This window comes from Theropithecus gelada, chromosome 11 (assembly GCF_003255815.1).
Source record: "Theropithecus gelada isolate Dixy chromosome 11, Tgel_1.0, whole genome shotgun sequence".
In the NCBI taxonomy this organism is placed as follows: Eukaryota; Metazoa; Chordata; class Mammalia; order Primates; family Cercopithecidae; genus Theropithecus; species Theropithecus gelada.
Genome location: NC_037679.1, coordinates 15,701,471 through 15,770,991, shown reverse-complemented (window position 1 = coordinate 15,770,991; position 69,521 = coordinate 15,701,471). Strand labels below are relative to the sequence as shown.

General features: G+C 47.1%; 3 protein-coding genes and 2 non-coding genes across 10 annotated transcripts in view; all 5 read left to right on the top strand.

Annotated features, from left to right (window-relative positions):
- Window positions 1-9,771: 9,771 nt before the first annotated feature.
- On the top strand, window positions 9,772-37,287 carry PTGES3 (prostaglandin E synthase 3). 5 transcript variants are annotated; one of them, XM_025401349.1, is made up of 8 exons: window positions 10,729-11,139; window positions 26,012-26,125; window positions 26,263-26,332; window positions 27,818-27,916; window positions 29,316-29,405; window positions 34,360-34,422; window positions 35,837-35,861; window positions 36,141-37,287. In XM_025401349.1, coding segments are annotated over exons 1-8 (483 nt in total). In that variant the 5' UTR covers window positions 10,729-11,137; the 3' UTR covers window positions 36,161-37,287. The 5 variants fall into 5 exon arrangements, with proteins under 5 accessions (XP_025257135.1, XP_025257138.1, XP_025257134.1 ...); XM_025401350.1 differs by lacking the exon at window positions 34,360-34,422 and having other exon boundaries at window positions 9,772-11,139; XM_025401352.1 differs by lacking the exon at window positions 27,818-27,916.
- Window positions 37,288-46,828: 9,541 nt separating this feature from the next.
- On the top strand, window positions 46,829-55,744 carry ATP5F1B (ATP synthase F1 subunit beta). The gene is made up of 10 exons (XM_025401306.1): window positions 46,829-47,065; window positions 47,546-47,728; window positions 47,944-48,118; window positions 48,944-49,065; window positions 49,315-49,499; window positions 50,074-50,232; window positions 50,335-50,457; window positions 53,110-53,322; window positions 54,312-54,513; window positions 55,496-55,744. The coding sequence occupies exons 1-10, from the start codon at window positions 46,939-46,941 to the stop codon at window positions 55,594-55,596; spliced, it is 1,590 nt and encodes a 529-aa protein (XP_025257091.1). The 5' UTR covers window positions 46,829-46,938; the 3' UTR covers window positions 55,597-55,744.
- LOC112635682 lies at window positions 47,798-47,871 on the top strand. The gene has a single exon (XR_003122016.1). It is a non-coding gene; the product is annotated as a small nucleolar RNA SNORD59 (small nucleolar RNA).
- Window positions 49,152-49,218, top strand: LOC112635683. The gene has a single exon (XR_003122017.1). It is a non-coding gene; the product is annotated as a small nucleolar RNA SNORD59 (small nucleolar RNA).
- Window positions 55,745-57,543: 1,799 nt separating the features above from the next.
- BAZ2A (bromodomain adjacent to zinc finger domain 2A) overlaps window positions 57,544-69,521 on the top strand; it is a 39,623-nt gene continuing 27,645 nt past the window's right edge. The window contains exon 1 of one of the 2 annotated variants that reach the window (XM_025401305.1): window positions 57,544-57,733. In XM_025401305.1, the coding sequence (XP_025257090.1) occupies window positions 57,730-57,733 (4 nt within the window). In that variant the 5' untranslated portion in view covers window positions 57,544-57,729. Of the gene's footprint in view, window positions 57,734-63,276; window positions 63,485-69,521 lie in introns of those variants that run through there. The other variant, XM_025401304.1, reaches the window with a different exon arrangement.

Here is a 69,521-nt window from a genome sequence, read left to right as displayed (position 1 = left end):
AGCGCAACCTAGATCCCTGGAATGTGCAGTTCTCAATAGGGTTCGCACTCCTATGAGAATCTAATGCCATCACTGATCTGATAAGAGGGAGAGCTCAGGCAGTAATGCTGGCTCACACAGCGCTCTTCTCTTGCTGTGTGGCTCCTTTTCTAATAGGCCATGGACCAGTATCTATCCACAGCCTGGGATTGCCCCAGCCTGGAGGTTGGGGACGTAGGGGTAGAAGAACTTTTTTTTTTTTTTTGGAGACAGAGTCCTGCTCTGTGGCCCAGGCTGAGAGTGCAGTGGCACGATCTCAACTCACTGCAACCTGCACCTCTGGGTTCAAGCAATTCTTCTGCCTTAGCCTCCCAAGTAGCTGGAATTACAGGCGTGTATCACCACGCCCAGCTAATTTGTTTTGTTTTGTTTTGTTTTGAGATGGAGTTTTACTCCTCTATCGCCCAGGCTGGAGTGCAATGGTGCAATCTTGGCTCACTGCAACCTCTGCTGCCTGGGTCCAAGCAATTCTCCTGTCTCAGCCTCCTGAGTAGCTGGGATTCCAGGCACCTGCCACCGCGCCCGGCTAATTTTTGTATTTTTAGTAGAGACGAGTTTTCACCATCTTGCCCAGGCTGGTCTTGAACTCCTGACCTCATGATCCACCTGCCTCGGCCTCCCAAAGGGCTGGGATTATAGGCATGAGCCACCGCACCTGGCCTAATTTTTGTATTTTTAGGAAAGACGGGTTTTGCCATGTTGACCAGGCTGTCTCGAACTCCTGACCTCAAGTGACCCACCCACTTCAGCCTCCCAAAGTAACGGGTTTACAGGCATGAGCCACCGTGACCAGCAGGAGACAATTTATATTTTTATTTTTTATATTTTTTGTTTATTTATTTTTGAGATGGAGTCTTGCTCTGTTGCCCAGGCTAGAGTGCAGTGGTGCGATCTCGGCTCAATGCGACCTCCGCCTTCTGGGTTCAAGTGATTCTCCTGCCTCAGCCTCCCCAGTAGCTGGGACTACAGGCGCGGGCCACCATGCCCAGCTAATTTCTTTTGTTGTTGTTTTTTGAGACGGAGTCTTGTTCTGTTGCCCAGGCTGGAGTGCAGTGGCGCGATCTTGGCTCATTGCAAGCTCTGCCTCCTGGCCTCACACCATTCTCCTGCCTTAGCCTCCCGAGTAGCTGGGATTACAGGCACCCACCACCACGCCCAGCTAATTTTGTTGTTTTTTTTTTTTTTTTGTATTTTTAGTAGAGATGGGGTTTCACCGTGTTAGCCAGGATGGTCTCGATCTCCTGATCTTGCGATCTGCCCGCCTCAGCCTCCCAAAGTGCTGGGATTACAGGCATGAGCCACCGCACCTGGCATAATTTCTTGTATTTTTAGTAGAGACAAGGTTTCACTGTGTTAGCCAGAATGATCTCGATCTCCTGACCTTGTGATCTGCCCACCTCAGCCTCCAAAGGCTGGGATTACAGGTGTGAGCCACTGTGCCCGGCCACCATTTTAAAAATACTTCAATGCATGTCATTTTTACAGGTAAATACCTTTTTAGCTTTTTTTGAGACAGACTCTCACTCTGTTGCCCAGGCTGGAGTGCAGTGGTGCAATCTTGGCTCACTGAAACCTCTGCCTCCCAGGTTCAAGCGGTTCTCCTGCCTCCGCCTCCCGAGTAGCTGGGACTACAGGCGCATGTCACCACGCCCGGTTAATTTTTCTATTTTTAGTACAGACAGGGTTTTACCATATTGGCCAGGCTGGTCTCAAACTCCTGACCTTGTGATCCGCCCACCTTGGTCTCCCAAAGTGCTGGGATTACAGGCATGAGCCACAGGGCCCGGCGTGTAAATAGCTTTTAAAAGGCTCTTCTTTCCTGTAAAGATGTTCATGTTGATGCCGGCCCAAGACACACTGGTAGTGCAAACCAAAACTCAGAGTATGAGCTCCCTGTCTTTTCTCTGCCATTGTATTGAGTGTGGTTGACTCTGTTTCTGGCCATGTCTTCTCAAGAGACTTTAAGATTAATCAAGTGATTCCTGGCCAAGAAACAAAAGCAAAATCATCCCATTCCCCATTGGATTTGGAAGAAAACTTAAAATAAAATCAGGTACTACTCCAAGAGGAGACATTAGAGGAGAAGAACTAAGGAATATAAAGAATTGCACATGAGACAGCACACATTTCTGCTGTATCAAGGTCACTATGATCTTACCACATCAAGCTGAAAATATCTGGACAGTCGGATATGTTTTCTTGGGTAATGTTTTTTCTTTGTTGATATGCTGTGCACTAGTAGGCTGGTTCAGTAATAAATATCTGAGACATTTTGTTTGAACGACAACAATAACAAAAAAAAAAAACCTCAGAATATGAGAAAACTCAGTCAGGCATGATGGCTCACTGCTGTAGCCCAAGCAACTCAGGAGGCTGAAGTGGGAAGATCACTTGAGCCTAGAAGGTTGAGGCTGCAATGGGCCACGATCATGCCCCTGTACTTTGGCTTGGGCGACAAAGAGATATTGTATCAAAAATAACCACATAAAAAAAAAAAGGACATGAGAAAACTACTCAGCACAAAATACAGTACTCTTTGTTTTTTTTTTGTTTTTTTTTTTTTTGAGACGGAGTCTCGCTCTGTTGCGTAGGCTGGAGTGCAGTGGCGAGATCTCGGCTCACTGCAAGCTCCGCCTCCTGGGTTCACGCCATTCTCCTGCCTCAGCCTCCCGAGTAGCTAGGACTACAGGCGCCCGCCACCTCGCCCGGCTAGTTTTTTTTTTTTTTGTACTTTTTAGTAGAGACGGGGTTTCACCGTGTTCGCCAGGATGGTCTCAATCTCCTGACCTTGTGATCCGCCCGTCTCGGCCTCCCAAAGTGCTGGGATTACAGGCTTGAGCCACTGCGCCCAGCCAACAGTACTCTTTGTAAAACTTTCTCCAAACCATTTTTTTTTTTTTTTTGAGACAGAGTTTCACTCTTGTTGCCCAGGCTGGAGTGCAATGGCATGATCTCTGCTCACTGCATCCTCCACCTCCTGAGTTCCAGCGATTCTCCTGCCTCAGCCACCCAAGTAGCTGGGATTACAGGTGCACACTACCATGCCTGGCTAATTTTGTCTTTTTAGTAAAGAGAGAGTTTCACCATGTTGGCCAGGCTGCTCTCGAACTCCTGACCTCAGGTGATCTGCCCGCCTAGGCCTCCCAAAGTGGTGGGATTACAGGCCTGAGCCACTGCCTCCGGCCACAGTAGGCTATGCTTCAACATTGTTGAGAAGATAATAATGGCATCAGATAATTTTTTTTTTTCAGAGACAGGATCTGGCTATGTTGCCCAGGCAGGTTTTTGTTTTTGTTTTTTTGTTTTGTTTTTGAGATGAAGTCTCGCTTTGTCGCCCAGGCTGGAGTGCAGTGGCACGATCTTGGCTCACTGCAACCTCTGCCTCCCAGGTTCAAGCGATTCTCCTGCCCCAGCCTCCCGAGTAGCTGGGATTACAGGCACCTGCCACTGCACCCAGCTAATTTTTGTATTTTTAGTAGAGACGGAGTTTCACCATGTTGGCCAGGCTGGTCTCGAACTCCTGACTTCAGGTGATCCGCCCACCTCGGCCTCCCAAAGGGCTGGGATTACAGGCGTGAGTCACCGCGCCTGGCCAGGTTTTTGTTTTTTGTTCCTGTTTTTGTTTTGTTTTGAGACAGTCTTGCTCTGTAGCCCAGGCTGGAGTGCAGTGGCACCATCTCAGCTCACTGCAAGCTCCGCCTCCTGGTTCCACACCATTCCCCTGCCTCAGCCTCCCGAGTAGCTGAGACTACAGGTGCTGCCACCACGCCCAGCTAATTTTTTGTATTTTTAGTGGAGACGGGGTTTCACCGTGTTAGCCAGGATGCACCTGACCTCGTGATCTGCCCACCTCAGCCTCCCCAAGTGCTGCAATTACAGGCGTGAGCCACCACACCCAGCCTGTTTCTGTTTTTGTTTTGAGACGGAGTCTCGCTCTGTCATCCCGGCTGGAGTACAGTGACGCATTCTTGGCTCACTGCAACCTCTGTCTCCTGGGTGCAAGCAATTCTCCTGCCTCAGCCTCACAAATAGCTGGGACTGCAGGCATGTACCACCACACCCAGCTAATTTTTGTATTTTTAGTAAATATGTCGTTTCACCATGTTGACCAGGCTGTTCTTGAACTCCTGACTTCAGATGGTCTACCTGCCTCGGCCTCCCAAAGTGCTGGGATTACAGGTGTGAATCACTGTTCGCGGCCACCCAGGCAGGTTTTGAACTCCTGGCCTCAAGCCATCCTCCCACCTTCACCTCCCAAAATGTTGGGATTACAGGCATGAGCCACCATGCATGGCCTAAAACATAAGTAATTTAAAAAATGATTTTATGGCCGGGCGCGGTGGCTCAAGCCTGTAATCCCAGCACTTTGGGAGGCCGAGACGGGCGGATCACGAGGTCAGGAGATCGAGACCATCCTGGCTAACCCGGTGAAACCCCGTCTCTACTAAAAAATACAAAAAAACTAGCCGGGCGCGGTGGCGGGCGCCTGCAGTCCCAGCTACTCGGGAGGCTGAGGCAGGAGAATGGCGTGAACCCGGGAGGCGGAGCTTGCAGTGAGCTGAGATCCGGCCACTGCACTCCAGCCTGGGCGGCAGAGCGAGACTCCGTCTCAAAAAAAAAAAAAAAAAAAAAAAAAAAATGATTTTATTTGCCGGGCACAGTGGCTCACGTCTGTAATCCCAGCACTTTGGGAGGCTGAGGCAGGCAGACCACCTGAGGTCAGGAGTTCAAGACCAGCCTGGCCAACATGGTGAAACCCCGTCTCTACTAAAAAAAAAAAAAAAAAAAAATTAGCCGGACGTGGTGGCAGTTGCCTGTAATCCCAGCTACTCGGGAGGCTGAGGCAGGAGAATTGCTTGAACCCAGGAGGTAGAGCTTCCCATGAGCTGAGATTGCGCCACTGCATTCCAGCCTGGGCAACAGAGCAAGACTCCATCTCAAAAAAAAAAAACAACAAAAAACAAACAAACAAACAAAAAAAAAAACAACAACTTATTTTTTCAAAGACAGGGTCTCCCTACATTGCTCAGGCTGGACTTGAACTCTTGGGCTCAAGCAATCTTCCCACCTCAGCCTCTCAAGTAGCTTGGACTACAAGTGGCTCCTAGTGATGTTTATATTAAGCTGGGTCATAATATCTCTTTTAAGGTTTATGGCCATTTTTTTTTTTTTTTTTTTGAGACAGAATTTCGCTCTTGTTGCCCAGGCTGAAATGCAATGGCATGATCTTGGCTCACTGCAACCTCTGCCTCCCAGGTTCAAGCAATTCTTCTGCCTCAGCCTCCCAAGTAGCTGGGATTACAGGTGCCTGCCACCACGTCCAACTAATTTTTGTATTTTTAGTAGAGATGGGGTTTTGCCCTGTTGGCCAGGCTGGTCTTGAACTCCTGACCTCAGGCGATCCACCTGCCTCAGCCTCCCAAAGTGTTGGGATTACAGGCATGAGCCACTGCACCCGGCCCAATTTTTATTCCCTATACCCAAGAGACATTTTTACCATTCTGCACCCTTTCCCTTTGACTTCCTAATACAAAACTAACAACTTCTAAGTTGTTATCTTATTAGAAAGCCCCCTTAATAAAATAGAACTTTTCTCACCATCGATTAACAATTTTTTTAATTGCTCAAGTCAGTCTATAAAGTTCTCTTTTGCAATTTGTGACTCTGGACATATATTTAAATTCAGTCCTTACAGGAAGATCGATTGAACCCCAGAAGTCAAGACTGCAGTGACCTGTGATACCACTACTGCACTCCAGCCTGAGTTACAGAGTGAGACTCTGTCTCAAAAATAAATAAATTCAATCCTCAGAAAAATATCAGGGAGAACATGGATGCTATAACTGACAGAATGCTTCCACATCCCTTTTACAAATTTTTTTCAATTGTCCTAGTAATTTCTTTCCTCTTAGGCAATTGTTAGATTGTTAGATTAAACTTTTTTTTTTTCTTTTGAGACAGCGTCTTGCTGTGTCACCCAGGCTGGAGGTCCTGGTTACATTATGGGTCACTGCAGCCTGGACCTCCTGGGCTCAAGCAGATCCTCCCACTTCAGTCTCCAGTGTAGCTGAGACTATAGGCGCAAACCACGACACTCACCTAAGGATTCAACTTTTGAAACAGGATCTAATACTTGCCAAATATTTTCCAGTTTCTGCCAATTCAGGCTGCAGATTCTTTTGCCAAAACCTCTGGCTCATAATATGTTTGAATCTAGATTTTGCCCCTATAGAAACTGAACTTCTTAGTGAATTTGAAAAAGGAATCTGGTTCAACTTGGGTTCCACTGGCTAATGGTTGAGATAACATCTAAATGCATGGATAAACCTGATTACAAATTATTCGTGATCTTTTGAGAGAGAAGCCATTTTCAGAGCTACATTAACATGAAATCCCTTGAAATATGTTTAGCAAAGAAGACACAGGGAAGTAAATAAGCAATGGCAGTATGTGTGTAAATAACAGTGAATTAGGCTGGCACAGTGGCTCACACCTGTTATCCCAGCACTGTGGGAGGCTGAGGCAGGCGGATCACTTGAGACTAGGAGTTCAAGACCAGCCTGGGCAACATGGCAAAACCTTGTCTCTACTAAAAATACAAAAATTAGGCAGGTGTGGTAGCGCAGGCCTGTAATCCCAGCTATAAGGGAGGCTGAGGTGGGAGAATCACTTGAACTCAGAAGGTGGAGGTTGCCCTGAGCCAAGATCACATCACTGCATCAGCCTGGGCACCAGAGCGAGACTCCGTCTCAAAATACAAAACAAAACAAAACCCTATGAATTAGGATGCAGTGGGTTTGAATTTTTTTAAATGTATTATAAAAGGCAGTTTTTCCCGCAATACTTCTTTTGATAAGGGAAATTGCCAGTAATTTGGAGTTGCAGTCATGTAATTGCTACCTTCAGTTCCATTCTTCCATTTTAAATTCATCTTATACCTTATCACCAAATTAATTTACAACACAAGAGAACTACTCTCCTACTTAAAAAAAAACTTCAGGCTGGGCACAGTGGCTCAAGCCTGTAATACCAGCACTTCGGGAGGCCGACGCGGGCGGATCACAAGTCAGGAGAGAGGGACCATCCTGGCTAACACAGTGAAACCCTGTCTCTACTAAAAATACAAAAAAAAAAAAAAAAAAAAAAAAATTAGCCGGGCATGGCGGCGGGCACCTGTAGTCCCGGTTACTCTGGAGGCTGAGGCAGAACAGCGTGAACGCAGGAGGCGGAGCTTGCAGTGAGCCGAGATCGCGCCACTGCACTCCAGCCTTGGCAACAGAGCAAGACTCAGTCTCAAAAAAACAAAAAACCACCAACCCCCCCCCAAAAAAAATTTAAAAAAACTTCAATAGTGTCCCACTGTCAGAGAAATAAGTTAAAAACAATTAGCCTGGCCAGGCACAGTGGCTCACGCCTGTAATCCCAGCACTTTGGGAGACCAAGAGGGGACGAATCACGAGGTCAGGAGTTCAAGACCAGCCTGACCAACATAGTGAAACCCCGCCTCTACTAAAAATGCAAAAATTAGCCGGGCATGGTGGTGTGCCCATAGTCCCAGCTACTCTGGAGGCTGAGGCAGGAGAATCACTTGAACACAGGAGGCGGAGGTTGCAGTGAGCCAAAACACTTATTAAGCTGTGTGGACCATGACGTTATTGCTGTCAGGAAATTTTTTTAAAAAGTTGTGTGGACTGGCTGGGCGCGGTGGCCCATACCTGTAATCCCAGCACTTTGGGAGGCCAAGGTGGGTAGATAACCTGAGGTCAGGAGTTCGAGACCAGCCTGCACAACCTGGTGAAATCCCATCTTCACTAAAAATACAAAAATTAGCTAGGCATGATGGGGAGCGCCTATAATCCCAGCTACTCAGGAGGCTGAGGCAGGAGAATCACTTGAACCCGGGAGGCGGTGGTTGTAGTAAGCCAAGATTGCGCCACTGCACTCCAGCCTAGGCAACAGGGTGAGACTCCGTCTCGGAAAAAAAAAAAAAAAAGCCTGACATTCAGTGCCACCATTATTTGGTTGTGACTTACCTTTTTTTTTTTTTTTTGACACAGAGTCTCACTCTGCTACCCAGGCTGGAGTACAGCGGTACAATCTAGACTCGCTGCAACCTGTGTCTCCTGGGTTCATGAGATTCTCCCACCTAAGACTCCTGAGTAGCTGGGATTATAGGCGCACCATGCCCAGCTAATTTTTGTATTTTTAGTAGAGATGCGGTTTCACCATCTTGGACAGGCTGGTTTCAAACTCCTGGCCTCAAGTGATCTGCCTGCATCGGCCTCTCAAAGTGCTGGATTACAGGCATGAGCCACCGCGCCCGGCCATGACCTACCTTCTTGAACATATCTTGAATTTACTCCCTTACACTCTGGACTACTTAGGCTAGAGATTGGCAAACTACAGCCTGCACACCAAATCCGGCCCCCCTGTCAGTTTTCGTCTGATGTAAGAGTTACAGTTTTCACTTTATTTATCTATTTAGAGACGGAGTCTCGCTCTGTTGCCCAGGCTGGAGTGCAGTGGCGCGATCTTGGCTCACGACAACCTCTGCCTCCCCTGTTCAAGCGATTCTCCTGCCTCACCCTCCAGAGTAGCTGGGACTAATAGGCACACCAAGCACACCCGGCTAATTTTTGTATTTTTAGTAGATACGGGGTGTCACTATGTTGGTCAGGATGGTCCCTCTCTCTTGACCTTGTGATCCGCCTGCCTTAGTGTCCCAAAGTGTTGGGATTACAGGCCTGAGCCACGGCGCCCGGCCTAATTTTTATTTATTTATTTTTTTGAGACGAGGTCTCCCTCTGTCGCCCAGGCTGGAGTGCAATGGAAGAATCTTAGCTCACTGCAACCCCCGCCTCCTGAGTTCAAGCGATTCTCCTGCCTCAGGCTCTGCAGTAGCTGGGATTACAAACGCCCACCACCATGCCCTCTTAATTTTTTTCCCCCCCATACAGAGTCTTGCTCTGTTACCAGGCTGGAGTGCAGTGGCGCGATCGGCTCACTGCAATCTCCGCCTCCCGGGTTCAAGCAGTTCTCCTGCCTCAACCTCCCGAGTAGCTGGGATTACCAGCGCCCACCACCACACCCGGCTAATTTTTTTTTTTTTGAGGCGGAGTCTCGCTCTGTCGCCCAGGCTGGAGTGCAGTGGCGCGATCTCGGCTCACTGCAAGCTCCGCCTCCCGGGTTCCCGCCATTCTCCTGCCTCAGCCTCCCGAGTAGCTGGGACTACAGGCGCCCGCCACCTCCCCGGCTAATTTTTTGTATTTTTAGTAGAGACGGGGTTTCACTGTTTTAGCCAGGATGGTCTCGATTTCCTGACCTCGTGATCCGCCCATCTCGGCCTCCCAAAGTGCTGGGATTACAGGCTTGAGCCACCGCGCCGGGCCCTAATTTTTGTATTTTTAGTAGAGATGGGGTTTCACCACGTTGGCCAGTCTGGTCTCAAACTCCTGACCTCGTGATCCGCCTGCCTCGGCCTCCCAAGGTGCTGGGATTACAGGCGTGAGCCACCGCGCCAGGCCAACTTCCCTTTTTTTTTTTTTTGAGACAGGGTCTTACTCTGTAGCCCAGGTTAGAGTGCTCGCTGCAACGTCCACCTCCTGGGTTCGAGCTATCCCCCCGCCTCATACTCCCTAGTATTTGGCATCACAGGCACGTGCCACCACGCCCTGCTAATTAGTAATTTCAGTAGAGATGGGGTTTCACCATGTTGGGCAGGCTGATCCTGAACTCCTGACCTCAGGTGATCCGCCCACCTCAAGCTTCCCAAAGTACTGGGATTACAGGCGTGAGCTATGGGCGCCCGGTCCAAAATGGCATTTGAGCTAGGGTCCAGTTTTGGTAGCTCCCACTACCTGTCATGCACAACACAGACACTAAATACCTTATTGCTTATTATGAAGCCCCGTTCTTCAGAAACGTTTTATAGCACTTTCGTTAAACCTCCTTCCTGTTCATAATGCAGTGCACTAGAGTATTTTTCCCGTACTCCACCGTTAAGTGGCCTCTTGGTAAGCCCGACTGTTTTGGGTCTCTTGGTTACTATCCCCTAATACACCCTATTAGTGTGTTGCACGAAGCGACGGGGAACCCGTTCTTCCCCAAATGATGTGCGTGGAGACACCCAATGTCCTAGCCTCTCCATTCCCAGAAACCTAAGACTCTCCCACCAAATATCCTTCCTGTCTCATCTACAGCACTGAGGTCTCAAGGTAGGGGCAAAAGCCCGCCCCAAATGGCAAATGCTCCTCCTCCGCCAAGAACCTCCAATTTCCGCTGTCCCTAGACAGAGCCTCCAACCTTCAGAAAAATGGCGAGGTAGACCCAGGCCCTTGATTCTGAAGTGACCCCTTTTCCACAGCACAGCCTTTTCACAGGTTTTTGTGGTGGAATGATTCCTCAGTGAACTGATTTACTCCCTCAAGAGTAACCAACGCTCCATTTTAGTTCTATAGGATCCCGACTCCGTGTCCCTCCGCCTCGGCCTTGCCTCCCACTGCCAACGCAGCCGTTTCTCAGAGAAATCGCCCAAGGCGCATGGCCGGGCGGTTGGGCCACCAACGGTTTTCTAACGCGAGAGGACAGCGCGGGAGGAGAGGCGGGAACGCGTAGCGACTAGCAGGGGGCGGGGTGGGGGTGGGGTGGCGGACGAAGGGCGGGGCCGACGCCAGGAAGGATCGCGAAGGAGCTGGGAAGCCCCGCCCTTTCCGTAGATATCTCTAGAAAGCCGCGCCGGACCCCGAAAACAAGGACTGCGCACGCGCGGCGGCAAGGCCCGGGCATTTTGCTGCGTCACCAGCCGCCGCCCGGCCTCACCACCCCTCGTTTGCACGCACGCACGTTCATTCTCCGTCCTCGCGCCCGTTTTCCTACACTTTCGTCTTCTCCCCGACCGGAGGAGCCGCTCTTTCCGCGCGGTGCATTCTGGGGACCGAGGTCGAGCCCGCCGCTGCCGCCGTCGCCTGAGGGAAGCCAGAAGAGGCCGCGACCGGGGAGAAAACGCGGAGTCGCCACTAGAGAGAAGTCGACTCCCTAGCAGCAGCCGCCGCCAGAGAGGCCCGCCCACCCGTTCGCCCGTCCCCTTGCCCCGTTCACAATGTGAGTGCGACACCCCGCCGAGGGAAGGTCGCCCAGAGTGAGGCCGAGGCCGCGTTGGGGGCTCCCTGGAAGCGGCCCTTGCCCTCCCTGTGCTTTTGGCCCCCTAGCCTTTCTCGCATCGGTGGTGGCAGTCGTTCCTGCCTGGGGGCGGGAGGTCCAGGATCCTTGTTCCGGTTACCGTTGGCGGGTGGAGGACATTTTTCCTCCAGATGTCTGCTTCCCCCACCCCTGAAACGTCCCTTGGCTTCCCTATGCCGGAAATCCTACTTTTTCCCTCTTTGGCTGTCTGGGCTACTCGCTTCCTTAGGTAACTTCACCTTAGGCCTTAAGCTCCCCGGAGCTGCTCGCCATGCGGCGCCGTGAAACGTGAACCCTCGTGGGTCGCCTCGGCTGCTTGGGCGCTCCGGTTCTGCTGCTTTGTGGTCCCCGGGCCAGGCCCTGAGTCGAGTGCACCTGTGGTGGGTGCCGCCAGGTGCCTGGCGGAGCTCCTGGGAGAGCCCCACGCGGGCCTAGCCGTGAGCGGCAGGTACTGCTAGGCAACTAGAGTGAAGCCATGCCCACGCCGCAACATACTTCTCTCTCCAGTGTCTGGGTTTCTTGAGTGTGGGTACTTGAAGTCCGCTTCGTAACTCCAGTCTCTTGAAAACACGGGAGGTTGCCAAAACTCAGCCGCTTCCCTGGCAGCGAGGAGGAGTTACCGTTGAGCAGGTAGTTCTGCACGTGTCTGCTTTGGAAAGACACGGACATTTTCTGTGTTCCATGTTAAACCTGAGGTGAGGTTTCACTATCCTGTAACTGTGGGATGAAATATGTATGTAATAGGCGTGTAATTAACCTACTGTTGTCCTAAAGAGTTTAAATTTGTGTTGAGATTCTATGGTAGTCTTCATTTTATGATGATAAAGGAAACCTCGGCGATTTTAACCGAGTAAGAATTCTTGGCACTGCCACGTACAGTGGGAACTGCCGGTTTTACAGGGTTTTGTTTTAGTTTTTGGGTTTTTTTTGACGGGAGGTTATTTTTTAAGGTACTAACTGCGTCCTAAAAGGTATGGAGAGCAATTAAGGGGGAACCTTTTTTTAAAAAATATTCCATTCAAAAGAGAGATGAGAGGGAGTGACTTTGTGGAAAAGTAAGAAGGGTTTGCTTGATTCAAAGTCATGATACTGACGGTGAGTATACTGGCTAGAAATCTAAAGGAATGAGTGAGGGATACACTGAAGCGAGTTTATCACTGGAAACAAGCTTCTAGAGCACAGCATGTTAGAATTTTTGAGGGATCCCCCTCCCCGAGAGTGATACGTAATCGGGGTTTTTAAAAGTTTGAATCAGGCTGGGCGCGGTGGCTCACACCTGTAATCCCAGCACTTTAAGAGGCCGAGGTGGGCGGATCACCTGAGGTCGGGAGTTCGAGACCAGCCTGACCAACATGGAGAAACCCCGTCGCTACAAAAATACAAAAAATTAGCCGGGCGTGGTGGCACATGCCTGTAATCCCAGCTACTCGGGAGGCTGAGGTAGGAGAATCGTTTGAAACAGGGAGGCAGAGGTTGCGGTGAGCCGAGATCTTGCCATTGCACTCCAGCCTGGACAAGAGTAAAACTCCGTCTCAAAAAAAAAAAAGTATATAAAATAGCTTTTGTTTTTCCCTTTGAAATCTCTCATAAGTAATGTAGAAGGGATATCAGTCTTAACCTTTCATACTCTGAAAATCTGTAAGGGAAAATTTTTGTCTGATAAGGCATTAAGCAGCTTTTAATAATAGAGCCAAACAACATATCTTTTCGTGAAAAATGTTTAAAATGGGCTCGAAGTAGAAGCACTTTCTGGAGGGCACATGAGATATCTAAATAGGTAAGGAACGGCTAAGTTAGGAAAGTAAATTTAAAAACTTGGGTGAAAAGTGTAAGGCCAGGCACGGTGGCTCACGCCTGTAATCCCAATACTTGGGAGGCTGAGGCAGGTGGATCACGAGGTCAGGAGTTAGAGACCAGCTTGGCCAATATGGTGAAACCCCGTTTCTACTAAAAATACAAAAACTAGCCGGGCGTGGTGGTGCACTCCTGTAGTCCCAGCTATTCGGGAGGCTGAGGCAGGAGAATCGCTTGAACCCAGGAGTCGAAGATTTTAGTGAGCCGAGATTGCGCCACTGTACTCCAGCCTGGGCAATAGAGGGAGACTCCATCTCAAAAAAAGTAAGTGTAGCAGTAGAGAGACAATTCCAAAAAGCAGCCTCTCTAGTTAAAAAAAAAAATGGTACCTTCATGCCGGGCGCGGCGGCTCACGCCTGTAATCCCAGCACTTTGGGAGGCCAATGCGGGCGGATCACGACGTCGTGAGATCAAGACCATCCTGGCTAACACGGTGAAACCCCGTCTTTACTAAAAATACAAAAAATTAGTCAAGCGTGGTCGCAGGCGCCTGTGGTCCCAGCTGCTGGAAGCCTGAGGCAGGAGAATGGCGTGAACCCGAGAGGTGGAGCTTGCAGGGGGGATCGCGCCTCTGCACTCCAGCCTGGGCCACACAGTGAGACTGTTTCAAAAAAAAAAAAAAAAAGCTACCTTCAAAACGAGTGATCCGGCCGGGCGCGGTGGCTGACGCCTGTAATCCCAGCACTTTGGGAGGCCGAGGCGGGCGGATCACAAGGTCAGGAGATCGAGACCACAGTGAAACCCCGTCTCTACTAAAAATACAAAAAATTAGCCGGGCGCGGTAGTGGGCGCCTGTAGTCCCAGCTACTCAGGAGGCTGAGGCAGGAGAATGGCGTGAACCCGGGAGGGGAAGCTCGCAGTGAGCCTGGGGGACACAGCCAGACTCCGTCTCAAAAAAAAAAAAAAAGTGTTTTGAAGAGACCAGCTAAAATATTATTTTAAAAATATTCAATATATTCCATTTAGTAAATTCTTCAGGGACTCTTACCAAGCTAAAGACTTAAATGAATTTACAAAATAAAAGTTGTAAGTCAGTTATTTGAGATGGAAGAAGCTTTTAATGGGTCGTCATCCAGTCTTAAGAAGAATCTGGCTGGTAAGGGCTTATTTCGTTGATAACTTGTTTTAAAAGTGTGGTGGTGTTTTTTTTTTTTTTTTTTTTTTTTTGAGACAGGGTATTGGTCTGTTGCCCAGACTGGAGTGCAGTGGCGCGATCTCAGCTCACTGCAAACGGTACCTCGTGGGCTCAAGCGATCCTCCTTGCCTCAGTGTCCGGAGTAGCTGGGACTGCAGGCAAGCACCACCGTGCCTGGCTAATAAGAAAAATATTTTTTAAGCTCTGGGAAGAGATACATTTATGCTGGGTGCCTTAAGGGCTTGGGAGTGTGTTTTCTCATTTGATTTACCTATTTGCTCTTTAGCGATTTCGTAGTTACATTTCTTTAAATCTTAGGTGTTATAAAAGTTTGTCTGATAGTTTACATAAAAGCTCTTAATTTCGAACCTATCTTGGAGAAGGCTGGGATTTTAGGACCTTCCCCCACTTAAGATTTTCTGCTTAACCTTGCCAGAGGGTGCTACTTCGCATTTTTTGAATCATTGTTGTTGGACCAATTAAAAACAGATGAAAAGTAAAATGTTTTATTTACTTTACCGATATTTTAAGTTACTGTTTTTCCTGTTTAATGTCTTGTATGTAATTAGGAAGTTGTCCAGAAACTTGCATCTCTGATTTTGGTAAAAATCTTACTTTCCCTCACTCAGCTGTGTAGGAATGAATCCCCGAAATAAAATTGTCCATCTTTAGCCTGCAAAACAAATTGTCAGAGTGAACATAATGCTATATTGTTAATTTCTATAACTTTCTGATGGTGGGTGGCCTTTGTTCAATATTGATTTCCTGTGCACTGTAACCTGGCAACTGGATTTTTAATTTTTCTTCCTGTGTTCAGTTAGACTTTAACTAGAAGGCAGTAGAAACTGGAAGTGAAAAATCTCTTGAGTGTAAGCCAGTGTTTTATTGCTAAATTAAGATTCTCCTGCCTAATTGAATTTTCTCAGTTTAAAAATCTTCTACAAGCTATATCATTTTTGGGTCTTGTGGTTAGCGATTGTCTCTTTTCAGGAAAAAAAAAAAGATTGTAAATATCAACTGTTCAGAATCAATCTAGTTGTTAAACACCTGAGATCATTGACGTGAGTTCAAAAAATAGCATATTTTGCTATGGAAATAGTGTATTGAACTTTTTACTATTTACTGTATGGATTGGCAGTGATAGTTTTTGGTTTGGGTTTGTTTTTTGAGACGGAGTCTTGCTCTGTCGCCCAGGCTGGAGTGCACTGGCGCTATCTCGGGTCACTGCAGTCTCCGCCTCCCGGGTTCAAGCAATTCTCTGCCTCAGCCTCCTGAGTAGCTGGGATTACAGGCGCCTGCCGCCATGCCCGGCTAATTTTTTTTTTTTTTTTTAAGGCAGAGTTTCTCTCTTGTTGCCCAGGCTGAAGTGCAGTGGCAAGATCTTGGCTCACCACAACCTCCGCCTCCCGGGTTAAAGTGATTCTCCTGCCTCAGCCTCCCAGGTAGCTGGGATCACAGGCATGTGCCACCATGCCTGGCTAATTTTGTATTTTTAGTAGAAATGGGATTTTTCCATGTTGGTCAGGCTGGTCTCAAGCTCCCGACCTCAGGTGACCCGCCCACCTTGGCCTCCCAAAGTGCTGGGATTACAGGCCTGTAAGCCACCGCATCTAGCCTAATTTTATGTATTTTTAGTAGAGGTGGGGTTTCACCATCTTGTCCAGGCTGGTCTCGACCTCCCATAGTGCTGGGGTTACAGGCGTGAGCTACCGCCCTAGTCGGCAATGATAGATTCTGGAATGAGGCTGCTTCCCTGCTTCCTCTGTATACCTTTGTAAAATTTTTTTTTTTTTTTTGGAGGGGGAGACTCATTCTGTTGCCCAGGCTGCAGTGCAGTGGCGTAGTCTTGGCTCACTGCAGTCTCCGCCTCCTGGGTTCAAGCGATTCTCCTGCCTCAGACTCATGAGTAGCTGGGACTACAGACATGTGCTTCTATGCCCAGCTAATTTTTTGTATTTTAGTAGAAACGCGGTTTCACCCTGTTGCCCAGACTGGTCTCAAACTCCTGAGCTCAGGCAGTCCTTCTGCCTTGGCCTGCCAAAGTGCTAGGATTACAAGTGTGAGCCACCACGCCTGGCCTTTTTTTTTTTTTTTTTTTTTTAAATAGAGACGGGGTCTTACTGTGTTGCCCAGGTTGGTGTCAAACTCCTAGGCTCAAGTGATCTTCCTCCCAGGTGCTGGGTTTACAGGTGTGAGCTGCTGCACCTGATCCTTGGTATACCTTTGAACTTGCAGTTTTCCAGGAATATTTCTTCTTTTATGAGACGCTGTCTCACTATTTTGCCCAGGCTGGAGTGCAGTGATGTCATCACTGTCTGCAGCCTCAAACTCTTGGGATCAAGCCATCCTCGTGCCTTGGCCCCTCAGTAGCTGGGACTACAGGTGTGCATCACCACACCCAGCTAACTTTATTTTTTGTAGAGATGGGAGTCTCACAATGTTGCCTAGGCTTGTCTTGTCTCGAACTCTTGGGCTCAAGCAATCTTCCCTTCTCGGCCTCCCAGAGTGCTGGAATTGGAGGCACTTGCTCGTTGATACTTTAACTTCACCTTCAGCAATATGCTCTTCTATTTTGTATTCTAAAACTGAATAAAATGTGCTGTTGTGGCTTTTCTGTGCCTCAGGTGCTCTTTCACATGAATCCACACTTCATTTGATGAAAAGTGTTTATGTCAGCTGGTAACGGTTGCTCACACATGTAATCCCAGCACTTTTGGAGGCCAGGGTGGGCAGGTCACTTGTGGTCAGGAGTTAGAGACTAGCCTGGCCAACATGGTGAAACCCTGTCTCTACCAAAAATACAAAAATTGTCTGGGCATGGTGGTGGGTGCCTGTGATCCCAGCTACTCAGGAGGCTGAGGCAGGAGAATCGCTTGGACCCAGGAGTGGGAGGTTGTCGTGAGTAGGGATTGTGCCATTGCAGTTCAGCCTGGGCAACAAGAGTGAAACTCCATCTCAAAAAAAAAAAAAATCAGTCGGGGGTGGCGGCACGCGCCTGTAGTCCCAGCTACTCGGGAGGCTGAGGCAGGAGAATTGCTTGAGCCCAGGAGGTGGAGGGCGGAGGTTGCTGTGAGCCGAGATCAGGCCACTGCACTCCAGCCTGGGCAGCAGAGTGAGGCTGTGTCTCAAAAAAAAAAAGGGGGGGCCAAAATAGGATTGGAACCCAACATTTCTGACAGAAGCCTTATTTTTTTCACTTCACAAAAAGGGACGGTAATTTATCCGGCGGTCCTTTTATTGCAAAATAAATAACCATGTCTGTATTTCCAGTTTGTTTTATTATATAATCTAAACTAGGTTCTGCATACTTGACAATATGATAATGGAATCCTGAGAATCTAAAATTTGTTATGGAGGCAGTGAGTGAGTGGTATTTGACCTTGAGTCTTTCTTGAACAAAGAAAAATTCTTTTGGCTCCTGGGGATGTTAAAAGAAGAATGCTTCAGGGTCTAAAATCAAAGCAAGGAATCAATTTTTTTAAAAAAGAGGGCTCAAAGGATGGAATGTGGAAAGTCACAGAGTTGCTTGATAGAGAAGTGCTAAGTGGGTATGCATGGTGGTTCATGCCTATAATCCCAGCACTTTGGAGGCCGCAGCAGGTGAATCACTTGAAGTCAGGAGTTCCAAGACCAGCCTAGACAACGCGGTGAAACCCCATCTCTACTAAAAATACAAAAATTAGCCAGGCATGGTGGCGCACTCCTGTAGTCCCAGCTACTTGGGAGGCTGAGGCACAAGAATCCTTGAACCTGGTGGTGGAGGTTGCAGTGAGTTGAGATCGTGCCACTGCACTACAGCCTGGATGACAGAGTGAGATTCTGACTCAAAAAAAAAAAAAAGTGCTGGCCAGGTGCGGTGGCTCACGGCAATAATCTCAGCACTTTGGGAGGCTGAGGTGGGCAGGTCACCTGATGTCAGGAGTTCGAGACCAGCCTGGCCAACCAGCATGGTGAAATCTCATCTTTACTAAAAATGTAAAACTTAGCTGGGTGTGGTGGCGCACACCTGTGATCCCAGCTACTCGGATGGCTGAGGCGAGAGAATCACTTGAACACAGGAGGCAGAGGTTACAGTGAGCCAGATTGCGCCAGTGCACTCTAGCCTGGGTGACAGAGTGGGACTTCTTCCCCAAAAAGAAAAAAAGGTGCGAAGTTTTCAATAAAACATTACGTTGAATAGCTTTCACCTTTGTATCTTAGAGTGGAAATCACCACATAAAGGAACTAACTAACCAGCACAGAGGTTCACAAGCTTTCCTGGTGTATAGTGCCCTTGGTGTCTGAGGAGTTGTGCTCTTAGGCCAAAAGGAGTAACTAGCAGTTCATTGGATGACATAGTTGTATCAAAGCAACATAAGTATATTGTCTTAACAGCCTAGGAGTTATTGGAAAAACTAATTTACACTGTTGGAAAGAATATATATAGTTTCTTATATAACCATACTTATTAATGGAATGTGTATGGCTTTTGGATACTATATAACTTCTCAAACCTTGAAATGAGTTCTGTCATCTCACTTCTTGTTCCCCATTGGTGGTTTTTTTGTTTGTTTGTTTTTTTGGTGGGGTGGGTATGAGTACCTGTGTTTTTTTGTTTGTTTTTTAATTACAGCAACCACCAGAAATTCAGTTTTGAGAAGATGAAACTTTTTTTTTTTTTTTTTTTTTTTTTTTGAGACGGAGTCTCGCTCTGCCGCCCAGGCTGGAGTGCAGTGGCCGGATCTCTGCTCACTGCAAGCTCCGCCTCCCGGGTTCACGCCATTCTCCTGCCTCAGCCTTCCAAGTAGCTGGGACTACAGGCGCCCGCCACCGCGCCCGGCTAGTTTTTTGTATTTTTTTTTTTTTTTTTTTTTTTTTTTTTTTTTGAGACGGAGTCTCGCGCTGTCGCCCAGGCTGGAGTGCAGTGACCGGATCTCAGCTCACTGCAAGCTCCGCCTCCCGGGTTCACGCCATTCTCCGGCCTCAGCCTCCCGAGTAGCTGGGACTACAGGCGCTGCCACCTCGCCCGGCTATTTTTTGTATTTCTTAGTAGAGACGGGGTTTCACCGTGTTAGCCAGGATGGTCTCGATCTCCTGACCTCGTGATCCGCCCATCTCGGCCTCCCAAAGTGCTGGGATTACAGGCTTGAGCCACCGCGCCCGGCTAGTTTTTTGTATTTTTTAGTAGAGACGGGGTTTCACCATGTTAGCCAGGATGGTCTCGATCTCCTGACCTCGTGATCCGCCCATCTCGGCCTCCCAAAGTGCTGGGATTACAGGCGAGAAGATGAAACTTAATGGAGGGATTTGCAGTACAAGCTCATTGAAATTGAACAGCCTCAAACTAATAGTTTTTTTGGTGTCTTGGCTATTGTTGAGTATAACTGAATTATTCTGAAATTTAAAATATCCCAAGGTAGTTGTGAATTCCTCCATGAGGCCCTGATATATCTTGGCGCATGATTGGTAGCCACAGGACTAGCAGGTTTATTCAGATCACTTTTTCAGAAAGTTTTATAGTACTACAGCTGATTACAGAAGATCTGAAATGTCTTACGGTTTCCCTGGGCAATGAGTATGTGTGAGACAGAGCTTGGCATCAGACGTTTATAGGCAGGGTGTTTGATACCTAAGAAGGGAAAACCGTTTATGAACTCCGGAACTACTTTTTTCCTTTCCGTAGTAGAACTTTGATGTCTTATTCCTCACATATTACAAATAGGTATTTTTTGTTTTATTTATTTTTGAGACGGAGTCTGGCTCTGTCGCCCAGGTTGGATTGCAGTGGCGTGATCTTGGCTCACTGCAGCTTCTGCCTCCTGGGTTCAAGCAGTTCTCTTGCCTCAGTCCCCTGAGTAGCTGAGATTACAGGCACCCACCACCAAGCTCGGCTAATTTTTGTATTTTTTTTAGTAGAGTCAGATTTTCACCATGTTGGCCAGGCTGGTCTCGAACTCCTGACCTCAGGCGATCCACCTGCCTCGGCCTCCCAAAGTGCTGGAATTACAGGCGTGAGCCACCACACCCAGCCTGTTTTGTTTTTTATAGTAAAACGTACATTGCACATAGTAAAACTATCAAGTGGATTAAAATAACTGAGGCATTTTTCCTAGCAAATTGTTTCCATCTAGCTTTCCTGGTGCATCAATTTTTTGTAGTGGAGTGCTTGCAGTGTTTTATAAATTAGAGTTAAAACACCAGTTTAATACTAACATATTAAAATTATGGTATTTAGGAACAACTACGGTCTCTGTCCTTTTAAGGCTGACAAAGAGACCTTTCAGACAGGACTATAGAGGATTTTAGGTTATGTAAAATTTAATTGCTTGGATTGGTGTATGTAGCCCTTCTATTGAGCTGAGACATGCTTGTCAGATCAGCATGGAATAGGCTGGGCACTGTGCCTCTTGCCTGAAATCCCAGCACTTTAGGAGGCCAAGGTGAGAGTATCATTTTGGGCCAGGAATTCAAGACCAGCCTGGGCAACACTGGGAGACTACATCTCTGCCAAAAAGAAAAAAATCACTGGCCATGGTGACACATGCCTGTAGTCCTAGCTAACTGGGGATACTGAGGTGGGAGAATTGCTAGAGACAAGGAGTTTGAGGTTATAGTGAGCAAGGTTGTACCACTGCACTCCAGCCTGAGCCACAGAGCAAGACCCTGACTTAGAAAGAGAAGCATGGAGACCAGTAGTGATGGCTCACATCTAATCCCAGCATTTTGGGGAGCCCAGGGCTGGCAGATCACTGGAGGCCAGGAGTTCAAACCAACCATGCCAACATGGCAAAACCCTGTCTCTACTAAAGATACAAAAATTAGTTGGGCATGGTGGCGCACCTGTAATCCCAGCTAGTTGGAAGGCTGAGGCACAAGAATTGCTTGAACCCAGAAGGCGGAGGCTGCAGTGAGCCGAGACGTGCCACTGCTGCACCCCACCCTAGGCAACAGAGCGAGACAGCCTCAAAAAAAAGCATGAATGTCCACCTGTGGGGTTTATTGTTTTGCTTTAAGTAGTAGATTATTTACATAATATATGCAGAGGTGGAAATTTTGCATCTGTAGGTATATTACTATTAAAATGAATGAACAGTCTTACACAGTGGTTATGAGTTTAGCCAGTGTTAGCAGAAAGGCTAGATATAAATGCAGTATAATTAGTTTAGAAGCTAGAGTTAAAGCTCAGCTCAACCCCTTCACCATATGTTTTGGGTTTGTTTGTTTAGACAGAGTCTCACTGTGTCACCCAGGCTGGAGAATGGTGGTGTGATCTCGGCTCACCGCAACCTCTGCCTCCCGGGTTAAAGCAGTTCTTCTGCTTTAGCCTCCCGAGTAGCTGGGATTACAGGCGCCCACCACCATGCCTGGCTAATATTTGTATTTTTAGTAGAGATGAGGTTTCACCATGTTGGCAAGGCTGCTGTTGAACTCCTGACCTCAGGTGATCCACCGGCCTTGGCCTCCCAAAGTGCTGGGATTACGGGCGTGGTCCACCACGCCCAGCCCTCTCCATTTGTTAATAGGAGAAAAAGAGATGGTGTAAGGCAAAAGGAGACTTCATAAACGTTGACTTTCAATGTTTGTTTTGTTTGTTTGTTTGTTTGTTTGCTTATTTATTTTTGAGAAAGTCTTGGCCCTGTTGCCCAGGCCGGAGTGCAGTGGCGCCGCCATAGCTCACTGCAATCTTCATTTCCTAGGTTCAGGTGATCCTCCTGCCTCAGCCTCACAACGAGTAGGTGAGACTACAGGCATGTGCCAACACACCTAGCTAATGTTTTTACATTTTTAGTAAGGATGGGGTTTTGCCATATTGGCCAGGCTGGTCAGAAACTTGGCCTCAAGCAACCTGCCCACCTCAGTCTCCCAAAGTGTTGGGATTATAGGTGTGAGTCACTGCAACCAACCCAATCTTCCTTCCTCCCTCTTCCCCCCTTCCCCCCACTTCCTCCCCCTTCCCCCCACTTCCTCCCTCTTCCCCCCTCCCTCCCTCCCTCCCTTCCTCCCTCCCTTCCTTCCTTCCTTCCTTCCTCCCTTCCTCCCTTCCTCCCTTCCTCCCTTCCTCCATCCCTTCCTTCCTTCCGTTCTTATCTGTCTGTCTTTCTCTCTTGACGGAGTTTCACTGTTGCTGCCCTGGCTGGATTGCAATGGCATGATCTTGCCTCACTGCAACCCCTGCTTCCCAGGTTCAAGCAATTATCTTGCCTTAGCCTCCCAAGTAGTTGGGATTACAGGCATGTGCCATCAGGCCTAGCAATTTTTTTTTTTTTTTCTTTTTTCTTTTAAGTAGAGATGGGGTTTCACTGTGTTGGTCAGGCTGGTCTCGAACTTCTGACCTCAGGTGATCCTCCAGCTTCGGCCTCCCAAAGTGCTGGGATTACAGGCGTGAGCCACCACGCCTGGCACAGTTCTCCTTTCAAATGAGGGAACATGTATGTGTTTATTCCTGATTCAGGGTAAGTGTAGGGCACCCTCCACCCACTTGTAGTTTTGGGGGGTTTTTTGTTTGTTTTTTGTTTTCGTGGGTTTTTTTTTTTTTTTTTTGAGACCAGTTCTTGCTCTGTCATTCAGGCTGGAGTGCTGTGGCGTGATTTCAGCTTACACAGCCTTGACTTCACAGGCTCAGGTGATCCTCCCACCTCAGTCGCCATGGTAGCTGGAACCACAGATACATGCTACCACACCCACGTTAATTTTTTTTTTTTTTTTTTTTGAGACGGAGTCTCGCTCTGTCACCCAGGCTGGAGTGCAGTGGCCGGATCTCAGCTCACTGCAAGCTCCGCCTCCTCGGTTTACGCCATTCTCCTGCCTCAGCCTCCCGAGTAGCTGGGACTACAGGCGCCCGCCACCTCGCCTGGCTAGTTTTTGTATTTTTTAGTAGAGATGGGGTTTCACTGTGTTAACCAGGATGGTCTCGATCTCCTGACCTCGTGATCCGCCCGTCTCGGCCTCCCAAAGTGCTGGGATTACAGGCTTGAGCCACCGCGCCCGGCCTATGTTATTTTTTGTAGAGATGGGGTCTTGCCATGTTGCCCAGGCTGGTCTCAAACTCTTGAACTCAGGTAATGCATCCACCCTGACCTCCCAAAGTGCTGGGATTACAGGTGTGAGTCACCATGCCCGGCCCCCCATTTGTAGTTGTGTTTTGTTTTTTGTTTTTGTTTTTTTGGGGTTTTTTTGGACACAGTTTTTGCTCTTATTGTCCAGACTGGAGTGCAATGGCTTGATCTCGGCTCACTGCAACCTCCGCCTCCCAGGTTCAAGTGATTCTCCTATCTCCGCTCCCGAATAGCTGGTATTACAGGCATGCGCCACCTCGCCTGGCTCATTTTGTGTTTTTAGTAGAGATGGGGTTTCTCCATGTTGGTCAAGCAGGTCTCAAACTCCCAACGTCAGGTGATCCACCAGCCTTGGCCTCACAAAGTGCTGGGATTACGGCCATGAGTCACTGCGCCTGGTCTGCAGTTTTGTGTTTTGTTTTGAGACGGAGTTTCACTCTTATTGTCCAGGCTGGAATGCAGTGGCGTGATCTCAGCTCACTGCAAACTCCGCCTCCTGGGTTCACGCCTTTCTCCTGCCTCAGCCTCCCGAGTAACTGGAATTACAGGGGCCCGCCACCACGCCAAGCTAATTTTTTGTATTTTTAGTAGAGATAGGGTTTCATCGTGTTTGCCAGGCTGGTCTCGAACTCCTGACCTTAGGTGATCCACCCACCTTGGCCTCCCAGAGTGCTGGGAATTACAGGCGTGAGCCACCGCACTCGACCCTGTTTGTAGTTTTAATGTGTTAGCCAACTTTGTATAAAGGGTCAGCCAGTAAATATTAGGCTTTGCAGGCCACAAATATCTCTCATTCACATTCTTCTTCTTTTTTTTTTTTTTTGGTCTCATTCTGTTGCCTAGGCTGGAGTGCAGTGGTGTAATCTTGGCTCATTGCAATCTCTGCCTCCCGGGTTTGTTTTTTTTGTTTTGTTTTGTTTTTTAATATTTTAAAAATGTAGGAATCATTTTTGGCTCATGGCCTAACCACAAGTTTTGATAATTTAAATTTGTTTTATTATCTGGGACGTGATTATAAGCTTGCTAAGGCTTTTTTCCTTTTTGAGACAGAGTCTCGCTCTGTCACCCAGACTGGAGTGCAGTGGTGTGATCTTGGCTCACTGCAACCTCCACCTCCTGACTTCAGCTGATTGGCCTGCCTCAGCCTCCCAAATAGCTGGGACTACAGGCGCATGTGACCACACCCGGCTAATTTAGTATTTTTAGTAGAGACGGGGTTTCACCATATTGGCCAGGCTGGTCTCGAACTCCTGACCTCGTGATCCACCTGCCTCTGCCTCCGAAAGTGCTGGGATTACAGGCATGAGCCACCATGCTGGCCCTCCCTGTACCCCCCCCCCCCACCCTTTTTCTTTTTTTTTTTTTTTGGAGACAGAATTTCACTCTTGTTGCCCAGGCTGGAGTGCAATGGCACGATCTTAGCTCACTGAAACCTCCACTTCCCAGGTTCAAGCGATTCTCCTGACTCAGCTTCTTAAGCTGAGATTACAGGCATGCACCACCACACCCGGCTAATTTTTTTTTTTTTTTTTGAGATGGAGTCTCGCTCTGCCGCCCAGGCTGTAGTGCAGTGGTTTGATTTCGGCTCCCTGCAAGCTCTGCCTCCCGGGTTCATGCCTTTCTCCTGCCTCAGCCTCCCATGTAGCTGCGACTTAAGGCGCTTACCGCCACGCCCGGCTACTTTTTTATGATTTTAGTAGAGATGGGGTTTCTTCATGTTGGTGAGGCTGGTCTTGAATTCTGGACCTCAGCCTGCTAAGGCTTTTATAAGAAAGTATCACACACTGGGTGGCTTAAACAGCAGAAATTTATTTCCTCACATTTCCAGGAGGCTGAAAATCCAAGGCGAAGGTGTCAGCAGGCCCTTCCTTGTTTCCTTGGTTTGCAGATAGCTATTTTCTTTCTTCCCTCTGTGTTAATCTCTTCGTATAGAAGGACAACAGTCATTGGATTAGGGTCTATCCTAAGACCTCATATTTACTTAATTGTAACTTAAAGATGCTATTTCCAAATATAATCACATTCTTAAGGTGTACTGGGGGTTAGGACTTCAATGTATTAATTTTGAGGAAACTGATAAAATTCTAGATTGCTTAATTTGAGGAAAGGAGATTCATTCTCCTGGTTTTAGTGAACTTAAAAAGTAAAGCTCTGATGTACCAGTTTTTTTTGTTGTTGTTTTGGGACAAGAGTCTCTGTCGCCCAGTTGGGAATGCAGTGGCATGATCTCAGCTCACTGCAACCTCCACCTCCCGGATTCAAGTTATTCTTGTACCTCAGTCCCAACCCTCAAGTATCTGGGACTACAGGCCGCATAACCATGCCCAGCTAATTTTATTTATTTATTTATTTATTTTGTATTTTTAGTAGAGTCGGGGTTTTGCTATGCTGGCCAGGCTGGTCTCTAGCTCTCCTGGCCTCAAGTGATCCACCTGCCTTGGCCTCCCAAAGTGCTGGGATTACAGGTGTGAGCCACTGCACCCAGCCAAGTAACATAATTTTTGATAGGACTAGATAAATGGCTAACACTACTAAGCATTGTTTGGTTTTTGAATCCTTCCTACTATGAAATTGAAATCATTCTGAAACTAAATCTTGTTAGACCCTTAGGTTTTAACTTGGAATGTAGCTGTTAGGGTAAAAATGTAGTTTTTGTTTAAAATTGTAATGAACTGCCCTGAAATAATGCTATAATAGTGTCGAAGGTTAGTATGTAAATGTTTAATTAATGAATTCCAGCTTGACTTTCCCTACTTTAATCCTTTTGTAGGCAGCCTGCTTCTGCAAAGTGGTACGATCGAAGGGACTATGTCTTCATTGAATTTTGTGTTGAAGACAGTAAGGATGTTAATGTAAATTTTGAAAAATCCAAACTTACATTCAGGTAAGTTAAGCTTTTTATCCAGTGATGTAAAATAGTAATTCACACAACTGAATAACTTCGCTTGTCTTTTCGTTGAAGATATTATTAATCTTTGTCTCTTTGAAGAGGCTTAATTCTTTCTTTATTATTTTATACAGTTGTCTCGGAGGAAGTGATAATTTTAAGCATTTAAATGAAATTGATCTTTTTCACTGTATTGATCCAAATGTAAGTAGTCTTGATGCTTTAATCCAGATTTAAGTTGTGAGGAAACAGACATACCAAGTATTCTTTTTAGCAATAAGCATTAGCTCTGTTTTTCTTAACAGTGAGGTAGACTAGGTATATTTACATTTTGTAGAATATTTCCTCCAAAATTGGTTTCTGCATACTTTTTGTTTTTGCTATCACTGTTTGGGCTTAGAGAAGTATCCTTGGGGCTTGTTTTATCTTTTTTTGTTTGTTTTGTTTGTTTTTTGTTTTTTGAGAAGGAGTCTCTGTCGCCCAGGCTGGAGTGCAGTGGCCAGATCTCAGCTCACTGCAAGCTCCGCTTCCCGGGTTTATGCCATTCTCCTGCCTCAGCCTCCCGAGTAGCTGGGACTACAGGCGCCCGCCACCTCACCCGGCTAGTTTTTTTGTATTTTTTAGTAGAGACGGGGTTTCACCGTGTTAGCCAGGATGGTCTCAATCTCCTGACCTTGTGATCCGCCCATCTCGGCCTCCTGAAGTGCTGGGATTGCAGGCTTGTTTTTTGTTTTTGTTTTTTGAGACTACTGCAGTGCAATGGTGCAATCCTGGCTCACTGTAACCTCTGCCTCCTAGGTTCAAGGGATTTTCCTGCCTCAGCCTCTGGAGCAGCTGGGATTACAGGCCCATGCCACCACACCTGGCTAATTTTTGTGTTTTTAGTAAAGACCATGTTGGTTAGGCTGGTCTCAAACTCCTGACCTCAGGTGTTCGCCTGCCTTGGCCTCCCAAAGTGCTAGGATTACAGGCATGAGCCACCGCCCGTGGCCGAGGCTTCCTTTATCTGAGAATAGAATTTTTTTTTTTTTTTTTTTTTTTTTTGAGACGGAGTCTCACTCTGTCGCCCAGGCTGAAGTGCAGTGGCCGGATCTCAGCTCACTGCAAGCTCTGCCTCCCGAGTTCACGCCATTGTCCTGCCGCAGCCTCCCAAGTAGCTGGGACTACAGGCGCCTGCCACCTTGCCTGGCTAGTTTTTTGTATTTTTCAGTAGAGACGGGGTTTCACCGTGTTAGCCAGGATGGTCTCGATCTGCTGACCTCGTGATCCACCCGTCTCGGCCTCCCAAAGTGCTGGGATTACAGGCTTGAGCCACCATGCTGGCCCAAGAATAGAATATTTAAACCATTCTGTGGCTATATCATTTTTAGTTAAAGTTTTTAAGGTTTTATTCTGTTTACCATGTGCAGGAAAGAAAAAAGTGGTATCAGGTTAAACGTGAAACTTTGTTGTAGTACAGGTTATTTCAGTAGGAAATACAAGGGAAAAAATAAAATTTTTTAAAAATGACAGTTATAGTGGTTTGGGGCAGTTGGATGATTTGAAGTTTTTAGTAGTCAAGGGCATGTTTCTTTCAGAGTCCAGAGAAAATTTAGGTAAAGAAATGAACAAGGTGAGAAATGACAAGCTACTTTCTGTCATGTAGCGATACTGGAAAGATAAATGGTATGATGGTCCTTTTGTTTTTAGGATTCCAAGCATAAAAGAACGGACAGATCAATTTTATGTTGTTTACGAAAAGGAGAATCTGGCCAGTCATGGCCAAGGTTAACAAAAGAAAGGGCAAAGGTAGGTTTCGTTTTCCTTTTTTGAAAAGTTTGATATTTTTATTGTAGGTAATAAAAGATACACTTATTTGATGTAAGGAATATACTGCTGTGTTTTTGTTTCACAGCGAAGTATAAAGCCTCATGTTCATGGTTTTTGTCTACTCAGTTTTAACTTAATACGAAGTGTGATGAGAGTATCAGTTATTAACTGGTGTAGAATCTTTTGCACTTAAGAGATAGACTTTGCATAAATTACTCAGCTATCAAATGGGAGGGGACAAAGCTTGGTGAAAAAGTAAATTAATCAACTGAAAATAGTTCTTACTAGTAAATTTGTTTTCAAAAGGTATGTTTAACAATTTTCAGTGTTTTTTTTTCAAAACCAGGGTCTCTCTTTGTTACCCAGGCTGGAGTGCAGTGACACGATCTCGGCTCACTGCAGCCTCAGCTTCCCAGGCTCCAAGTGATCCTCCCCGCTCTGTCCCCCAAGTAGCTGGGACTGCAGGGGCATGCCACGACACCTGGCTCATTTTTGTTTTTTTTGTAGAGAAGGGGTATCACAATCTTGCTCAGATTGGTCTTGAACTTCTAGGCTCAAGCGATCTCCCCACCTCAGCTTCCCAAAGTGCTGGTACTATAGGCATGAGCCACCACACTGGCCTAATTTTTTTTTTTTTTTTTTAGATAGTCTCATGCCACTCATGCGAGAGTGCAGTGGTGTGAACATGGCTCACTGCAGCCTCCACCTGGGCTTAAGCGATCCTCCCACCCACCTCAGCTTCCCAAATAGCTAGGATTATAGGAATGTGCCACCACGCCCAGGAACTTTTTTTGTTTTTTCCCCAGATACAGGATACACTATTGCTCAGGCTGTCTCGAACTCCTGAAGGATTACACAACCAATCTTTCCACCGTGGCCGCCCAAAGTGTTGGGGTTACAGGTGTAAGCCACCCCATTTAGCTTAGTCTATTCTTTGTGTGCTAATTACATGCCCTCATAAAAATACAAAGTCGCAGTTCAAAAAATGTTGTTTTGCCAGGGACCAGTAGCCGTGTGCCTGTTGTAGTTAAAAGCGACGCTGGAGGGTGAAGTGGGAGAATTACTTGCGCCCAGTTCTGGGTTGCAATGCCATATGTCAGTCAGGTAGCCATGCTAAGTTAACATCAGTATGGTAGTGTCCCAGGAAGCGGGGACCACCAGGTTGCTTGAAGAGTTAACAAGACCCTTGATCAGAAATGGAGCTGATCAAAACTCACATTGATCAATAGTGGGATTGCACCTGTGAATGCTTGCTGCACTCCAGCCTGGACAACACAGCAAGACTTGGTCTCTTTAGAAGAAAAGAAAATGCAGTCTTAAGGTTCATGCCAAATGCAAATTAACCTAACCTTAGGGTGATGTTTGTATTGATTTATAGCTTAATTGGCTTAGTGTCGACTTCAATAATTGGAAAGACTGGGAAGATGATTCAGATGAAGACATGTCTAATTTTGATCGTTTTTCTGAGGTAAGTTCCATTAAATGGACGTCTCCCCACTTGAAGTACACAGTACCTGTCTGTAGTCAATTTAATTTGGTTTTGGGCACATATTCATGATGCGTGTTATTTTTAAGACCATTTTAATGATTTTAAAAGGAATCAGTGTTAACTGCGAAAGTTAATGTATTAAGACTAACACAGCTAGTTTGCTAATTTCCTAATTTCATCATTGGGATTTTTTTTTTTTTTTAAGCATGATTGCAGTAGTTGACTTGGATTTTGAAGCCATAAAATAAAACTATAAACTTTTGACCAGGCGCTTTGGGAGGAGGCCAGCACTTTGGGAGGCCAAGGCTGGCGGATCACGAGGTCAGGAGATCCAGACCATACTGGCCAACATGGTGAAACCCCGTCTCTACTAAAATACAAAAAAAAATAAGCTGGGCGTGGTGGCGTGTCCCTGTGGTCCCACCTACTCCTGAGGCTGAGGCATGGGAATTGCTTGAACCCTGGAGGCAGAGGTTGCAGTGAGCTGAGATCGTGCCACTGGACTCCAGTCTGGTGAAAGAGCGGGACTTGGTCTAAAAAATATAACTATAAACTTTTTTTTTTTTTTTTTTTTTTTGAGACGGAGTCTCGCGCTGTGTCACCCAGGCTGGAGTGCAGTGGCGCGATCTCGGCTCACTGCAAGCTCCGCCTCCCAGGTTCAGGCCATTCTCCTGCCTCAGCCTCCGAGTAGCTGGGACTACAGGCGCCCGCCACCACGCCCGGCTAGTTTTTTTTTGTATTTTTAGTAGAGACGGGGTTTCACCATGTTAGCCAGGATGGTCTCGATCTCCTGACCTCGTGATCCGCCCGCCTCGGCCTCCCAAAGTGCTGGGATTACAGGCTTGAGCCACCGCGCCCGGCCAACTATAAACTTTTAAACACAAGAATCATAGGCTGGGTGCGGCGGCTTATGCCTGTAATCCCAGCACTTTGGGAAGCCGAGGCGGGCGAATCACGAGGTCAGGAGTTCCAGACCAGCCTGACCAACATGGCGAAACCTCCCCTCTACTAAAAATACAAAAATTAGCTGGGTGTGGTGGCGTGTTCCTGTAATGCCAGCTACTCAGAAGGCTGAGGCAGGAGAATCGTGTGAACCCAGGAGGTGGAGGTTGCAGTAAGCCGTGATCGCTCCACTGCACTCCAGCCTGGGCGACAGAGCAAGATTCCATCTCAAAAAAAATAAATAAATAGGGCTGGGCATGTGACTCACACCTGTAATCCCAGCATTTTGGGAGGGTGAGGCAGGCGGATCACCTAAGGTTGGGAGTTCGAGACCAGCCTGACCAACATGGAGAAACCCTGTTTCTACTAAAAATACAAAATTAGCCAGGCATAGTGGTGCATGCCTGTAATTGCAGCTACTAGGGAGGCCAAGGCAGGAGAATCACTTGAACCCAGGAGGTGGAGGTTGCGGTGAGCCGAGATCGCCATTGCACTCTAGCCTGGGCAACAGGAACAAAACACTGTCTCTAAATTAATAAATAATTAAAATTACAAAAATATAGCTGGGCGTGGTAGTGCACCCCTGTAATCCCAGCTCCTCTGGAGGCTAAGGCAGAATTGCTTGAACCCAGGAGGTAGAGGTTGCAGCGAGCTGAGATCACACCACTGCACTCCAGCCTGGGCGACAGAGCAAGACTCTCTCAAAAAAAAAAAAAAAAAGAAAAAATCATGATGAAATGTTTACCATGAGGTATACAAAGAAAAAAGTTTAAGAAAGTCTGTTATCTGAGATGTCACCCAAATAACATGTTGCCATGACTGAAGAATAAATGATTCATCTCTATGTAGGCAGAATAGACTTTATCAAATGTAGTAGAATAAAACTACAGAAAGAACATTAGTGTGTAAATTGAATGCATACTCATGAAATCCATTTCTTGTTGCTATTTGAAATTTTTCATTAACTAGATTTTGTATTTTGAGACCTTAAGAGTTAAATAAAAACAGCTAAGTGTCTAGCTTTACGTATGCAACTGCTTATTTAACAATTCTCCGCACATGACTCTGGCACAGTGATTTCAACAGGAAGGGAAGATGTTCTATTCATATTATTAGTATTTTTTAATTGTACCTTACGTGTAGCAGTTGGTGCCACAGTTTACCTAGTTGTGCAAGCCATTGTGTTGCTTAGGCAGGTCTTGAACTCATGAGCTCAAGTGATCCTCCTGCCTCAGCTTCCCAAAGTGCTGGGATTACAGGCCTGAGCCACTGCCCCCAGCCTTGTAACACTGTTTTGTTTTGTTTTTGTTTTTGTTTTTCTTTTTTTTGCTATCTTTGTTGTCCAGTTTTTGTTACCTCCTGAATATCTCTTGAATATGTTCAATTTTCTCTTGCTGTTTTATCTTAAACACAGTAGCGTTGCACTTGGTACATTTAGCATTTTTCTGCCCAAAGAAACTTAAAAGTATTCAATAGTGCTTTTCAAGGTAGGGAAACTCTTTCCCAGTTATTCATTTCATTCAAGATAGATTGCCCAAAATTTTTATACTGAATCCTTTTGTGTGTGTTTAATTAATTGAGGTAAGAGCACTTCACATGAAATCTACTCTTTTTAACAGACTATTTATTTGTTGAGATGGAGTCTTACTCTGTCGCACAGGCTGGAGTGCAGTGGCTGGATCTCAGCTCACTACAAGCTCTACCTCCTGGGTTCATGCCATTCTCCTGCCTCAGCCTCCCGAGTAGCTGGGACTACAGGCGCCTGCCACCGCGCCCAGTTAATTTTCTGTATTTTTAGTAGAGATGGGGTTTCACCGTGGGTCTCAATCTCCTGACCTCGTGATCCACCCGCCTTGGCCTCCCAAAGTGCTGAGATTACAGGAGTGAGCCACCTCGCCTGGCTTTTTTTTTTTTTTTTTTTGAGGCGGAGTTGCACTCTTGTTGCCCAGGATGGAGTGCAATGGCACGATCTCAGTTCACTCCAGCCTCCACCTCCTAGGTTCAAGCAATTCTCCTGCCTCAGCGTCCCAAGTAGCTGGGATTACAGGCTCCCATCACCACGCCCGGCTAATTTTTATATTTTTAGTGGCGACAGGGTTTCACCATGTTGGCCAGGCTAGCCTCGAACTTCTGACCTCAAGTGATCTACCCGCCTTGGCCTCCCAAAGTGCTGAGATTACAGGCATGAACCACCGAACCTGACCATGCCCAGCTATCTTTTAACAGACTTTTACGTGCATGATACAGTATTGTTAACCATACGCATAATGCTGTACAGTAGGTCTCTGGAACTATGCGTTTTGTGTAACTGGAACTTCATACCTATTTAACAGTAGCAAGTCTGCATTTTCCCTTCCCTCCAACTCCTGGCAGCTACCATTCTCTCTATTTTTGTGTGTCTATCTTAGGTATCTCATATAATCTTAGGTATCTTATATAAGTGGAATCATGCAGTATTTGTCCCTGACTGGCTTATTTCACATAACATGACATGCTTCAGATTCTTCATTGTGTTTTGTCACATAAGGCAGATTTTTTTCTTTTTTTTTTTTTCTTTTTTTCTTTTTTTTTTTTATTTTTTATTTTTTTGAGACGGAGTCTCGCTCTGTCACCCAGGCTGGAGTGCAGTGGCCAGATCTCAGCTTACTGCAAGCTCCGCCTCCCGGGTTCACGCCATTCTCCTGCCTCAGCCTCCCAAGTAGCTGGGACTACAGGCGCCCGCCACCTCGCCCGGCTAGTTTTTTGTACTTTTTAGTAGAGACAGGGTTTCACCGTATTAACCAGGATGGTCTCGATCTCCTGACCTCGTGATCCGCCTGTCTCAGCCTCCCAAAGTGCTGGGATTACAGGCTTGAGCCACCGCGCCCGGCCAGATTTTTTTCTTTTAAGGCTGAATAATCCCTGCTTTTAGGATGAACACATTCCATTGTATGTTTGACTAATCTTTTTAAGGTTCCTTCCAGGCTGGGTGTGGTGGCTCACACCTGTAATCCCAGCAGTTTGGGAGGCCGAGGCGGGCGGATCACCAGGTCAGGAGATGAAGACCATCCTGGCTAACACAGTGAAACTCTTATTTACTACTAAATATACAAAAAAATTAGTCGGGCGTGGTGGCAGGTACCTGTAATCCCAGCTACTGGGAAAGGCTGAGGCAGGAGAATGGCGTGAACCCACGAGGCAGAGCTTGCAGTGAGCCGAGATCACGCCACTGCACTCCAGCTTGGGTGACTGAGTGATACTCTATCTCAAGAAAAGAAAAAAGGTCCCTTCCAATTCTAAAATCTGAGTGATCATGTATTTTTGAAATCTGATTTTTTTCCATGCATATGTGATTTTTTTCTAAAATATAAACATTACAGAAATGGTTTAGGCCAGGCACGGTGGCTCAAGCCTGTAATCCCAGCACTTTGGGAGGCCGAGACGGGCGGATCACGAGGTCAGGAGATCGAGACCATCCTGGCTAACACGGTGAAACCCCATCTCTACTAAAAAAATACAAAAAACTAGCCGGGCGTGGTGGCGGCGCCTGTAGTCCCAGCTACTTGGGAGGCTGAGGCAGGAGACTGGCGTGAACCCGGGAGGCAGAGCTTGCAGTGAGCTGAGATCTGGCCACTGCACTCCAGCCTGGGCGACAGAGCGAGACTCCGTCTCAAAAAAAAAAAAAAAAAGAAAGAAATGGTTGAAACTTGAGAAAATAAGTTTCTCATCATCTGATAATTTAGGTTTAAATCATTTATTGATTCTTCACAATATCTAAAACCTTTGCTTTTCTTTAGGGAAAATTTAGTTTTAATTTCCATATAGGTTTTTAGAATTTTGTGTAATTGCTTATAATCTTCTTTTTCCAGAAGGGAAGATGCTTACATTTATTTTGCGTTTTTCATTTGTGGATATCCGTGGCAGACCTAAGGTTTATTCTGAAGCATACAGCATTAATAATTAGGGCCTAACTTAACATCATTTTTAAAACTAATTTTTACACTTCAAATAGATGATGAACAACATGGGTGGTGATGAGGATGTAGATTTACCAGAAGTAGATGGAGCAGATGATGTAAGTCTAAAAGTTTTTTTCTGTTTGCTTTCATACTATTAAATAGTAAACAACGTATTTACAAATGGTTTTATGTAGATTCAGGATTACTACTTTTCTAAAAAAAATAAAATAAAGGGAAAAGCAATTTTTAAAATGTGCCCAATTTTGAGGAATGAGTATCTATTAGGGAACTGGTTTTGCCGTAGACCATTCCTAAATGGATCACATTTCCAAAGAATCATTGTATAGAGACATTATGTAGTAATACCTTACTCAATTATAACAGTCGGTTCAGGCCGGTCGAGGTGGCTCACGTCTGTAATCCCAGCAGGCCGAGGTGGGTGGATTACCTGAGGTCAGGAGTTCGAGACCAGCCTGGTCAACATGGTGAAGCCCTGTCTCTACAAAAATTAGCCAGGCATGATGGCAGGTGCCTGTAATCCCAGCTACTGGGGAGGCTGAGGTAGGAGAATCGCTTGAACGAGGGAGGCGGAGGTTGCAGTGAGCCAAGATCACACCATTGCACTCTAGCCTGGTCAGCAAAGCAAGGCTCCATCTCAAGGAAAAAAAAAAAAAAAAGTTTATAGGGATTATTTTGACTAAGAAAGTAAATTAAATAGGTTTTATGTCAGGATTGGTCAGAGACCGATGAAACAGATGGATATTGGGAGGCGGAGACGGGTGGATCAGAGTTTGAGGCCAGCCTGGCCAAGATAGTGAAACCCTGTCTCTACTAAAAATACAAAAATTAGCTGGACACGGTGGCGGGTGCCTGTAATCCCAGCTACTTGGGAGGCTGAGGCAGGAGAATCGCTTGAACCCGGGAGGCGGAGGTTGCAGTGAGCCAAGATCTCGCCACTGCACTCTAGCCTGGGCAACAGAGCAGGACTCCATCTCCAAAAAAAAAAAAAAAAAAAAAAAACAAACCCAAAACAAAACAGATGGACATTGTAAATCTGTAAGAGGAGGATGAGGATATAATAAACAACTATTCTCAACATCTTGTCAACCCCAGCATCCTGTTAACATCTCCCAGAAAGTTATTTAATGCTATTTAGAAAAATACATAATATTCACTCAACAGCTAGGATTAGAGTTCACTGTCTTCTGTCAATCTATTTTTCTTCATATTGATCCATGTTTTCTTTTGAATGCTGACATAGGTTAATTTAGGAATGGATTCAAAGGGTGGGCTAAACTGTCACCAAAAGGCGCACACTATTTTTTACAGGTAGATAGATCCTCTGCTGTACATCCATTCACCTTAGGTTAAACCTAGTCTTAAGTCCAATGACTAAATTTCTAGGTTTGGTATAACTACCTACCTGTGCTACTTTAGTCAAAAATAATAGCGCTTGAACTGTTCAGGTAAACTGTTCAGTTAGCAAACAAGTATGTGATCAGTTCGGTAACTTTATTTTCCCTCTTTCAGGATTCACAAGACAGTGATGATGAAAGTAAGTGTATATAAAAAGTATGTTTACACAGTGATATTTTGCATCAAAAACCAAACTCAAAATAGAGATGTTAACTTCTTTTGAAAAAAAGTAATTTTTTCTTTATGACCTTGAATAAATAACTAAAGCAGAAATGTGAATAACTTGAGATAGCAAGACAACCTATTAATTTACTGGGGAACTATATAATTCAATTTTTGGTTGCTTTTCCTTTAAGATATTAAAATTGGTAGATTATTCCCATGTACTTTATACTAATATTTTTTACAATTCTTTCAGAAATGCCAGATCTGGAGTAAGGAGTATTGTCATCACTTGGATTTTGAGAAAGAAAAATAACTTCTCTGCAAGATTTCATAATTGAGAGAATTCCTGAGTTGATAGCTCTAAAGGCAGATGCTGTATTTGCCTACTTTAACCCATTTTTCAACCTGTTTGTTTTTTAAAAGGCTTCACTAAGGGTTGATATGTACCATTGTATGGGGCAATTTTAAGTCAGCTAAGGCAATAACCTTATGCATGAACATTTCCCAGACTTTCATGAAGCTGTTGAGGTCCTAAGCAATTGATGCAGCTGTTGTGATAAATAGAAACATCTCACCTAAGTCTCCTTTTTTTCATAACATAGATACTGACATGATAGGAAGCTCTCAGCTTAGGGAAAGATAACTAAATTTTAGATTATAGAACATGGATTCAAAAGTGGCTGGAACAAATTGGCTGACACCTTACTGGTAACCTGCTGTTCTCCTGGTGTTCCTTCAGGATTGTTCCACTAAAATTTATTTTTCAAAAAATTTACTTCACATTATTCTATGTAAGTGATCACTTGTCAGTGTTCCAGGTGTATCTTAGCTAAAACTAGAGAATGCCCTAACTTAGATGGTTTTTGAAGCCTATACATTTGGTATTGTTTGACCCTTAAGCTTTTACATCTCTTAGCATGGAGGACGAAGAAAGCTGTACATTGTTGCTTGAGAGTCTGTACATTTAGACCAGATTTGTATTTGCACTGTCAAGTATGGCAAATGAGTGAAAAATGTTTAATACACTATTGGATTTTTTATTTCTTTTTTTGATTCAGCTTATACCAGGGCTGAAAACCTCAATTTATGTTCATGACAGTGGGGATTTTTTTAAATGTCTACATTCTTTCTAATAAACTGTTGGAAGACTTCTTGGCTGTCCTTTTAAGTGTCTGGCTTACTGTAATTTTTATGTATTTACCATTTACTGGAATGGAGTTATTTTTATTTGAGGAAGAATTTGGGATTATTCCTCTGTTTGAAAAAAGAGGCTTGCTGTAATGTCACAGGAAACCTTTTAAAAGTGGATCTGTAATAGAATATTGTAGATGCACTTTGCAGCAGTTGGAAAAGAAAGTGTTGTGATTTGATTGAAATAAAACTAAATGTGTTGTCCTCCTCTAAATCTTTGAACTTCTGCATTTTGGAAGTTTTCATTCCCTCACAGCTTCTGTAGTTGTCATAACATAGAAACACTATGTCCCAGCTACTCGGGAGGCTGAGGCAGGAGAATGGCGGGAACCCGGGAGGCGGAGCTTGCAGTGAGCTGAGATCCGGCCACTGCACTCCAGCCTGGGCGACAGAGCGAGACTCCGTCTCAAAAAAAAAAAAAAGAAAAGAAACACTATGTATTTCAGCACTTTTTTACGTCGGATATTCAGGACCTGTGTTGCAGGCAGTTAAAGTGCTGGTGATACAAAGATTAATATTTCAGATGATTGCTGAGCTCAGAGAGCGCACAGGCTAGGCTGGGGGAACAAACGAGACAAAAACTTGATAAGTGTGATAATAGAGATGCATAGTGTATTACGATATGTAGTTCTTAACTTCAGTGGGGAAAACATTTTAAAAACTTGTTTGATTTTCTTGAAAAAATTCATACGTCACTTTTGGAAATGAATGATTCGTTGGCTTAACCGCCCAGCCTTGAAACTATGCCATTATACAGGCCAGGCACGGTAGCTCCCGCCTGCCTGTAATAGCAGCACTCTGGGAGACAGGCAGGTGGATTGCTTCAGACCAGCCTGGGCAAGGTGAAACCCCAATTTATTTATTTATTTATTTATTTTTAATTTTTTTGGTTTTTTTTTTTTTTTTTTTTTTGGGAGACAGAGTCTCCCCTGTCGCCCAGGCTGGAGTGCAATGGTGCAATCTCCGTCTCCCAGGTTCAATTATCCTGCCTCAGCCTCCTGACTAGCTGGGATTACAGGCGCACACGACGATGCCCAGCTAATTTTTTTTTTATGTTTGGTAGAGCTGGGTTTTCACCATGTTGGCTAGGCTGGTCTCAAACTCCCGCCTGCCTCGGCCTCCCAAAGTGCTGGGATTATAGGCATAAACCACCACGCCCAGCCTGCGAATCCCTATTTTCACAAAAAAATTAGCTGGGTGTGATGGCGCATTCCTGTAATCCCATCTACTCTGGAAGCTGAGGTGGGAGGATCAATGGAACCCGGGCCATTGGGGATGCAGTAAGCCAAGATTGCACCACGAACTTTTTTGTAGACCGAAGTTTCTCCAAAAAAAAAAAGGCTGGGCATGGTGGCTCACGCCTGTAATCCCAGCACTTTGGGAGGCTGAGGCAGGAGGATCACCTAAGGTCAGGAGTTCAAAACCAGCCTGGCCAACATCATGAAACCCCTTCTCTATCAATAATACAAAAAAATTAGCCGGGTGTGGTGTCATGCGCCTGTAATCCCAGCTACTTAGGAGGCTGAGGCAGGAGAATCGCTTGAACCCAGGAGGCAGAGGTTGCAGTCAGCCCAGATTGTGCCATTGCACTCCAGCTTCCCCAGGCTGGAGTGCAGTGGTGCAGTCACATCTCAAGCACCACACCTGGTGGACTTACATATTTTGTAGAGACGGGTCTCCATGTTTCCCAAGCTGGTATCGAACTCCTAAGTTCAAGTGATAGGTCTGCCTTGGCCTCCCCAAGTGCCAGTATTAAGGTGTGTGTCACCTGGCTATAATTTAAAAAATATATTTTGTGTTCAAACACTTGGACAGGTTCTCATCAGTCCTTATTTCTTAGGTACCAAACCTTGTGCATTGTGCCTCATCTCTAATTCAAAGCTTCTGTTAACATTTTCTGGGGTGGGCACGGTGGCTCAATTCTGTAATCACAGCACTTTGGGAGGCGCCACTGCACTCTAGCCTGGGTGGTAGAGCAAGACTGTCTCAAAAACAAAAAAAAATGTTCTGGGCTGGGCATGGTGGCTCATGCCTGGCCAACATGGCGAAACCCCCTCTCAAAAAAAAAAAGGATTGTTAGTGAAATTTTTTAAGTTCAGATGAATGGGTATAGCATATTTTTTGTCCATATTGATAGGTCGTGATATTGGTGCTATACAGTTTCCTAAACTTAGCTATTTCCAGGGAGGGCAGGTTGAGGGTGATTGCTACAGTAGCATGAGGGTTGTGTCCCCCATTTTAGTTCTAGGCTAATTGAAATTTCTCCTGTTTAGCGGGAATTCTTTTGAGAAATTTTTTTAAAGTACAATTTTTTATTTGTGGATCACCCAGCATTGTACCAAATATGAAAAGATACAGGCTAGGTAGGGAGGAGGCTGGCACTTTGTGAAAAACTTAACATCTAGTTGCTTTGATAGAGAGTGATTAAGTTGGTAACTAAGGGTCTAAGTAGTTGCGAATACGGAGTAAGACTTCCTGGTCGAATCTAGCAGCCTGTGCAAATAAGAGGACAACTGAAATGGAGTTCTAGGGTGGCAGTAGGATGGAGAATTTTAACACTGATTCTAAGGATTTTGTAAAGGCTTATTCTAATCCCTACATTCTGTCATCTTTGTGCACTTGAACCTTGAACAACATGGGTTTGACCCCTTTTAGGTGGATTTTTTCCAACCAAATGCAGGTCAAAAATACTGTATTTGTAAAATGCCAAACCCATGAATACGGAGGGTTCTGCAGGGCCAACTTTAGGACTTAAGTATGCTCTGATTTTGGTATGCTTGGTGGTGGAGTGGTCATTAAACCACTCCTCCCGAATATACCAAGGGACAATTGTGTTTGTTTTTTTGTTTTTGTTGTTTTTTGTTTTTTGTTTTTTGAGACAGTCTCACTCTGTCACTGAGGCTGGAATGCAGTGGCACGATTTTGGCACACTGCAACCTGTGCATCCCGGGTTCAAGCGATTCTCCTGCCTCAGCCTCTCCAGTAGCTGGGACTACAGGCATGTGCCACCACGCCCAGCTAATTTTTATATTTTTAGTAGAGATGGGGTTTCACCATGTTGGCCAGGCTGATCTCGAACTCCTGACTTCGGGTGATCCACCCGCCTCGGCCTCCCAAAGTGTTGGGATTCAGGCGTGAGCCACCGCACCCGGCCAATTATGTTTTTTAGACCTGTGGGTTTCATTTAAACGTTGACAGCAATTAAATGTTGAATGTCTATTCCTACTAGTAAAAAGCGTCATATATCGCCACCAAATCTCTTTCCCATAACACCGTATGGTAAAATACATTTCAGAAATACCATAGCATGAATAATGTTTTGCAGGTGGATTTGGAGGTAAGGAAACAAGTTCGTGCAATCATTCAAGTGGTAAGAGATGAAGGGCTAAATTTAGGCAATGGTAATGGGATCTGGAATCCAGGTATATGTAGGTGGTCAAATAAGGCGTGGTGACAACTCATTTAAGATATTGCCAGGCTTGGCCAGGCGCGGTGGCTCACGCTTGTAATCCCAGCACTTTGGGAGACCGAGGCAGGCGGATCACAAGGTCAGGAGTTCGAGACCAGCTGGGCCAACACAGTGAAACACTGTCTCTACTAAAAATACACAAATTAGCTGGGCATGGTGGCACACGCCTGTAATCCCAGCTACTCGGGAGGCTGAGGCAGGAGAATCGCTTGAACCCGGGAGGCGGAGGTTGCAGTGAGCCGAGATCCCACCACTGCACTCCAGTTTGGGCAAAAGAGCAAGACATGGTCTCACAAATAAATAAGGCCAGGCGAGGTGGCTCATGCCTGTAATCCCAGCACTTTGGGAGGCTGAGGCAGGCAGATAATGAGGTCAGGAGTTCAAGACCAGCCTGGCCAACATAGTGAAACCCCGTCTCTACTAAAAAGACAAAAAGTAGCCATGCATGGTGGTGCATGCCTGTAGTCCCAGCTACTTGGGAGGGAGGCTAAGGCAGGAGAATTGCTTGAACCTGGGAAGCAGAGGTTGTGGTGAGCTGAGACGGTGCCACTGCACTCCAGCCTGGGCAATAGAGTGAGACTCTGTCTCAAAAAAATAATAATAAAAATTAATAGGGGCCGGGCACGGTGGCTCACGCCTGTAATCCCAGCACTCTGGGAGGCCAAGGCGGGCGGATCATGAGGTCAGGAGATCGAGACCATCCTGGCTAACACAGTGAAACCCCATCTCTACTAAAAAATACAAAAAATTAGCCAGGCGTGGTGGCGGCCACCTGTAGTCCCAGCTAATCAGGAGGCTAAGGCAGGAGAATGGCGTGAACCCAGGAGGCGGAGCTTTCAGTGAGCTGAGATCCGGCCACTGCACTCCAGCCTGGGCGACAGATGGAGACTCCGTCTCAAAAAAAAAAAAAAAAAAAAAAATTAATAAACAAATAATAGGTCAAAACATACCACTAAATTAAAAGATAACGTTAGAAGAAAACATTTACAACGTGTTTAACAAAGCATTTCAAGAACACTTAATTGTGACAAGCCAAAAGGAAAAAATTGGCAAAAGATGGAAACAATTAACTGAAGATATACAACTGGCCAACAAACATGAAAATATTCCATCTTACTCGCCATTAGACCTGAGCGTGGTGGCTCATGCCTGTCATCTCAACACTTTGGAAGTCCAAGGAAGACAGATTACTTGAGCGTCCCCCGTCCCCCCACCGGGCTTGAAGCTAGCCATGGGCAACATGTCGAAACCCTGTCTTTACAAAAATTAGCAGGGCCTGATGGTGTGTGCATATGACTGTGGTCCCAGCTACTCGGGAGGCAGAGGTGGGAGGACTTGAGCCTGGGAGGCTCTAGTTCAAGAACTATTTGAACCCGGGAGGCGAAGGCTGCAGTGAGCCGTAATTGCTCCACTGTACTGCAGCCTGGAAGATAGAGCAAGACCCTGCCTCAATTAAAAAAAAAAAAAAAGTGGCTCTTGCCTGTAATCTCAGCACTTTGGGAGGCCGAGGAGGGCAGATCATCTGAGGTCAGGAGTTCGAGACCAGCCTGGCCAATATGGTGAAACCCCTTCTCTACTAAAAATACAAAAAAATTAGCCGGGCGTTGTGGCGGGAGCCTGTAGTCTCAGCTACTCAGGAGGCTGAGGCAGGAGAATTGCTTGAACCTGGGAGGCGGAGGTTGCAGTGAGCCTAGATCATGCCACTGCACTCCAGCCTGGGCAACAGAGTGAGACTCTGTCTCAAAAAAAAAAAAAGAAATGTCAGAGTAGCCCGGGGGTGGTGGCTCACGTCTGTAATCCCAACACATCCCACCAGAGTTCGAGGTGGGCGGATCACCTGAGTTCAGGAGTTCGAGACCAACCTGGCCAACATGGTGAAACCCTGTCTCTAGTAAAAATACAAAAAAATTAGCCGGATGTGGTGGTGCATGCCTGTAGTCCCAGCTACTTGGGAAGCTGAGGCAGGAGAATCACTTGAACCTGGGAGACAGAGGTTGCAGTGAGCTGAGATAGCACCATTGCACTCCAACCTGGGCAACAAGATTGATACTCCATCTCAAAAAAAAAAAGTAATGTGTTTGATCGTTAATAAAACTCTAATTTTGCCAAGACCCAAATTGGTGATACAAAACCAAAGTTCTCAAATCAGATTAAGTCTTGCTAGAAAGGCAGTAGAGGGAGGAAGTCATAGAGCTTCTTCACTTTTATTTATTTATTTATTTATTTATTTATTTATTTATTTTTGAGACAGAGTCTCACTCTGTCGCCCAGGCTGGAGTGCAGTGGTGGGAGCTCGGCTCACTGTAAGCTCCGCCTCCTGGGTTCACGCCATTCTGCCTCAGCCTCCAGAGTAGCTGGGACTACAGGTGCCCACCACCACGCCTGGCTAATTTTTGTGTTTTTAGTAGGGACGGGGTTTCACCTTGTTAGCCAGGATGGTCTCAATCTCCTGACCTCGTGATCCGCCCGCCTCGGCCTCCCCAAAGTGCTGGAATTACAGGCGTGAGCCACTGCGCCTGGCCACTTCTTCACTTTTATATAAAATTATCTCCTTTTTTTTGAGATGGGGTCTCACTATGTTGCCCAGGCTGGAGTGCAGTGGCACAGATATCAGCTCACTGCAACCTCTATCTCTTAGGCTCAAGCAATCCTCCCACCTCAGCCTCCTGAGTAGCCTCCTGCAATGGTGCAGTCTTAGATAACCACAACCTCCACCTCCTGGGCTCAAGCCATCCTCCCATCGCAGCCTCCCCAGTAGCTGGGAAAACAGGCACACACCACCATGCCTGGCTAATTTTTGTATTTTTGTAGAAACAGGGTTTCACAGTGTTGCCCAGTCTGGTCTCCAACTCCCTGACTCACTCAATCCCCCCATCTCAGCCTTCCAAAGTGCTGGGATTACAGGCGCGAGCCACCATGCCCAGCCTATAAAATTATCCTTGTTCAGGTCAGAAACAGATGAGGCCATAGATATGATATAACAGGCTCACAAATGACACAAGGAATCTTTATTTTGATTTTTCATCTCTGCTTTTTTTTTTTAAGCAACCTACGTTGTCTAGAATTTTAAAAAAATCCTAAACATTTGCCCTATATTACTTTTTCAAGGGCATTATACGAAACAGACTCTGCTCACAAAATGTATGAGAGGAACAAATTATTGAATGGATTGGATAGGATCCAATTGACATTAGTCAATAGTAAACAAAAATAATAATATCATGTATATGTAGGGCTAATTTTGTGCCAGGCATTGTTCTCAATTCTTCTTTCTTATATTAGTCTACTTAATTCTCAAAACAATCCTAGGATATAATCCCCATTGTTAGTAGTAGTATCCCTTTTATGGATGAGGAAACTGATGTAAAGAGATTGAATAACTTGCCCAATGATAGCTAGTGAGTGGAAAACACAAGATTCCCAACCTGGCTCCAATGACAATATTCCTTTTTTTTTTTTTTTTTTGAGACGGAGTTACACTCTTGTTGCCCAGGCTGGAGTGCAATGGTGCAATCTCAGCTCACCGCAACCTCTGCCTCCTGGGTTCAAGTGATTGTTTTGTCTCAACCTCCTGAGTAGCTGGGATTACAGGCATGTGCCACCATGCCTGGCTAATTTTGTATTTTTAGTAGAGACAGGGTTTCTCTGTGTGGGTCAGGTTGGTCTCCAACTCCCGACCTCAGGTGATCTGCTCACCTTGGCCTCCCAAAATGCTGGGATTACAGGCGTGAGCCACTGCGCCCAGACTAATTTTTTGTATTTTTACTAGAGTCCGGGTTTCATCATGTTGGCCGCGCTGGTCTCAGGTGATCTATCCGCCTTGGCCTCTCAAAGTGCAGGGATTACAGGTGTAAGCCACCACACCCGGCCAAAATCCTATGTTTTAGATGCAGTCCATTGAAATTACTTTTGATCCCACTCCACCACGGAATGATTTCCTAGTTGCCAAACCCAAACCCAAAGGATTTTTTTCAGCCCTATTTTTTTTTCTTTTTCTTTTTTTGTAGAGACAGGGTCTCACTATGTCAGCCAGCATAGAGTACAGTGGCTCAATCCTAGCTCTCTGCAACCTCCACCTCCTGGGCTCAAGCCATCTTCCCACCTCAGCCTCCCCAGTAACTGCGTCTACTGGCACATGCCACACCTGGCTAATTTTTTTTTTTTTTTTGTATTTTTTTACATATTTTTTAGAGATGAGGTTTCACCACGTTGCCCAGGCTGGTATTGAACTCCTGGGCTCAAGTGATACACCCACCTCGGCTTCCCAAAGTGCTGGGATTACAGGATGAGCCGCCGTGCCCAGCCCAGCCCTTTTTACTTATTTTATTTATTTATTTATTTATTTATTTATTTATTTATTATTTTTGAGACGGAGTCTTGCTCTGTCACCAGGCTGGAGTGCAGTGGCGGGATCTTGGCTCACTGCAACCTCCGCCTCCCAGGGTCAGGCCATTCTCCTGCCTTAGCCTCCCCAGTAGCTAGGACTGCAGGTGCCCGCCACCACGCCCTGCTAATTTTTGTATTTTTAGTAGAGCCGGGGTTACACCATGTTGGCCAGGATGGTCTCGATTTCCTGACCTCATGATCCGCCCGCCTCGGCCTCCCAGAGTGCTGAGATTACAGGTGTGAGCCACCGCACCGGCCTATTTTATTTTATATATTTATTTTATGTTTTGAGACAGAGTCTCACTCTGTCGCCCAAGCTGGAGTGCAGTGGTGCGATCTCGGCTCACTGCAACCTCTGCCTCCCGGGTTCAAAAGATTCTCCTGCTTCAGCCTCCTGAGTAGCTGGGAGTATAGGCGCCTGCCATCACGCCTGGTTAATTTTTTTTTTTTTTAATTTGAGACGGAGTCTCGCTCTGCCGCCCAGGCTGCAGTCCAATGGCGCGATCTCGGCTCACTGCAAGCTCTGCCTCCCGGGTTCATGCCATTCTCCTGCCTCAGCTTCCCGAGTAGCTGGGACTACAGGCGCCCGCCACCACGCCGGGCTAATTTTTTGTATTTTTAGTAGAGACGGGATTTCACCATGTTAGCCAGGATGGTCTCGATCTCCTGACCTTGTGATCCGCCCGCCTTGGCTTCCCAAAGTGCTGGGATTACAAGATTGAGCCACCGCGCCCGGCTAATTTTTGTATTTTTAGTAGAGACGGGGTTTCACCATGTTGGCCAGGCTGGTCTCCAACTCCTGACCTCAGGTGATCCAGCTGCTTCGGCCTCCCAAAGTGCTGGGATTACAAACGTGAGCCACCGCTCCCGGACTACACTAAGAATTTCTAGGCAGGGAGCGGTGGCTCACGCTTGTAATCCCAGCACTTTCGGAGGCCGAGGTGGGCGGATCAGGAGGTCAGGAAGTCGAGACCATCCTGCCTAACATAGTGAAACCCCGTATCTACTAAAAAAAAATACAAAAAATTAGCCGGGCGTGGTGGCGGGCGCCCGTAGTCCCAGCTACTTGGGAGGCTGAGGCAGGAGAATGGCGTGAACCCGGGAGGCAGAGCTTGTAGTGAGCCGAGATCGCGCCACTGCATTCCCGCCAGGGCGACAGAGCGAGACTCCGTCTCAAAAAAAAGAAAAAAAAAAAATTATATTCACATTTCATAGCTGAGGTCTCTCAGCTTCCTTCAAGGTAGACAATTCTGTATCTCTAGGTGACCCAAATTTATCCCCTCCTCTTACGTGCACCCAGTTTATACTTAACCAGGAACCATCACATTACTGCATTGTCTGTTCACCTGGACCTTGAAAGGAAGGTCCTGAGTCTTATTTATCTTATTGAGTCTCCTCAATACCCAGCTAAAGTACTGGTTACATTAGTTTCCTTCATTTTAATAGGTTTAAATGATAAAGATCCTGTCCAGGATGCTAATCTGTGCAATCTCCTGGAAGCTTCCAATTTCACTACTTCGAGAGAGAAACCGTATTTTGGCTCTAAAGAGGGCTCCTGACTTCGCCACGCTCACCTTCAGTGGTGCTTCACGGCGCAACCACTCCCCTGTGGTTGTCACCTAGATCAAGGACCTATCTAAGGAGAAAACCCAAGGACAGGCAAAGACAGCCCACGCACTTTCAACAGGAACTCGGCCCCTTTCCTAAACGTAGTTCCTCTGATTACCCTCTCCAATTGACGTCTCTATGATCCAATTAGATTTCGAGGCTCAGAGTGTCGCCCTAACCTCACACTGTCCAATAAAAAAAGGAGTTTCAGATTAGCACCAGTTTTGACCAATGGATGAGAAGATGAGCGTGTATTAACCTGTAGAAGCAGCACTGAGAATGATGAGCAGCCAATTTACCCAATGGACCTGCCTACAGCAGCGTAGGCCTCGCCCCAACTGCAGGAGAGCAGGCGGCGGGGGTTGCTGCAGCGATCAGTCTCCACCCGGACTCCGCCATGTTGGGTCTTGTGGGTCGTGTGGCCACTGCTTCGGCCTCCGGGGCCTTGCGGGGACTCACTCCTTCAGCGTCGCTACCCCCAGCTCAGCTCTTACTGCGGGCCGCTCCGACGGCGGTCCATCCTGGTAAGTGCTTTTCTCTAGGAGCTGAAGTTCCATTTTGCCGCCCCATGACCTTGAGCCGGGGAACGATGGTAGCTCGGGCCTAAGGGATCCGTGGTGCTAAAAGTATGCCTGGAGCCGCATTTTGCTCTCTAATGGCAGGAGAACAAGAATGGGACACCCATAGAAGGTTTCTTTGAACCAGCTCTATCCCGTTCTGTATAAAGTTCTTTGTGTGACGGAAAAGGTGCGGGCAGGTGCGTTGACCTTCCGGTTGAATAGGGATATTGAACTCTCGAAAAATGGGTTATTGTGCATGCGGATGGGAAGGCTGTGCAGGCGCTTTATCGATCGCTGCGCGGCCTTCCCTCTTGGACACGCCTTCCGTACAAGCGGAAAGAGGCCTGACTTCGGCTGAGTTTTCCTCTTATTGTGTAAATCTTGGCTTCCGATAACCTTTTACTGTACTGACCCCAGCTCCTTCCTATATCTTTTGTCTGTTAGTCAGGGACTATGCGGCGCAAACATCTCCTTCGCCAAAAGCGGGCGCCGCCACCGGGCGCATCGTGGCGGTCATTGGCGCAGTGGTGGACGTCCAGTTTGATGAGGGACTACCACCAATTCTAAATGCCCTGGAAGTGCAAGGCAGGGAGACCAGACTGGTTTTGGAGGTGGCCCAGCATTTGGGTAAGTAGAATTTATTAGGAATAGTAAAGACCTTGTGTAGCCCAAGTATCCCAAAAACCAAGCTGTCTCCCTCTGTGATGATTTTATCAAAATGACTTTCGTTCTTCTGAGTTTGCTGAAGCCGCATTTAGGTACTGAGAAGGAGTCTTGGTCGACTTAGGTCTTGATACCAATTTTTACTTAATGTATAACCCTGCAATGCCTGTATCTAACAGGTGAGAGCACAGTAAGGACTATTGCTATGGATGGTACGGAAGGCTTGGTTAGAGGCCAGAAAGTACTGGATTCTGGTGCACCAATCAAAATTCCTGTTGGTCCTGAGACTTTGGGCAGAATCATGAATGTTATTGGAGAACCTATTGATGAAAGAGGTCCCATCAAAACCAAACAGTAAGTTGCTCTTAATGCATCTGTGGACGAAGAAACTTACGTTATTTGCAGTTTTACACATTAAGGTGACACGTTCTCATAAAGCAGAATTTGTCTTCTGATACCTTCGATTATTAAAATCACACAGCGCAGTTTCACCTGAAGAAATTAGGATGCAGAATTTCTGATTGACAAAAACTTACTACTTGAGGGTTTTTTTTTTTGTTTGAGAAGGAGTTTTGCTCTCGACTCACTGCAACCTCCACCTCCTGGGTTCAAGCGATTCTCCTGCCTCAGCCTCCTGAGTAGCTGGGATTACAGGTGCATGCCACCATGCCTGGCTAATTTTTGTATTTTTAGTACAGACGGGGTTTCACCATGTTGGCCAGGCTGGTCTCGAACTCCTGATTTCAGGTGATCCACCCACCTCGGCCCCCCAAAGTGCTAGGATAACAGACATGACCCACTGCGCCTGGCTAGTTGAGTATTTTTAAGACTTGCTCTTACTGCTTAGGTTTAGGAGTCTCCAAAACTTGTAGGTTTTTGTATTTGCTATTGCTATGTGAGGGAATGCTGTTAGGTTAAGGCTCAGTAAAATGAAAAATTTATGACAGTTAAAGTAAGGGAATGGGATTATTGTTCCCTAAGATAATGATTTTCTTTATTGCAGAAAGTTGGGTTAGATCCTGGATGATAGTTGATCTAATTTATACAACAAAGGGGAGATAAGACTGTGGTTCCTTAAGTAAAGGGATGGACTTGAGAGTTGATAGGGAAGGATATATAAGATTATCATTTGCTTTCAACAAGGTGAATAGATACCAATTCTCTCTTCTACTTTTACAGATTTGCTGCCATTCATGCTGAGGCTCCAGAGTTCATGGAAATGAGTGTTGAGCAGGAAATTCTGGTGACTGGTATCAAGGTTGTGGATCTGCTAGCTCCCTATGCCAAGGGTGGCAAAATTGGTATGTTATTAAAGGGTACATATTTTCCAAACCTAATATGGGAGGAAAAACTCATACACTGTTACGAGTGGATATTGACATCTATTCCTCACTGATGAGTACATTCTTTCATTCTTCTGAGTTTGCTGAAGCCATATGCAATTTCTGAGAAGGAATAGGATGGATGGAAGGAAGCAATTCCTTTTTTGGAAATTTGCTTAGTTAGGAAAGCAGAACTCTTAAATATTCTTTCTTTTCAACCTCTTATAGGGCTTTTTGGTGGTGCCGGAGTTGGCAAGACTGTACTGATCATGGAGTTAATCAACAATGTCGCCAAAGCCCATGGTGGTTACTCTGTGTTTGCTGGTGTTGGTGAGAGGACCCGTGAAGGCAATGATTTATACCATGAAATGATTGAATCTGGTGTTATCAACTTAAAAGATGCCACCTCTAAGGTCAGCATTGAGCTGATTGATGTCCACATGGTAGTTATGCCAGGAAACTATTGCCAACTGAAGCCATGTTCTATATTTTCTATTTGATGTTTTTTTTCTTTTTAAAATAATTTTAATATTTTCATTTTAGTGTCCCAGGACCTACAAAGGAAATCTGTTAGTGTTTTCCCCCCAGCTTCCAATACACTAGTGGACATTTTCTGTTCTCTTTGATACTGACATTAAATAACATTTCCAGGTTTTCTTTTTGGTAGATAGTCCCATCATTTGAAAGCTAATTTTGGGAGGGGTGGATTGGACGTGGTACATACGTTTCAGCTAAGCCTATTTTGTACTTTTCACTTAATTTGAAAAGGTTTTTATTTCCTTTCTACTATAGTTTTGCCTTAGTAATATAAGAAGCTGTCTTTTTTTGTTTTGAACTGCATCTCTAATAGGGAAAAGAAACTTGCACACAAAAATGTTGACACCTTCTGAGAAAGGATCTGTGGTCATTTCTCCAATTTGGGAACCTTCAGTATGTGGCTTCTCTACTCCTTTGTCAGGTTTTACGATCTATGTATGATTACTGCAGGTAGCGCTGGTATATGGTCAAATGAATGAACCACCTGGTGCTCGTGCCCGGGTAGCTCTTACTGGACTGACTGTGGCTGAATACTTCAGAGACCAAGAAGGTCAAGATGTACTGCTATTTATTGATAATATCTTTCGCTTCACCCAGGCTGGTTCAGAGGTAAGAGGGAAGCTTGAGAGGACCTGGTTCATTTGGCCTTTCTTTGGAGCTATTCAGATGAGGCTAAGGATGTAGACGCCTAAGACCTTTTTTTTCTTTTAGGTGTCTGCATTATTGGGCAGAATCCCTTCTGCCGTGGGCTATCAGCCTACCCTCGCCACTGACATGGGTACTATGCAGGAAAGAATTACCACTACCAAGAAGGGATCTATCACCTCTGTACAGGTAACAAAAATTACATAGATGAAGATGTGATTTGTAGAAAGGCGGGGTGCAGTGGTGCATCTCAGCTACTGAGGAGGCTGAGGTGGGAAGATTGCTTGAGCCCAAGAGATCAGCCTGGGGAACAAAGCGAGACCCTATCTAAAAAAAAAAATGTATGTAGAGAGATGTATAAAACTTATTGGGCCAGGCGCGGTGGCTCATGCCTGTAATCCCAACACTTTGGGAGGCCGAGGTGGGCAGATCATGAGGTCAGGAGTTAGAGACCAGCCTGGCCAACATGGTGAAACCCTGTCTCTACTAAAGATATAAAAAATTAGCCGGGCATGGTGGCAGACGCCTGTAATCCCAGCTACTCAGAGGCTGAGGCAGGAGAATCGCTTGAATCCCGGAGGCAGAGGTTGCAGTGAGCCGATATCGCGCCATTGCACTCCAGCCTGGGCAACAGGGCGAGACTCCGTCTCAAATAAATAAATAACTTAGTTATTTACATCTCAAAAAGGTCTGTTAACTGGGGTTCATGAGCTCCCTGGAATAATGTGTAAAAGTCTGTGTGTGTGCATGTTAAAGACCCTAAAAGGTTAAGAAATACCCAAAATAATTGAAGGTAGGTCGGGCGGGGTGGCTCACGCCTGTAATCTTAGCACTTTTGGAGACCGAGGCAGGCGAATCACTTGAGGTTAGGAGTTCGAAACCAGCTTGGCCAACATAGTGAAACCCCGTCTCTGCTAAAACTACAAAAAACTAGCCAGGCGTAGTGGTGTGCGCTAGTAATCCCAGCTAGTCGGGGGGCTGAGGCAGGAGAATCGTTTGAATCCGGGAGGTTGCAGTGAGCCAAGATTGGGGCACTGCACTCCAGCTTGGGCGACAGAGTAAGACTCTGTCTCAAAAAAAACATAAATGAAGGTATACATTTAAATGTAGATCACAAAGCAATGGTTTCTAGTCTAAGGGGAGTCCAGAGCTATATGGGAACTTAGCATTAAATATTTACTGTATTAGGGCTGGGTGCAGTGGCTCATGCCTATAATTCTAGCACTTTGGGAGGCCAAGGCAGGTGGATCATGAGGTCAGGAAATCCAGACCATCCTGACTAGCACAGTGAAACCCCATCTCTACTAAAAATACAAAAGATTAGCTGGGTGTGGTGGCACCTGCCTGTAGTTCCAGCTACTCGGGAGGCTGAGGCAGGAGAATTGCTTGAACCTGGGAGGCGGAGGTTGCAGGAGGTTGTGGTGAGCTGAGATTGCACCACTGCACTCCAGCCTGGGCGACAGAGAGATATTCCATCTCAAAAAAAAAAAAAAAATTACTGCATTAATGTAGTATACATTTTCAAATATATATAGATGGGATATATAGTAAAATTACATAAATTTTATGTATAGTAAGAACATGGCTAAACTGTAGAAACTTTTCATGATTCAATTTAATGAACTATTGTGCAAGAAGTTTTTTGTTCTTGTTTTTAATTCTTTTTTTTTTTTTTTTGAGATGGAGTTTCACTCTCATTGCCCAGGCTGGAGTGCAGTGGGCGCGATCTTGCCTCACTGCAACCTCCACCTCCTGGGTTCAGGTGATTCCTTTGTCTCAGCCTCCTGAGTAGCAGGGATCATAGGCACCCAACACCAGACCCAGTTAATTTTTGTATTTTTAATAGAGACAGGGTTTCACCATGTTAGTCAGGCTGGTCTTGAACTCCTGACCTCAGGTGATCTGCCCGACTCAGCCTCCCAAAGTGTTGGGCTTACAGGCGTGAGCCACTGCGCCTGGCTTTTTGAGACAGTCTGTCGCCTAGGCTAGAGTGCAGTGGCACGATCTTGGCTCGCTATAACCTCCACCTCCCAGGTTCAAGCGATTCACCTGCCTCAGCCTCCTGTGTAGCTGGAATTACAGGCATGCGCCACCACGCCTGGCTAATTTTTGTATTTTTTTTTTTTTTTTTTAGTAGAGATGGGGTTTTACCATGTTGGTCAGGCTGGTCTCGAACTGACCTCGTGATCTGCCTGCCTTGGTCTCCCAAAGTGCTAGTTTTACAGGCGTGAGCCACCGTGCCCCACCCCCAGCTTCATGTTTTTAATTCTAAAAGTGGGTATTATTAAAATAGAGTTAAAATACAAGATGAAGAGCAAAAAGAATGATATTAAAAATTCTTCCATCATGGCTGAGAGACCAGATAATCTGTCAGCTTATTCAGCAGGTATTAGGGGTGGTAAGAAGGGTCTTTGGAGTGCTAAATGGAATGAGATGGTAAATATACGTCAGAAAGGGGGATGGCTTAAGTAAAATTACTTTGGTTTGCTGGGTGTGGTGGCTCACACCTATAATCCAGCAGTTTGGGAGGCCAAGGCGGGTGGATCACGAGGTCAGGAGTTCAAGACTAGCCTGGCCAAGATGGTGAAACCCCATCTCTACTAAAAGTACAAAAAAATTAGCCGGATGTGGTGGCGGGCACCTGTAGTCCCAGCCACTCGGGAAGCTGAGGCAGAGAATTGCTTGAATCCGGGAGGCAGAGGTTGCGGTGAGCCGAGATTGCGTCACTGCACTCCAGCCTGGGCAACAGAGCGAGACCCTGTCTCAAAAAAAAAAAGATACTTTTAAAACAAAAAAAAATTTACTTTGGTTCCTGCTCTACTTCATGGGATCTCATTTTAGGCTATCTATGTGCCTGCTGATGACTTGACTGACCCTGCTCCTGCTACTACGTTTGCCCATTTGGATGCTACCACTGTACTGTCACGTGCCATTGCTGAGCTGGGCATCTATCCAGCTGTGGATCCTCTAGACTCCACCTCTCGCATCATGGATCCCAACATTGTTGGCAGTGAGCATTACGATGTTGCCCGTGGGGTGCAAAAAATCCTGCAGGTGAGTATATTACTATGTGGGATCACTGTCCGGAAAGTTAAAAAGAGGGATTGTGGGGACTGTTTTAGGACTGGATCTTTCTTTTTTTTTTTTTTTGAGACGGAGTCTCGCTCTGTCGCCCAGGCTGGAGTGCAGTGGCCGGATCTCAGCTCACTGCAAGCTCCGCCTCCCGGGTTCACGCCATTCTCCTGCCTCAGCCTCCCGAGTAGCTGGGACTACAGGCGCCCGCCACCTCGCCCGGCTAGTTTTTTGTATTTTTTTTAGTAGAGACGGGGTTTCACCGTGTTAGCCAGGATGGTCTCGATCTCCCGACCTCGTGATCCGCCCCTCTCGGCCTCCCAAAGTGCTGGGATTACAGGCTTGAGCCACCGCGCCCGGCCAGGACTGGATCTTCCTTAGTGATTTGTGTGATTTGTTTTGGAGCAAGGAAAGTTGAGGCTAGCAATTGCTAGTGAGAGCTAATGAGGTCTCTTGAGTTTCCAGGTACTTAACGCTGTGGCATGCAATATTTTTCTTTTTTTTTTTTTTGAGATGGCGTCTCTGTCGCTGAAGCTGGAGTGCAGTGGCGCCATCTCGGCTCACTGCAACCTCCGCCTTCCAGGTTCAAGCGATTCTGCTGCCTCAGCCTCTTGAGTACCTGGGATTACAGGCGCGTGCCACCACACCCAGCTAATTTTTCTATTTTTAGTAGAGACGGTTTCACCAGTTGGTCAGGCTGGTCTTGAACTCTTGACCTTGTGATCTGCCCACCTCAGCCTTTCAAAGTACTGGGATTACAGGTGTGAGCCACCGCACCCGGTGGAATGCAGTATTTTTCTAACAGCACCAAACTAGGACTATGGAGAACAAGAAAGACACTAATCTTTCTTGGCTGAGGGTCCTCATACCACCACCACCCTCTCTGCTCCCTAGCATGTAACTTTCCCTTTGTTAGCTTGTCCAAATTAAAGGAATGAGAGTACTTAACTCAGGCTTCTTTTTTCTCACAGGACTACAAATCCCTCCAGGATATCATTGCCATCCTGGGTATGGATGAACTTTCTGAGGAAGACAAGTTGACCGTGTCCCGTGCACGGAAAATACAGCGTTTTTTGTCTCAGCCATTCCAGGTTGCTGAGGTCTTCACAGGTCATATGGGGAAGCTGGTACCCCTGAAGGAGACCATCAAAGGATTCCAACAGATTTTGGCAGGTGAGATTTTGAGTACAAAGCTGAACATAAGATCACAGAAAAGCCAAAATCTTGAATGTTTACTGTGCTGTGGTCCCATTCCAACGACCATCAAGCAATATATAATATACTATGCCTAATTATATTTTTAATTAAAAAACAAACTTTCCCATTAATTTTGTTTGAAAATACTCTACATGACCGGACGCGGTGGCTCACACCTATAATCCCAGCACTTTGGGAGGCCAAGCCAGGTGGATCACGAGGTCAGGAGATTGAGACCATTCTGGCTAACGGTGAAACCCCGTATCTACTAAAAATACAAAAAAATTAGCCGGGTGTGGTGGCGGGCGCCTGTAGGGGAGGCTGAGGCAGGAGAATGGCTTGAACCCAGGAGGTGGAGCTTGCAGTGCGCCGAGATCGCGCCACTGCACTCCAGTCTGGGGGACAGAGCAAGACTCCGTCTCAAAAAGAAAATACTCTACATTTAATTTGTGATTTGTTACTTGATGCTTTAGCTCCCTTTTATTTTATACGTATTTTCTGAGACTGAGTCTCTCGCCCAGGTTGGAGTACACTGGTGCAATCTTGACTGACTGCAACCTCCACCTCCCAGGTTCAGGTGATACTCCAGCCTCAACCATCCAAGTAGCTGGGATTACAGGCACATGCCACCATGCATAATTTTTGTATTTTTAGTAGCCATGGGGTTTCACCATGTTGGCCAGGCTTGTCTCAAACTCCTGACCTTAGGTGATCCGCCCGCCTTGGCCTCCCAAAGTGCTGGGATTACAGGTGTGAGCCACCATGCCTGACCCATGTGTTCTTAATTCATACTGTATCATGTCTTGTAAATTTGATTTGTGAGGAAAATTTAAGCTTTCTAAGATGACCTTAAGTCATCACATTCTAACTGATGGCCTCAAGTGGTAAGGAATGTTACACGATGCAGAAAATTGATATCCCTCCACTTCTTACTTTTTTTTTTTCCCCCGTCATACAGGTGAATATGACCATCTCCCAGAACAGGCCTTCTATATGGTGGGACCCATTGAAGAAGCTGTGGCAAAAGCTGATAAGCTGGCTGAAGAGCATGCGTCGTGAGGGGTCCTTGTCCTCTGTACTGTCCCTCTCCTTGCCCCTAACCCAAAAAGCTTCATTTATCTGTGTTGGCTGCACAAGAGCCTTGATTGAAGATATATTCTGTCTGAACGGTATTTAAGGTTTCCAATAAAATGTACACCCCTCAGAATTTGTCTGATTCTCTTGGTTCTGACAACATAGTCAACACTCAAGGGTTATGTATTTAGTTTTAGTTTTAGAGACACGGTGTCTGGCTGTGTTGCCAAGACTGGTCTCCGACTCCTGGGCTCCAGATCTCCCACCTCAGTCTCCTGAGTAGCTGGGGCTACAGGTGTATGCAGTCTCACATCACCAGCACTATTTTCAACAATTAGATTTTTAGAGTGGCTATGAGAAGCAGGTTCAGCTTGAAGTGGGCCATGTATGTTTGAAATTGGTCCTTAAAACTAGCCATTCTCTTTTGTTGATGGGCAATCGTACCTCTCACGCGGGGTTTCCTTTGGGTAGTGTGATCTTAGTAAGGCCTCAGTTTGGGGCCTTTAGTTCAATACAAGTTGATGTGTTTTTTTTGTTTTGTTTTTTTTGGGGGGGGCCTCTATTTCATGTGGCACATCCCTACTTCTTGGTTAAAAATAGGTCTTTTTTGAAGGGCATATTGGGAAAAACTCGTTTTAGAAGTAACCGATTTCCAGGGGTTAATCTGAGTTTAATGAATTTTCAAGAAATAGTGATGAATACTGATCTTTGTTAAAATTGAATCAAAACGGTTCTCTACATCTTGGTTAGGCCTTCATGTCTTCAGAAAGTGTACTGAAATACTTCCTGACATTTTGGGCAAGTCTAAATAAAAGTTGCTTGTGATTGCTTGAGGCTATGCGGAGGCATATGAGGCCTAGTTCACCCTCTGTGAAGATCCCTTATGAAAGTCCAGAAAAGAGAATCTCAAGGGAATAGCAATTTTCAGGGTTGCTGGCTTGGGCTTCTAAACTAACGAAGTTAGGTTATTTTCCTTTCATTTTAGCCTACTGAAAGGTGCAGGGGTAGAAGGTGTATTTCACCATTTCAATTTAAAAGAAGCTTGCAAGGTCAGATTGGGTTCCCCTTGTGTTCTTTTCCGGGACCAGACTCATCCTACTGCCCTCTCGCGGTAGCACTGGAGACTCTGCAATAACTCTGATCCCATTTTCAAATCCACGAAGGCCATTTGCTGGGATGTGGCTCTCAGTTAAGGACTGTTTACAGACCAGCTGGGGCTTTTGTCCTGGGGAGGAGCCTGCATCTATAAGCTCCACCCGCTGAGGCCATCAAGTTAGGTAGAAGCTGGGCGGGGACAAGCTGAGCTCCCAATTCAGAGGCCCCTGGGGGCTGAAGGTTGGGGAGGGCTTTTTGGCGCGGCGCCAGGGGTGGAGTAGGGGCCTCTAAGCTTCCTTCCATCTGCCTATGACGTCCTTGGCAGCAGCCTCTCCCGCAGTCTCTACTGTGTCATGATCTGGACAGAAGGTGGAGCCCCTGAGCTGCTTGTGCTGGTAGTTTGCTCCCAGAAAAGCTTGGATTTGGGGAAATGCTGAGTTATGGGGGTGGGGACACTTCCTCTAGGTCCTGACTCTGGAGTGGGTAAGAAGCTGGTAGAAAAAGCCCTAGCGTACAGGTCAGCCCTTTCTGCTTTGTTTTCTCACGTCACCCGATACAGACCTGGGAACTGAAATCCTAAAGGTCTTTTGCATCCCTCCACCCCTTCCCCCAACACGTTCACGTCCTTCAGCGTTTATCGAGAACCTTCTCCCTCTCAGTAGCTGCAACTATTTATTTCCTTCCCCCTTTGCCCGCCTCTTCTACCACGCCACTGGAGTGTCAACACAGCTCTAACCTTCCTCCATATTTCTCCTGGTCTGCCCTGTCCTCGCCTCCTCCCTCTCTCCACCCAGAGAAGGCCCCGCCCTTCCCTCCTCCCTCCCCACCCAGTCTGTCACACAGGGACATCACCCTACAGCAGTTCAGGCTGTGTGGTTCGCAGGAAGCATACACTGGCTTTTTGATTGTTGCTAGTTCCCAGTTCACAGTTTGGAAGGATCCAACACCAGCCTTCACGTGAAGTGGGGGCCCAAGGACAGTGAGGAGCTGGGTGGTCCCAACCTCGAGCCCTGCCAGCCTGACATGGGTGAGTATGGGGACCAGCCCCGGGGAAGGCCTGAGGGATGCCTACTCCCTCCCTGGCTGACTCAGCAGGGGTGGGGCCTAACCTTTGCTCATTTGGGGGGTGAAGGAGAGGAAACAGGACTCTAGGGGACGGGGGGCACAGGGCTCAGCTGGCGAGGCTGCCGACCACGGGATCCTGAGTATGGGCAAGCCCCAGCTCTAAGTAAGAGCCCCAGACGCACCTTAGGCCAGGGCTTTCCCAACCCCCTCCCCGCCGCCCCGTGCAGGATTGCCCCTGCTCCTCGCCATTTAAGCTGTTGAGATTCAAGGAAATTTTGACAGTACTCACTGCTAGCCCCCATAAAAGTAAAGCCCGCTTTTGGCAGTGCTGGAAGGTCTTGAAAGTGCCTCCCCTCCCTCTCATTTTTCTAAGGCCTTTTAAGTCTGCCTTCTCTCCTCCCCCACCTTGACCCACCTTCAGGTGGGGGCTGCACTGAGCAGCTGCTTCCTGTTGCCCCAGGGACTGAAGCAAGGTTGGTGGTGGTTGGGGGAAAACTGAACCAAAGTCGATTCTCGCGGTCCCACATCAGCCTCACTAGGGCTGCTATTGATGGCCCCCACACTACAGTTACTGAGGGCACTGAGTGGGAGGAAGGATTGAGGTTGAGAGGATAGGAGGTTTTTGCCCTCGTAGCTTCCTGATTCCAAATGCCCCACAGCTGTAGGGATGGGGCCCTGAGGAGCTGAAACACGGGGAACCTGTTCACCTAGTAGGGCGCTGCGCGTGACCCCCAGCAGGTTCGGCCTTGAGTTCCCTCTCCTGCATCCCTAGGGGCCTCCTAGGAGCCCATGTAGCTCTCGCTGCCTTCCCCGGCCACCTTTGTGAGGCGGTCTTTGCTGGTGCCCTGGCAGCGCGGGCAGAGCTTTCCCGAGTCCTTCCTTTCGGACCTACCACCATCCCCCACTTCACCGCAGAAGTTTGTCTCTTTCTGGGATCTGTTCTCTTCCTCCCATCTGGGATCCTTCCTGGTTCTGGCCCCTAGGAGACGCCACCCGCTTCCCTCTCCCCCAGTGGATCCTTCGCGACTGCTCTCCTGAGCGGTTGTCCTCACCTCGGTAGCTCCTGCCCCTTTAAGCACCACCTCCTCCCCTCCGCCGCCGCCGGCCCAGGGCTGGGGGAGGAGGCGCCGCCGCCGCCCGGCTCGGCCACCTGCGCCGCTGCCGCCGCCGCCGCCCGCGGCCCGGCCCTGCTCCAGGTGAGGCCCGGCACCCACCTCCAGCTCCGGAGTCCCCTGGCGGGCCGTTCCTGCGGTATCCTGCCCCGGGATCCCTGCTGCCCCGGGATTCGGGATCTGACTCTCCCCCTCAGGGAGCTGCCCTTCCTCTCTGCCCTGAACTATCTACTCGCCCATTTTTCCCCTATCCTTTGCGACCGGAATCCGGAGGCTTCTCACGCCTCTCCGCCATCCTCTCTCGAGTACCCTTCCTATTCTGGGCCCAGGATCTCCCCCTCCCCCGCGCCTTCTTCGCCAGAAAAATCTCCCGCGGTCTGGGTTTCGCCTCCTCCCCTCTGGAACTAGCGCTTTCCCACGCCTTCCTAACCCCAATGGGAGGGGGGATACCCACCCCAACTCCTCTCCTTCCCCGTAGTAAGGGGGGCGGGGGAGCAACATCGACAACACTATCTGCCCCTGCTCCGCTCAGCCCTTTAAGTTCAGTTAAGTCTCATCTAAACCTTTTCTGTAGTCCTCACCCCACCCTACATCTCCTGGAGCTTGGGGTCCAACCTCAGCACCGCCTACTGAGCCCAGGTGGGAAGGGCTCTCCTCTTGGGCCTAGGGTTGGTCGGTGCAGCCTAGGAAGGCCCCTCCCCCAGAACCTGGGAGCTGGGGGCTAGGGCGCTGCCGGAATCTTGTGCTTCAGGGCCTCAGGGACGGTTGGGAGAGAGTGGGTGGGGAGCTGGGTCTAAATCTCTAAGGGAGTTGGGGCGATGAGGAAGGCAGGAGAAGTCCAGTCTTCTCTGTTCCGGTGCAAAGGAAGCCCCCCGACTCCCTAGGAAATAGGGGCTTTCTGTAACTTACAGGACCACCATAGAGAATCCCATTGGGAAGTTTGGAAACAAGACTGTGCGAATCTGAGGAGCCACCTGTCGACTTAAAGGGGAGAAAGGGGCCGGGGTGGGGTGGTGTTCGCCTGTAATCCCAGTACTTTGGGAGGCCAAGGCGGGCAGATCACTTGAGGTCAGGAGTTCTAAACCAGCCTGGGCAACATGGCAAAACCCCGTCTCTACAAAATATACAAAAATTAGCTGGTCGTGGTGGCGTGTGCCTGTAATCCCAGCTACTCGGGAGGTTGAGGCACAAGAATCGCTTGAACCTGGAAAGTGTAGGTTGCAGCAAGCTGAAATCACGACACTGCACTCCAGCATGGGCGACAGAGCAAGACTGTCTCAAAAAAAAAAAAAAAAAAAAAAAGTGGGGAAAGAAGGGGAGGGGTATGGTCCTTGTGATGTATTAGGAGAATCTAGCCTTTCCAGAATACAGAGAAGGTGAAGACTTTTGCTTTAACCTGTGTGTGTGTGTGGGGGTGTCCAGCTGGAATGGTTACTCGGCTGAGAGCCATCTCCCTGCTAGACAGACCCTGTTAACAGTATGATCCATTCAGCCAGTGAGGGGAAGAGAGGTCTTTAATTATCCCACCTCCATTAGAGAATTCCCCCTCCGCCCCCAGTCCAGCTGCGTCCCTAGCTATGCTCTGTCATTTCCCACTCCTTACCTCCAGAATTAGGGGACTGGGTATCAGGATCTGCTTCAGACTCTTCTAAGTCATGTTTGGAGGGGGTGCTGAGGGGAGGAGAGGGTGTTCAGCAGTGGTGTTTGGGGTTGGATGCCAGGAGTATCTGGTGGGGGAGAGGGAAGGACGTAGAGGGATGCAAACGAATCCCCTTCTCTCTCTTCCTCCTCCCAGCCCCAGCCATCTGGCTCCAGAGTGGAGCCAGGCACCGTGGCAGCTGACCCCAGAGTCAGGGAGGTGCCGCAGGAACACAGGAGGGTGAGAAATGGGGAGCAGGTGCTAGTTTGTCCCTCCCCATTCTCTTCATTACTAGTCCAGTGGCCTGGCTTGAGGTTCAGCCTATTCCCTGGAGACTCTCCTTACAAGTTGCTGATAAAATGACCATTTGCCCCTTCCCCTTTCTAGTAGCTTCCTGAAAGGAAATGGGTGGGGAAAAGAGAGGTGGGTGGGTGATCAGCCACATCTGATGGGATTGAGGAATGTTTGAGGACATTTGGGGTCAGTCTGCCCTCTGTCCTCTGGATGGGGGGAGAAGCACAGCTGCAGAATGGGAGGCCTTATAGCAGGAAGTAAACATCCAGCTGTTGGGCACACTGTCACCCCAACCTCATCCTTCCTCAGAGCAGGGAAGATCCTGATTAGATGAGATGAGGTGGGGGTCTCATTCAGGGGTGAAGATGATTGCAGTCTTTCTGCACCAGATGGGAAGAATGGATCCTACCTCGTTTTCTTTTCTAATCCCAGGTGGTCCTCTGCTATCCAACACCCCTCTCCCAGCCGCTCCTGGCTGGAATAGTCCTAAAGGTTGCCCTGGAGACTAGCCCTGGGGCTCGGAAGGGGTGGGGGCAGTCAGTGGGGCACAGGAGTAACCGGCTCTTCCGGAGCACAGAGGAGCCAGCGGTGGGTGTGTGTGGGTGTGGGGAGGGGCGTGGCTACACCCGTCTGATGGGCGCAGGCTCCTCCCCTGCCTGCCCAGTCCCCGACTGGCCGGCCCCCTTTAAGATTGGGAGCGGGAGGTAGGAAGATCCTCCCTCATCTGCCCTGGAAAAGGGAAGGGAAGAAAAAGGGATACCAGCTTCCTTACCCCCACCCCCATCCCGCCGCCCTTGAGGCGTCAGTTTTATGCCTTTCTTCCCCAGCCTTTTTTATTTGGGGATAGAGAGGCATTTCTTAGCAGAAGTTTGCCAGAGCCCTCCTTTCTCTAGAAGGAAGGAAACCTCTCCTCTGAGTGTGACCTCCACCTACTCAGGGATTTGAGGTCGGCAGGCTGTTGGAGGAGTATTTTTTTTTCCCCAAGGTGACCTGTAAATCTGTTGTTTCGACAGGGAGGAGAGAAGGGTTTTGGTTTCCACCTGCCTATTCCCTCCACTGGTAATCTACTTATCTCGAGAGACGAAGAGAAACCCCCTTAACCTTCTCTATCTGTGGCCCACACACTCTATGAGCCTTTGCTAAAGCTAGCTTCCTTCTTATCCTCTCTGAGCCATTTGTAGGGGATGAGGGGTGGGGTGGAGTCTTTCCCCAAAACTCAGGAAGAGCCCACCCCTCTGTGGAGTAAGGAAATCCCATCTAGACTGATGGATCTCACCCCCCCAACTCTGCCCATTTTTCAGATCTCTTTCCTCCTCAGACCCCCAGAGGAAATATATTTGTTGACACCCCCCCCCCCAACTTGCCAGAGTTTCATCATCCCCACTCTGTCGCTTTTCCAGAATATTCAGCAGCCTGAGCTTTGCACAGTTTAGGCCATTGTTTCTAGAACCGCGTTGCACTGAATTGAATGGGAATTATCTTGAAGCCTGCAGAGTGTTGAGTTGCAAGGAAAGGAAACCAGGTTAACTTTCTTGTCATATTTTATCCACTATTTGACCTTGAAGAAGTCATTGAACCTCTTTGGGTCTTAATTTCTTCATCTGATGAAGGAGAGAAGGATGAACTAGAAATTCTCTAAGCTCTAATATCATATGACACTGTTCTTCATCCTGGGGCTCTGCAATAGACATTTTAGGTGACAGCCAAACTCTAGTCCTCTGCTAGATTTTACTTTTCTGTTCTGAGTTTTCACACAGTTATGTAGCCCTGTCAGAAAAAAATTACCAGAATTATAGAATGGGTGGACATTTGTGACATCTTTTTGCTGATTAGTTTTCAGCTTATCCTTTACTTCTCTGACTGCATTTAGGCTACACTCAGGTCTTTGCTGTCTGGTTCCAGAGCCGAACCTTCTTTCCCCTACGCACAGGAATCTTTCCTTTCCAGTGACCAGGACCCTGCAGATGTCGCCAGCAAAGTGGTGATCCAGGCAGGACCAGGCAGCACTGAAGGGACAGAGGTGAGTGGGTGGCAGACTCTCTTGCCTTTCCCCATCCCTTTAGCGCCCTGAGTGAGTAACCTTTCTATTTCCAAGTTTCCATTACCCTACCTGGGAAACAACTGCCCCCGAAATTCCCCTGACTCTCACCCCCTACCAGCTTGTTAGAGAAGTGGCACATGCCTTTGGGCCTAGACATTTGGTCTAGTCTTTTAGGTTAACCTTGGAACTGTGGCACGCCTTTCAGTTTGCCCTGTGTGAGGCAGGACTACTGCCGCCATGAGATGCGGGTGCAGAGGGAGCTGCCAGGTGGGCAAGGTGGCCAGGGTTGCAGGAGACACAGCGGCGCTAGGACCCAGGTCCGGGTCGGGAAGAGAGGCTGGCAGGCTTTAGGACCCTGTGGCGGAGGCCGCGTGGGGAGACTCTCTCCCGGCCGAGGCTTCTCCGCCCCCTCCGGCTGCGACTCACTCCTCCCCCGCCGGCCATGTTGGCTCCTCTCGGGCCCCGCGGTTGAGCCGCGTCCCCCTCCCCTCTCCCGGACCCCGGACCCCAGACCCCCTCCCCCAGCGGGCGTCTCCACCCCTTCTGGCGCCCGGAGCGCGGCCATGTGAACTGCCTGTTACCCGGGGAGAGACGAGCCCCGAGCCTGGCTGGACGCCGCTGCCTCAGGTTTGTGGGGTCTGTGGCCAGGGGCCTGAGGGGGAGAGAGCCCCACTTTCATCCGAGACTTCCCCCGGGGAACAGAGGCTCCAGAGCCGGCTTGAACCTCGCCGGGGCAGGAAGCCGACTGGAGCTTATTTCCTGAGAGGATCCAACCTGAGGCGAGGGTCTCCTTGCCCTGGGGTCTGGGAGGAGAACAGGGCTGGTGGGGCTGCTGAGGACCCCGGATGGGGCCGCGGGGGCAGGAGGAGCTGTAGGGGCTCCTGGCGACGACTGTGAGGAGGCGGAGAAGCCACCTGGCTGGTGGAGATGACTCCTATGGGGGACTTGGGGTGGAATCCCCGGGAGGGGCTCCACCTCCTCGGGTGGGGGTGGGGATTGCCTGAGCGCGAGTGGTGGGTGAAGGGGTTCCCTTGGCGGGTTAAACGCTCCGTTTGCAGGGAGCTGGGCGTTTTGGCTGCGGTGAGTGGAGGGCGGAAGGGGTTTCCAGGGGTCTGAGGGTGTCTCCCTCGGGGAGCGCACTCATTCTCTTGAGCGTGGAGATCAGCAGAGGGCCTTCCTTGCTGAGGGTGGTGCTGCGCTTGGCTCGGGGCCCTCGCGTCCCGGGAGAATCCCCCATTCCAGGGATGGAGGTTGATAGGGCTTCCGCTGAGGCTTTTGAATTTGAGCTGGGCTGAGGGGCAGAAGGGAAGAATAAATAGGAATTCCTTTTTCCAAGGAGATTCCCCAGTGAGGGGATCCCCGCTTCCGTGGCAGAAAGGTGATATCGCATCATCCCTTTCTTTCTCGGTGTTCCCAGTTTTCAGAAGAAGGCAATGCCAATAGCAGTTATCCTTTGTAGGGTTTATTGAAGTGAGAGATTTGTCTGCTTTGGGGGAAGACGGAGGGGGATAGCTTGCACCTCCATCTGTACACAAACAGCCCCTCCCCCAGCCTCCCGCAGGAAGTGGCCGGGAAATGGCAGCTGTGCGTTTGCTGCTGCGTGTCTTGTTGTTTTGAGATGTCCATTTTAATCAGATTTGGTTTCATTTTCTGAAGCCTTCTGGGCAAGCTTGGATCTTGCCAACCATGTGGTCCGAGAGACCTTTCTTTGGACTTTTTTTTTTTTTTTGCAAACTTGTCAATTGGAAGTAGTCAACTTCAGTTGACTCACGTATCCCAATCCCTCCTCCCGAACATCTCTGTCTTCCTGTCTGGTTTTGTTTTGTTTTCCCTTGAGCTAGAGGTCATAGAGATACAAACTCAGTTACCTACCAGCGGGGTACACTCTATATAAGTGATGCAAATTCCCTCAGCATAGAGAGCTGTCAGGGAGACTAGGGATCTTTTGTGGCACGAGTAGCTTCTTGGGGTCCTACTTAGTATAGTTATTATGACAGTTTCTATATTGCAGAGCACCTGAGCTAGGGAGCTTGTGAAGAAGGATAGATTCTGAGAAGTGGAGGAAGAGGAAGCTGTGAGGAAGATTTAACTATTAGATGGATTTGTGTGTTGGGGGTAGGGACTGATTTACAGACTGAGATTGGTGAACTCGGTCCTCAGTGGTGATTCTAGCCTAAGGGCAGCCCCTGTGGGAAGCCTGTTATTTAACTGAGGGTGCTGGAGATTCTACCTTCTGCAGAACCAGCTAATTAGAATAGTACAGTTTGTTATCATATGACTTACTCTTTAATCCATAAAAGAACATCTCCCCTTTTATTCTTCTTGGAGATTGGTAAGCATTTCCTCTGTTCCCTGCGAAGTCATGTGCCCAGATTTTTTTTCTTTCTTTTCAGTTGATAATCCCAGGATATTTCTCCTGTAACATATAGTGATGGACTGTGTGCTATGTCCCCAGGCATTTTGTTGCACACTGGATTTGGTTAGGGGCAACAGTTGGCCACATAATTTTATTTTTCTTTCTTTTCTTTTTTTTTTTTTGAGACGGAGTTTTGCTCTTGTCGCCCAGGCTGGAGTGCAGTGGTATGATCTCGGCTTACTGCAACCTCTGCCTCCCGGGTTCAAGCGAGTCGCCTGCCTCAGCCTCCCGAGTAGCTGGCATTACAGGAGCCCGCCACCACATCTGGCTAATTTCTTTATTTTTAGTAGAGATGGGGTTTCATCATGTTGGCCAGGCTGGTCTTGAATTCCTGACCTCAGGTGATCTACCCACCTCGGCGTCCCAAACTGCAGGGATTACAAGTGTGAGCCACCACGCCTGGTCTCTTTTCTTTTCTTTTCTCCTTTTTTTTTTTTTTGAGATAGGGTCTCACTCCGACGCCCAGGCTGGAGTGCAGTGGTACCATCATGGCTCATTGCAGCCCCAACCTCTTCAGCTCAAGTGATCCTCCCACCTCAGCCCGCTGAGTAGCTGGGACCACAGACATGCACCACCACACCTGGCTAATTTTTTTGTAATTTTTGTAGAGGTGGGGTTTTGCCACTTTGCACAGGCTGGTCTTGAACTCCTGGGCTCAAGTGACCCGTCCGCTTTAGCCTCCCAAAGTACTGAGATTACAGGCATGAGCCACCATGCCCAGCCTATGACCACAGGATTTTAGATTTTGAAAGATAAAGTTGTTGTTTTTTTTTTGAGATGGAGTCTTGCACTGTTGCCCAGGCTGGAGTACAGTGGCACCATCTCAACTCACTGCAACCTTCGTCTCCCAGGTTCAAGTGATCCTCCTGCCTCAGCCCTCCAGTAGCTGGAATTACAGGCATGCACCACCGTGCCTGGCTAATTTTTTTTTTTTGTTTGTTTGTTTGTTTGTTTGTTTTGAGACGGAGTCTCGCTCTGTCACCCAGGCTGGAGTGCAGTGGCCCGATCTCAGCTCACTGCAAGCTCCGCCTCCCGGGTTCACACCATTCTCCGGCCTCAGCCTCCCGAGTAGCTGGGACTACAGGCACCCGCCACCTCGCCCGGCTAGTTTTTTGTATTTCTTAATAGAGACGGAGTTTCACCGTGTTAGCCAGGATGGCCTCGATCTCCTGACCTCGTGATCCACCTGTCTCGGCCTCCCAAAGTGCTGGGATTACAGGCTTGAGCCACCGCGCCCGGCCAATTTTTGTATTTTTAGTAGAGACGGGGTTTCGCCATGTTGGTCAGGCTGGTCTCGAACTCGAACTCAGCCTCCCAAAGTGCTGGGGTTACAGGCGTGAGCCACCACGCCCAGCCTTGAAAGATAAAATTTTAAGATTATTTGGACTATTCTGAAAACTACCTAAGCCTGTCATTTAAATCATCCTTTCACTATTTATTTTCCAGGCAAAAACCTCCCACCTAGATGAAGATCCCTAGATAAAAGATCCAGTATGGGAGCAGATAGACACTTATGATTGTGTGAAAGTGACATCATCACTAGTAAGATAGCATCATTGCTCTTCTCACTGGGGCTGTTGGGGTTTTTCATATTCTGGAAACAGTAAAAACAAGTCCATCTGTCAGCATCCTTTTTCTTGCCCCTGATTAGTTCCTTTAAGTTGCTGTCCGATGGGGTTGATTTTAAGTTCCCCTTTCTTCAGCCTTTGGTTACCTGAATTGGCACTTGGCAGAACAGCAAGTTGATTTTCCCTGTTTGGGGGTTAAAAGAGTAAAGAAAGGAGAAAGAACTACTCCTGAGTCTTTGGACTTTTAAAAGAAAAGCTGATTTTAAGAAAATAGTGATTTCATTTGATACATGATTGAACTGGGAGCTGAAAGAAGCAAACCTTTCATGGCCTTCTTATAAAATGGGTGCATTTTTCTGTCAAGAGAAATATGTTTCTTAATATTTTAAGCTTCTTGATGAAAGAAAAAATCTGAGATGTAAAGAGAGCTATATGGGCTGATCCCAGAGCCAGTCTAGAATGAAAAGTTCATCTTGTAGTCTTGCGGCTCTGGAATCAAGTATTACTAGGAGAGAAGCAAAGCTTGTTAAGGTTACTGACAGTGTCTTCCTGCTGTTGACCTTTCTTGTCACCACTGAAGAGGTGAAGCACCAAACTGCTATTTTTGTTGTTAAAACAGTATAGAAGTTAGTAATTGATAGTGATGTTTGACCTTGTATGAGATGTATCAAGAGCAGCAATAATGCCAAGTATAAAATTTGAGGTAATTCCCGGGGCAAATAATCTTCTTGGTTTGTTTCTTAGAATGTTGGTGTCCTCATATGCCTATGTATAGCCCAAATGAATAGTTTCTCAGTATTATCTCATGTGGGTCAGAAGGACTATTTTTTACCAGCTTGTCAGTCTGCCTAATTTTGAAATTAAATAAATTGTGCAAAACAAAAAATCCCATCTCTGAAGACATCTGGAAATTGTTTGTCACTAGCAGTAAAAGTAGCATTGGCTTAGTGTTTTGTCTTGTTTCCTCATTAAAGAGAACAATTATTATGGGGGCATTTTGCAGACTAAAATACTGTAATCTTGCCAAAAATTTACCAAACAAAGGAAGAAGTTTTTTTTTTTTTTTTTTTTTTTGAGACGGAGTCTGGCTCTGTCGCCCAGGCTGGAGTGCAGTGGCCAGATCTCAGCTCACTGCAAGCTCCGCCTCCCGGGTTCACGCCATTCTCCTGCCTCAGCCTCCCGAGTAGCTGGGACTACAGGCGCCTGCCATCTCGCCCGGCTAGTTTTTTGTATTTTTTTAGTAGAGATGGGGTTTCACCGGGTTAGCCAGGATGGTCTTGATCTCCTGACCTCGTGATCCGCCCGTCTCGGCCTCCCAAAGTGCTGGGATTACAGGCTTGAGCCACCGTGCCTGGCCTAGAAGTTTTTAAGAGGTAGGTCGTCTTCCTACTTTTAGTCTTTTGAGGTTGGACTCTGTAACCTGCCTCGCGAATGGGGTCCTTAACCTGCCTGCTTAGCTCATTTTTCGGGGTGGAAAAGGTAGAGTCCTGAACTGTTAGAGTTGAAATTCTGGCCAGGCACGGTGGCTCAGCCTGCAATCCTAGCACTTTGGGAGGCTGAGGCAGGCAGATCACCTGAAGTCAGGAGTTCAAGACCAGCCTGACCAACATGATGAAACTCCGTCTCTACTAAAAATATGAAAATTAGCTGGGCGTGGTGGCGGGCACCTGTAATCCCAGCTACTCGGGAGGCTAAGGCAGGAGAATTGCTTGAACTGGGGAGATGGAGGTTGCAGTGAGCCGAGATCGTGCCACTGCACCCCAGCCTGGGCGACAGAGCCACATTGTCTCAAAAAAAAAAAAAAAAAGAAATTCTAAGAAACAATCAGAGCTGAAAGAGGGAAATAACCTTAATATAACCTCTGGACTGTGGCCTTTAGTGTCTTGCAATTTCAGAGGCATTCCCGGTCTTCTGAGAGTAAAGTGACTGGAAGTGTGGCAGAAAATCTAACCTGTAGTGTCTTTAATTAACAAATGTATAAAAACCTATTATATGCCTTGAGTGTTCTGTTAAACCAAGCAGAACGTTTTATTAATTCAGAGCTTACATTTATTTATTTTTCTGTTTTGTTCATTTGGTTGAGAACAGTGGTGCGATCATAGCCCACTGCAGCCTCCAGTTCCTGGGCTCAAATAATCCTCCTACCTCAGCCTCTGGAGAACTTGGCACTACAGGCATATGCCACCACGCCTAGCTAATTTATTGCTTTTTTACATTATCAGTACTTCCCTATTTTCAGGCCTTATTTTCTTCAAGGAGTGGCTATCTAAGTACGTCAAGATTTGGGGCCTTTCTTCCCTCTTGAAATTTTTATCTCTGTGAAGTATGAAGCTGAATTTTTTTTTGTTTTCTGAAAATAGTAAGAGCAAAGCCCATGACCTTCACTGGAGAGTAAGCTGGTAGTGGCAGAAAGGTAGATTTACTCATTCATTTGTTCAGTCCGTGGACTCAACAAATATTTCCTTTGGTTCTTTCGTATACTTAACACTAAATTAGGTGCTGGAGATATAATGGTGGAACTTACATCCAGCTGATGCTGTGGAACCAACATAATGTAGAATAAATAAGGACAGAGAACAGTCATCTTTGAAATCTTCTGAATAGTCTGGACATGACAGTTTTCTTTGAGTAGCTCCCTCTTAGTGTAGTCTTCCTTCTTTCATTATCTTTGTTCTGCCTC

What these genes read in the sequence shown, in the direction of transcription:
- PTGES3 (XM_025401349.1), top strand. An exon ending in TTCACTGTATTGATCCAAAT is followed by an intron (nt 26,333 to 27,817) that starts GTAAGTAGTCTT and finishes TTTTGTTTTTAG; the next exon opens with GATTCCAAGCATAAAAGAAC. An exon ending in TAACAAAAGAAAGGGCAAAG is followed by an intron (nt 27,917 to 29,315) that starts GTAGGTTTCGTT and finishes ATTGATTTATAG; the next exon opens with CTTAATTGGCTTAGTGTCGA.
- ATP5F1B (XM_025401306.1), top strand. Translation starts at nt 46,939, where the DNA reads ATGTTGGGTCTTGTGGGTCGTGTGGCCACTGCTTCGGCCTCCGGGGCC. An exon ending in TCACCCAGGCTGGTTCAGAG is followed by an intron (nt 50,233 to 50,334) that starts GTAAGAGGGAAG and finishes TTTTTCTTTTAG; the next exon opens with GTGTCTGCATTATTGGGCAG. An exon ending in ATTCCAACAGATTTTGGCAG is followed by an intron (nt 54,514 to 55,495) that starts GTGAGATTTTGA and finishes CCCGTCATACAG; the next exon opens with GTGAATATGACCATCTCCCA.